The 56163-nt window shown below is 39.4% G+C and overlaps 1 protein-coding gene across 1 annotated transcript; it reads left to right on the top strand.

Moving 5' to 3' along the window:
* The first annotated feature begins 11717 nt into the window (after positions 1-11717).
* LPIN3 (lipin 3) lies at positions 11718-43538 on the top strand. Its single transcript, XM_063297163.1, has 19 exons — positions 11718-11947; positions 13720-13815; positions 14603-14844; positions 17935-18042; positions 20180-20297; positions 21280-21736; positions 23980-24079; positions 25231-25418; positions 27110-27206; positions 27989-28058; positions 31443-31535; positions 31892-31956; positions 35326-35458; positions 37181-37329; positions 38462-38548; positions 40332-40484; positions 40979-41093; positions 41197-41300; positions 42421-43538. Exons 1-19 carry the CDS (start codon positions 11756-11758, stop codon positions 42563-42565), a joined length of 2712 nt encoding a protein of 903 aa, XP_063153233.1. The 5' UTR covers positions 11718-11755; the 3' UTR covers positions 42566-43538.
* The last annotated feature ends 12625 nt before the right edge of the window (positions 43539-56163 follow it).

The raw sequence follows: 56163 nt of genomic DNA, 5'->3' as shown, positions 1-56163 counted from the left end.
TTACTAATAAATGGTCACTTGAAGAACCAGGAACTTCTTCTTATCAATTTCAGGTCTGATCACTACCCTTATGCATGAAAAGAGCAGAATAACTTAACTAAAGTGACCACAAGCTGAACTGTAGGCACTCAGGTTTATAATGAAAGAAAGCCTGGATAGATTTCTGACACTCCCAGAGGCTCTCATTGCAGCCAGCTAGTGATGCTTACTGTGTAGACTCCTCCCACCTGCTCAGGTATGAGGAAAACAGGAAGCATCAGGCTGAAGTGGGTGGAGCCATGTCTGTACTTAGATGCCTGTTGAATTCGTGCTTCTTTCAAAGTCCACACATTGCTGAGGCTGGGTTAAGTGCTCCAGGTAAGATGAGCAGAATGGCAAGGACAGAGAGATGGGGTGTAACCATTTTAGTACTGGTGTCATTTGGTAGCAATTGGGGAGTGATGGTGGCAGATGGTATTTTTTTTGCTAGTGATCACTTTGGAAACCAAGGAACCTTTTAGTGAGGTGCATAGGCTGAGCTGCAAGACTTTTGCAGAGAAAACATTTCCCTGTGTTGTCTAGGTTGTGTTGTGCAGCCTGTGCATTCCTTTATTTGCTCGTTCAATATATGTGAGCAGGAGCTATCTTGTTAGCCTTCTCTTGCACAGTTTGGGGTTTGATACAATTCAGTGAGACTAAAGAACTTATTTTACAATGTATTATGAACGATAGAATGCTATACTGTATAGGAAATAGATGCAACTAATTGTAACCTCCCCGATAATTCAATTACTGCTTATTTGTATATCAAGTGGGTAAAACCTGAGCCTCTCCAGGTGCCCCACTGAATTTCAGTTTTAATGTAATAAAAGGGGAAATTACTAAATCCATGCAGAGGAATCCTATTAATTGTATTTAATGTCATGTTATTTACATCTATATAAAATCAGTTTTAATTTGTACCTTCACCCAATCAAAATTTTCCCACATAGCCCCTTTTCTTTTTCTTGCCTGTCCCCCTTCCTCACGCTACTTAAAAGTCAGGTGTAACTCCTGGCCTGAAAAAGCTTGCACACCCCTGCTAATCATGCATTAGAAGAAGCAACAGCTGACTCGCCTATTCCCATCTTTCATGGTAAGGTCTGCAAACCAGTGACTGACCCAATGCATTTGGGGCCTTGGCTCCCTATGTTTCAACCTTACTCAGTGGTTGTGAGGATGAAGTGGGATGGTGAGACTGTAGCTTTGTTGAGTTTCTCCTGAGAGGACAGGTTTTAATGAAATAATAGATATTCTTTCCTTTCACAGTCTCCTACTAATCTTCTCCCTGTTTTTCTAAATTTATTTTTCTGCCTAAATGTATTTGTATATGTATTTCTTTATTACAGAAATCTATATACTACCCCGTGAAATGGATTTGTTGCTCTTACCCCTTTCTTATGTAAATGGTCTGTTACACAGTTCTGGGGGAAGAGCTCAGTTCTGGTTTGATATCTAAACCTTGTTGAATTGTCTTTTGATTCTTTCCTGCCAAGCCTCTCTTTTGTCTTCTTGAGTTTCCTCATTCAGTATTAATGCCAGTATCTTTCTCTTTTCAGCTGCTCCCACTTTTCAATCAGGACTAAACTTATTGGATAAGATGGGAGGGTAGATTACTGGTAGAGGGGAAATTTAGTTATAAAAAGATGTTTTACTCTGATGAATGTATCCATCCTCCCTGTATCCTGATTACATATGGTTTCCAACATATCCATTATGATATACAGTACATCTGATCCATGATCCAAAAGGGTTTCCACAGTTGTATCCTTCCCTGGTGAAGAAAAGCAAGCTATGTCCTTGTGATCTTGGCTGAAAAAAGCCTGAGAAGGCAAGTGGTGGAAATGTACATGTAACTGGTAACCCATGTACTTCATGAAATATGTTCCATTTTCCAAGTGTCTCATTGCATGGGAAAAAGATGCTTTGTATCTTGCAGATATTTATTATTATTAGATTGCTGTACTCTAGAAAGCCATATCTGCTAAATTTCCTGGGTAGGAGATCAGTTGCTGTTCTCTGTTGATGAAGATGGTAACAATTCTCGTAAGGAAATATTCTTGAAGAACTTTCAGTAGTGGTTTCTTATATGTGAGGATTTTCATGTTATGAATATTCTGCAGGTGTGCACTTTGTTGAAGAGGGAGCCACTTCTAACATGTTATAATCTTTAAAAAGGGGCAGGGGAGAGAGAACTTACCTTCTAGAAAACATTTCTCCATTCAGATATAGATACACCTGGCTATTCCTGCCAGTTCAAAGTTTGGACTCCTTTTGATACTTTCACAGGTGAATGTTGACACCTAGGAAATGTTCTAAAGTCCAGCTAAGCTCCATAACTCTGAAACTGGTAATGTATTAATGTGATATGATCTCATAGCTTGGGTAAACTGGAAATGTTTGCCAGTAGGTGCATACCTTGATCTAAAGCTTGATACGAAAGGATTGTACCACCATGACATAGAAACTGAAAAATAGATTAAGATGGCTTTCTCTACCCATTCCAGTGGAACCTGTTACTGTCACTTCCTTTTACTGCCTATTCAGTATAGCAATAGAGGTTAAACTTTTCATGCGCTTGTATGTTCTCTTTGTGCTTTATTAAGTTTTAAATTAATCTTTTTGGGTAGTGATCTACTCTTTTTAACTTTTGATGAGGTATCTTAAAATCTGATCATCTTTCTAACTTGTTTCAGGTCTGGGGAATCTATCAGCCATCTGCAGGTAAAGCTGCCAACAACTATAACTTTTAAAGCAATTTAATTTGCCAGTAGATTTATACCTTCAAGCTGTGAGAAGCAGGTTTTCTGTGCTGCATTTTGCTGCAGACACATAGCTAGATTCTCTCCTGTGGGTGTGCATTCTGGGCTTCATAACAGATCTTTGTTCAACATGGAGTAAGGATGATGGAAAAAGAATGTTAGGACCGAGAACTGTTGCTTCCATATACACTATGTCCAGATCTCTTTTAAAGCTACTAAACACCTTGGCTGCATATTGGTGCAGAAGGGTGAATTCTAACCTCTGATAACTTCTGTGCTGTGAGTTTGGCTGCAGAACTGCCAATTAAATAGCAGAGAAGAATGCTCAGCTCAGCAGGTTACTATGGGGAAAGGGCTATCTCATGATCTCATGGCTCTGTGCATGAAGCAGATGAAGGCACTGTTGTTTATAGACCCTTCCAGCAGCATTGTTTTTAATTGACATTCACAGGATATAAAACCAAAGATCTGGAGCTTCTTCCTCCATTGGGCTTAGGAGGGGGAATCATGGTCCTCCTGGCATATTAAGACTCACTGCAGATTTTCCTGCAGGCCCCAGACACTGGGGTGCTGGTGAGTAAAATTAATCATCTTCCGTTATTCAGTGAAGGTGGGTTTCTCTCTACAGAAAAAGGCAAGGTGACCCTGCCCTGATCCTACTGTGTGTGATGAATGTTCTGCATTTATGAGCCACAACAGCCAAAATTTTGTGTGTTCATGTACAATGCATCCCTAGTTGTCATTGTGGGGTCTTCAAGTATTTCCTCACCCTTCCAGTGTGTGTATGTATAGCATTTTGAAGAATTAGATATTTTCAATTTTGTGAATGTCTGGTTCCATTACACATGAGATGTCTTTAAAAAGTTAAATATCTTGATGCTCTAATGCAACTCTCTTTATATAGTTGTCCACGTTAGTGCTACATGTTGCTGCAGCTAAAAGTCTCCTTCACATTGAGTCCTGGTGGCTACATGGATGTGTCCTTGTAGTTTTCTTGGCAGCAACCATGCAAAAGGTTGGCCATTCCTGTCTTCTGGGATGTTTTTGTAACTTCTGTAAGCCTTTGAATTTCCTGTGGGTCTCCTGTTCAGGTAGTAACCAGTCTAAAGTTGTTTAGCTTTTCTAAATCAGTTACAATATTTAATGAAATTTGGGAAACTTTAATCATGGAATTCCTTCTAAATGGAGGCCAGTTAGTTTGTGTGTATGTTTGTGTTAAGTGCTCTTTGGCAGTAGCTTCTGAACAAGATGAAGGGCTGATCAGTTTAATGCAATTTGATTTTGGGACCTGCAACATTCCTGGTTTGGGCCACACTCTTTTATACATGACATACTAGTGATATTTTAAAATATTATTGGATGGTTTTGGAATGTCCTTAGATCACATCCTTTATTACATAATCAATGTGTAACTGATGATTGCAAATTAGGTAATGCACAGGATGTTGCAAAATATATCGAGTTATTCTCCCCCTGTTGGGCGAGATCAGCGGTGATATAAATTTAAATAAATAAATAATAAATAATAAAATGGTAGATGACTGAGTCCTGTATCAGTCAGGTTTTGAGGTATTGTTTCCTCATTAATGCTGTTGTGTTAGGCAGAAGGCCAACGGGAAAAGATTTTATTTTAGAAAATTTATGTGGCTGCCCATCTTACGTACAAACTCTGGGCAGCTAAAAACAATAAACAAAAATAAAAACTCTATAAATAAAGCAAAAACCAGAATTCAAATAATATAACCAAGGCACCACATGACAAACTCAACCACACCAATGAACCCCACTGGGCTCTTCTAATATTCTGGCCCAGTCTTCACAGCCTCCTGGAAAGCCAGGTGAGTTGGGGCTCTCCAGACCTCAGAGGGGAGGCTATTCCATAGGGCAGGTGCCACAACACAAAAGGCACAACTCCTTGGACCCACAAGATTACATTGTTTAATAGAGGGGACCTGGAACACACCTGCCCTGTTGGATCTGGTGGGATGGGCAGATGCCTTCAGAGACAGATGGTCCTGCAAATAATCCGGCCTTGTGCCATGCAGGACTTTAAAGGTTATAATAGCACGCTGAATTGCAACTAGAAGCATATTGGAAGCCAGTGTACCTTGCACAACACTGGTGTCCCCAGGCAAAACTTGGTGTGCCCCAAATTGTGTGTGCTGCTGTATTCTGGACCAGTTGAAGCTTCTGAGCGTTTCTCAAAGGCAGTCCCATGAACGGAGCATTGCAGTAATCTAATTGAGAAGTGACTAAGCTATGAATGATAGTAGGAACTCCCAGTCCAGGAACAGGCATAACTGGTGCACAAGATGAATTTGTGCAAAAGCTTTCCTAGTTGGGGCTGCCATCTCCTCTTTAAGCAGAGCTGTGAATCCAGGAAGTCTCCAAAATTGCACACAACTCTGGTGAGTGCTACCCCATCAAGAGTTAAAGATGAAAAATCTCCAGATCCAGTTCCAAAGCCACTTTGTCTTGCTAGAGTTGAGCTACATCCTGTTCTTCTGAATCTCAACCCTCACAGTCTCCAGGCTCTGGGAAAGCAGCTTGATGGCATCACTTACCCACCCAGGGGTGGAGATGTATAACCAAACATTAGCATAATGATATTTCACCCTGCACCAATAGACAACCTCACCCAGCAGCTTCAAATAGATATTAAATAGGAGTGGAGAGAGAGCTGAGCCCTGAGGCATCCCATGTAGAAGGGGCTTAGGGCTGCACCTTTCCCCACCTACCAGCAGTGACTTGAATCAGCCCTGGAGGAGGAGGAGAACCATTGGGTGATCCAGGAGGGTAAGATGGATGCACTGCCCAATCCCAGGTCATCCACAAGTGCAACCAATGATATCTCAATACTGTAACCTGGTCTGAATCCCAACTGAAAAGGGTTCACATAATTTGCTTACTCCAGGGCCCTTTAAAGCTGAATGCCTATCACCTTTTCAACAACCTTTCCTAAGAAGAACCACTGCCGCCTTCAAATCAGATGGAACTACCCCTTCTTGCAAACAGACATTTACCACCACTTGGACCCAACCATAGGCTACTTCCCAGGAGACTTTGACTGACCAAGGGGGACATGGTTCCAGAACACAGGGGGCAGAACTCATAGTGCCAAGGACCCTGTGCACATTCCCACGCTGAAACTTTCCCCAGATAACGGGGCAAGATTGTGCCTCAGTCTATAGGACCCGTTCAAGTCAAAGACAATCTGAGTGACTTTATCCAACAGATGCCTAGAATGACCCTTGCAGTGGCCCAGCACAGGCTCCCCAGGCTTGTCCTTACCCAGAAGAGAACTGGTTGCCTGAAACGTGGCCACTGGCTGACTATCTATGGATGCAGAAAGAGTGGAGAAGATCAGCTCGAGAGAAGGAAAGCTAATCCAGACTCCTTCAAAGTGGGCTTGTTAAATGGTGAATGGGTTGATACAAATTAGAGGTACTTTAGATGATTTCACTGAGCGTTAATTCTTGACAAATACCATTGATTTGGACTGTCTTTATTTTGTATTTAACTAGGTTGGCTGTTTTACTTTTGGTAAGGCAAATTTGACAGCTTGTTTGCTTTGCTGGGAGACTAAGATCCAGATTTGAATTAAGAGGGATATTGTGTCATCAGGATGATGATGATAATAATAATACCTTTAAACTGACTCTTCCACTTCCTCTGAAGCAGCCTCTCCCAATCTGATGTGATCTAGATATACTGGACAGTACTTCTCCTTTTCCTCCCAACCCATCAGAGTCACATAATCCCATGCCACTACATGCCACCCCTTGGTAAAACAAAAATATCAAGCAGATTAATAGAATGAGTATAAAGCCATGTTTTATTCTGATAGTTTTCATATTTGTGAATTGTGATTGGATCTATTAATCAGATTTCTCAACCACCCTGATTCCCTATTTCTGAAGCCAATTTAGTGGCCTGCTAGAACCACTGAAATGGAGCAGAGCTTATAACATGGCTGAGAAGCTGACAGAGAAAAAGAAAATTATCTTAGATAGCTTTAATGAGCATGTCAGAGAAACACAGGTTATTGATCTTACACACTCAGCCCTCCCACGCATAAAGAATCTCACGCTTAGTCAGATTAGGTTAAGTAAAAGGAATTTCTTACTGACTTTAATGTTGCTTCTGTTACATCCATCTTGGTGGAAAAGATGAAGTTCCTTTGTTCTTTCCTTTCTAAATACATAGTTTGCCCTAAACTCTCAGCCCTACAGCTGCCAAGAGCTGCATGGAAGAAAGGGGCTGAATTCTTCATCAAGGCCCGAGCACATGACTCTGATGGAGAGAGCAGCATCCATGCTGCCTGCTTGATTGGTGGAAGAAAGAAAGTGGGAGTGGCAACAAACAGCTTCCTCAGAGTTGCATTGTGGGACAACTCAATTTACATGGTAATTCACATGCTAATGAGGCATGCTGGATTTGCCAGGACTTCCAACAATTTCACTATTAAGTTGCTATTATGGACTATTAATTGGAAATTGTTGTTTACCATGTTCTTTCCCTATTAATTGGCAGTGATTTTGTTTTGCGACATTCTTCCTCTAACAGTTACATTAACAGTTTATGTTGACCAAGCAATTACAGGAATAGAAGTCATCTCCTCAGATTAAAGGAACATTACATCTAGCAGCTCACAAAAGAAAATATTTATATAGTGGATTTGCATTCGATTTTCCTCTAGAAGCTCGGATGTCTCATACTGTATAGCATTCCCTCTTCCAATTTTATCTCCGCAACAGCCCTGTGAGGTAGATTAGGCCGATAGATAGTGACTGGCCCAAAATTTCTCTTTGAACTTCCATGGCTGAGGATCTACGGATTTCCAGTCCAACAGCTTAACTCTTATACCATAGTAGTTCCACACATGGCCATGTGCTTTTTGGAAGTAGGAAACTGCATGCCTGGACTTGAAGTGAAGGTGGAATAGGAGCAGAATTGAGCTGGATGGTTCACATGCTTATGCTGAGAGATATTTTCTTCCAATCTTCCTCAATATAGTTTCAGCATATATGTTGAATAAATAAGAACATACAGAAGTGTTTTTCATACCTGGCAACTTTAAGTCGTGTAGACTGGGGAACTGGCTGGGGAATTCTGGGAGTTGAAGTCCACACATCTTAAAGTTGCCAAGTTTGAAAAATGCTGGTATATAGCTGTGTCTCACTTAGCATGGATTCAAAGCTTTTCTCATTTAGGTTTCCTTAGCTACTGCAGATAACAGTGTAGGAAGAAACCTCTTTCACTTTTATTATCTATTTGATGGAATATAAGCTTAGGACAGCTTTGCATTTCAGTGTAAGAACAATGAGTGTTCATTTGAATATTTGCCTAATATGCTGGTAGTGAAGAAACATCAATGCATTCTTGTTAAGTCTTTAGATGTCCTGTCATTTCTGATATCTTTGTTTCAAGATTCAAAGCTTTTCCCATGGCTAACTGAAATGGAAGCTAAGATGATTTGTGTGGATTTAATATACATTCCTACCCATCTGTTTTCTAAAGCATAGATGTACGATTGTTCTGCCAGCCGCACAAGTTTGTCTATCTCTCCTTTGTTTCTCTTGTATTTATTTATGTCAAGTTTTATTTATCACCCATAATGAAAAGTTCTCTATAATAATTAGGAATGTACAGCATAAAACACAAGTCTAGAAGAATATCAGCAAAAAAACTGGCCAGATGTTTAGGATCTTGTTCTGGCAAAGCTCTCTCTGAGTCTTTAGTGCTCAAATACAGCTAAAAAGAGCAGGGCTTGTCACTCAATTGGCTTTAATTAGGTTAATTTTAGAGAAACACACAGAAAAGGTGACCTTGATGAGACAGCAGTTTTTGAAAAGATTTTTTAAGAATACATCTACTTACACAGACTGAAGGTGACAAAACCAACATCTTAAGATGCAACCCATGGACAATTATAGCCAGAAAATGAGCTGAACAAAATGTTTGTGATTTGTTCTGACCAAATTGTAGGCGTGAGACTGTTACCAGCATAGTGAGGAGCATGTCATGCCACTCAGCAACTTAGTAGGCCATAATACATTTTTGTGGCTTAGCATGTTGTGAATCCAGCTAATTATAATTAATTCAGTAACTATGATTAAACAAACCATGGGTTAGGTTGTTAGATGAACACAGCTGTAAGGATGAGTCTGTGAGGCAGAGGGAAAAGAGATCATAGTGCTACTAAATAAATCAAGACTTCCATAGAACCATAGAATCACAGGGTTGGAAGAGACCTTGGAAGTCTCCTAGTCCAACCCCCTGCCTAAGCCCAAGGCAGGAATCCTCCTTCCATCTCAGACAAATGGCTGTCTAATCTTTTCATGAAAACCTCCAGTGATGGAGCACCTACAGCTACGGGAGGCAAGCTGTTCCACTGCTTGATAGTTCTCACTGTCAGGAAATTCTTCCTTATAATACAGACAGACTTTTAAAGGCCATCTGTCTGTACTGAAAAAACTGTCAGTTTTGCTTTCTTTTATGTTTGAAAATCCCTATTTATTTACATTCCAATTTTTAAGACAGAAAAAACTAAAAATCTAACGGATCCCTGCTTCCTTCTCTGTTTGAATTCTGTTTGAATTTTAGTGTGCAAATATATGAATAAGTAATAATGAATATCATGTTGTTGCTGCTGTCTTCTGGCCCTTTGGATCTACTTCCTGGGATAGATCTGACTCCGTCCAGACCTTTTCTTGGAATCAAACAGGAAGTGGTTACAGAATACTGAACAATCAGAGCATTTTAATGAATTGTTTTTAGAAAAATTCTGCCCCGGGCTTCAGCTGTGGTAGCTTTCCCCATCCCTACACCCACCGTAATACAGACAAGAAGCATATGCTTTCCTATTGTAATATCTCTTTCCCAAAGGAAAGGGGTATTGCAATAAGAATAGCATGAAATAATGGAGTAGTAATTACTTAATTTTTAACAGCACAGTGCAAATTTCAAGTGATTACAATGCCTGGTGAAATGCAAATGTTGTAACCATTTGCCTAAAGAGGAGTTTTGTGACTTTTATCCCTCCGCAATCCATGCTTCATTTGTGCATAACACATTGGGGGCTGAATAAGAATAAGCAGGCTAAAGAAGTAAGTGGGACCAGGTTAAAAACGAATTTGATTTCAATTTGTTATATACTATTCATACAATTTTATACCATGTCTTTAATCGTTTGTATTTCTGTATGACTGGGCAGTTTTTGGAGGCAAGGCCATTTGGGATCTGTGTGCAGCCCTGGAGCTTCAGGTTCAGCATCCTTGGCCTATAAGCATAAAGAGGGGGAGGCAAGTGAGCTTCTTAAGGGTGAGCATTCAACGGTTTAGATAATATGACTGAGAAGTCTCTCAATGTCCATCAGCCGTGCCTCAGAAGGTAGATGGTACGGTACAATCTATTGCAAATGTGAGGAGCCTGCTGCCGTTAGAAATAAGCTGACTGCAACTTTCTGAAGCTCCAGAAAGCCTGACCAGTGATGAGGATGCTGGAACAGGTGAATACCTGCCAGCTTTTCAGAGTCAGAAATAGAGATATGATTACTTTACTCTGCCTTGTATAGCACAGTGTGCAAAATTATTTTGCTTCTGTATCCTGGTACATGTTCTGTCTATTAAGCCCTAAAGTGACAGTGTTCCTAGAGGGCCAGCCAAGCAAGGTATCTGAGTAATTATTTTTGTTGTCTGAAATATCTTTACATGGGCAGAGAGTTTTTTTCCATCTCAATTCTGAGAAAGGCTTCAAGGACAAGATTCCAATTTTGACAGGGCTGTAAATGAAGTGGGAACAGCCAGAAGGAAAACTAAAAAGTCACTTCCACAATGTAAGGAAATAAATTGCATATACCCCTCGGCTTATTCGAGATAATAGGATAATAGACTACAAGTCATCTTAAAGAGAATGAAAGAACAGAAGCAGAGCCAGTCAATACTGATTACAATGACAAACTTTTTTGCCCTTTCTCCAGAAACTATTACATTTTCTTTAGCTCCACCTTCCCACCTCTTCACCATTCACTTATAATATCGAAGTAGGAAGATAATCAGGAAAAGGATATTTATAATTTTCTGTCATAGATTGCATGTGTCAAAGCTTTACTAAAGGTAACTGGCTTTTCTGCTCTGCTCCTTGCATTTGCACAAGCAAATACGCTCCTTTGGCCCTGGATGCAACAAACAGCCAAGCCTAAACTGCAGATCGGGGGCAACTAGCTAAGGCTGCTTATTTACCATTTTAAACATCGTTACCTCTAACAGGCTGGAGGAGGAGACCTCTGTTGAGGTTTTCCTACTAACAGATTAAGACTGCTATATGTGCCTAGTCATTTTGGCCGGGTGAAAAGGTTGCAAGTGATTGTCTCCTCTCACGTGCTTCATGCAAATCACCTGCGGGGGGGGGGGGGGAGGAAACCTGCCCGGACTTGTTGTCACTTCCTCTTTTTCTCTCTGCCGGCAATGTAGGCAAGCAAGGCTTGCTCCAAAGGGAGCTATGTCCTTTAAATATGTTTTGTTTTTTTGTTTTGCTTTCTGTAAATTATTTTTATAGAAATGCTTGGTGTGTGACTTTTTTGACCTCTCCTGGGCTAAAGGCTTTCCCAGCATCTGCCAACAACCTCTACTGGTAAAAGAAGCAGGCCCATAAGAAACTTGTGGGTGGGTGCGTGGGGACAGGGGGAAAAAATCAGTCTGGGAGAAGCCGCCTGACTGTTGTTTAAAGTTTATTGATTTTGGCAAAATGGCATCTGGGGTAGGTTTTTGCTATGGAATAATGCTGTAAACTTGGGAGTCCAGGGAAATCTGTGAGAGATGGTAAGCATTTGGTGTTTCATTGGTATCTGAAAGGATACAGTTTCTGAACTTCACAAACTGTTGTTTGGAGACACAGCCTAATTCAGTGATTACAGTCAATGTTTTATTTAAATAGGATTTGCTTTGTATTCTTTCTCCTTGTAGATTCAGACAATGAACTATGTGGGCCAGATTGCTGAAACTGTGTTTGGCACCGTGAAGGAGCTGTATAGGGGTCTGAATCCAGCCACACTCACAGGCTGTATTGATGTCATTGTGGTAAGGCAACCAGATGGTTCCTTACGTTGTTCACCTTTCCATGTGCGCTTTGGGAAGTTGCGAGTTCTGCATTCCAGTGAAAAAGTGGTAAGTGGTTCCAGATGTGTGGCAACTAATGTCTTAACTTCTTGCAACATAAACAGAACTGGGTCAGACTCTCAGAATAGAATTTATATACATACATAGGTAAAGGTAAAGGTTTCCCTTGACGTAAAGTCCAGTCGAGTTCGACTCTAGGGGGCGGTGCTCATCTCCGTTTCTAAGCCTTGGAGCCGGCGTTGTCATAGACACTTCCGGGTCATGTGGCCAGCATGATGACTCGGAACGCCGTTACCTTCCCGCCGAAGCGGTACCTATTGATCTACTCACATTTGCATGCTTTCGAACTGCTAGGTGGGCAGGAGCTGGGATTAACAACGGGAGCTCACCCCGCTGCGCGGTTTCGAACCGCCGACCTTCCGATCAACAGCTCAGCGGTTTAACCCGCAGCGCCACCGCGTCCCTATATACATACATACATACATACATACATACATACATATATATAAAAATATATAAAATATATAAATATAAATATAAATAAATAAAATAAAATTGTGTGCTCAGGATCACAGCCTTAATTGGGCAGGATGCACATTACAGGTAAAATAACTATATTTTCAGGTAGTTAAACTGGGTCAAAGCAGGCTTCAACAGGCAAAGTTGGCACAGTGACCTTTTATGACGTGCTCTTTTAAAAAACTTGTTCCAGCTGTGGCTGCCCAGTGAAACCAGATGTATGGTAAGTCTCCTTGGGGTATGCATCCGATGCCCACCCATTCACTCTCTTTGGAGTGGAAAGAGAAAGCTTATGGCCATTGAGCATATTCATGAATCTTTGTACTGTCCATGATCTTTGTACTTTTACAAAGTACAATAAATAGAAAAAAGGAAGAAAAAAAAACTAGTTAAATGAGAAGAGAGGGGTAAGTAATCCATGCAATCTGCATATATTGCCTTCTGATATTTTTGGAATAGATGTGAAGTCCTCTGTGTATCTGCTGAGTGACGTACATTGCAGAGAGGTGTCTGTCTGTGGGGCCATTTACAGCAGCGCACCAAATAGTTTTAAAATGGTCTGTGTACTTTACTCTTTTCACCTGTTTCCTGCTATGTTGAAATCTGCTATTCCTACTGATAAAAGGGGGAATGAAGAAAGGGAGATTATCCATAGTAGAAAATGGAACTGGGAAGTGGCATTAATTAAATTGGGGGTGGGGGCTGGTGTTGAAGGACATTGCCAAATCCATGATGAGGCAAGCACCAGCGTATGCAAGGGGCATCAGGTTGCAGAATCTTGCCTCTAGACGTGGGCATTTATTCTTCTATTATTTTTTTCCTAAAAGGTGACAATTCAGATCAAAGCTGAATAGATACCAGTAGTAATTGACAAAAGAGTCCTTTTCCACTCCATAATACTTTCATGTGCATATCTCCATAGCTTGTTTCTGCAGTAATCTATTTGCTTTTTTAAATCCATAATAAAGTTTGACTGAAATCTATAGTTTTTTGTGAATTTCTTTAAAAAATGAACACACACCTGTTTATATAGACACTTCATAAAATGCTGGCTGTACAAATACACCTTAAACATATTTTCTCTTTAAAGACACAAAATTAATATTGGTAACTTAGTTCTGTCTTTCATGGCAACGTTCAAGAAATGTTGGTGAATAAACTTAAATTCTGATCTCATTTCTAAATGTGCAGACCAGATCAATTTTCCCAGACTCTCCTGGGTTCTCATATAGGAAATAGTTGGAATTCTTTCTGAAATGGTTCCCTAGGCTTAAAATAATTTGACCTTTCCTTCTTTCTAGGTTGACATAGAAATCAATGGAGAGCCAGTCAATCTGCATATGAAGCTGGGTGACAATGGAGAAGCCTTTTTTGTCCAAGAGTCGGAGGAACAAAAGGTGGGTTTTTTTACAGGGCATAAATATGCATCTGGCCATTTTTTTAGACATGCTTCTTAATAGGCTGGACCAGTGATTCTCAACCTTGGCAACTTCCAGAGATGTGGACTTCAACTCCCAGAATTCCCCAGCCAGCATGTTGAGAAACACTGGCCTAGACCAAAGGCATAGTATTCGGAAGCCCTGTTGTGTGATCCCCCGATACCAAAATTGGATTTCTCACTGGCTTCTCAGGCTTTGCTAGAGATTGCTCTTTGGTGGGAAAAAATCACGAGAACATCACTGCAACCTCTCCTCTCTGACTTATCCACCAAGTGACTCCTCAGAGAAATATGCTTACTATCAGACTGAGGATAAGACAGTTTATCTTTTATTTTATAAAAAAGAGGATGAAGTTTCAGATTGGTTGTTGACTATACCTAGTATGTCCTGCAGTTTTTTAACTTAATCTTGAGAAACAAATATTTTATAGTCCTTTTCAAATGTTTGTTAACAAAGATAAAAAATAAGGTCCAGGGAGAAGGTTCAGCTCCTGCACCTGCTTTTCCCCTGACTAATGGATAGTTGATTTTTCCCTGGGAGGCATGGGATGAAACCTCTCAATAGCCCTTCGTTTCCTGGAGTTGCAGAGTCAAAATATGTTTGCCTTCTATTCTGCAATCTTCAGTTTCTTATATTCTGCAATCCTTGGTGCCAAGTTTGGAGTTTGATTTGCCTAGCATTATGGTTTAAACTTGCCCCAATTCTGGCTCAGAGACTGATCAGATTTGTGCCATCTGCCTCCCAGGAGAGAATCCCAACCTTCTTGTGCACATCTCCCATCCCCTCCGAGAAAAGCATGGATGCTGTGGCCAAATCTGCCAATTTGTATGGGAACTCTGATGGCTTGGGCTCAGACACAGCTGTTCGTAAGAAAAGACGGCGCAAGAAGAAGCCAAAGAAAAGGGAGTCATCTGCAGATCCAACTTCAGAAGAAGTGGCTGAAAGTGAGAGATCTCTGGAGGAGAAGCGGAAATTGTTGACTTCCAAGTAAGAATGTACACCAAACTGGCAGAAGTACTGCCTTGTCTTAAAAGATTTGCTGCTGCTGAGATTTATTTTTTAATTGCAGTTGTCAGGTATTGAGCTTGGAATGTTTTTTATCTTAATTTATCCACCTTTTCATTTAGCTGCTGATCTGCTGGGCCCTGTATCCTCGCTTTATGTACATTCAGTGCTTCAGCTGATATGTTGAAAAAGCAAGTTAGGAGGGAAGTATGAAGCAGCTGCTAAGTTAGTACTGTGATAGTAACTGCATAAATAAATTGGCCTACTGATTTCCAAGGATTTGTTTCTAAACTGATTTCAATAAATGAATGAAAAATGTAAAGATAAGCCTACCAAAATAAATAGTTCCTCTAAAATTAGGGTGGCTTCAATGCCAGTAAGATTTTTAGTTGTGGCTGGTTGCCCTAAATGCAGATAGAAATGTCTCCCCTGATTTTAATTATGAAACTTCCATAGCTTTATTGGAAGGCTAAGATGAAGGAAAGGAAATCCATGGAAAACTGCTGCATAGTTGGTGAGCCTTCACACACAAAAAATCAGAATAAGATGCACATTCAATAATGGCACTCTAAAGCCTAGTTAATTTATATTCTATCAAACAGTGTAATCAATCCTCCATATATTATGATTCTTCACAGGTTTTATGAAAATCTTTCTCTTGCTACCTATTCAAGATGAGGAAACAGGAAGTTGGGCAAATATCTGACAAGTTGAAATAACTATCAGTTTGTATTTAGTTTGATGGATCAAACTTTCTCAAAACTTCTGTTATTGCATCTTAAGGAAACTTTGGATGTTTAGGTGTCAGATTTCTCAGTCTTATCTAATGATCATTTGGGTCATGGTTGATTTTTTTTCTTGGATTGTCTTTCCTGTGTTTCAGAAGAGTGAGACAGACAGGGAGAAAGGATGCTGAATTGTGTATAGCTCTTAAAAACCTTAATTTCTCCAACAATGCTTATGCATTGCGATTTAATATATTCTGCCTTAATGTAATGAAATGACTTTTGTGTCATTTCTATAGCTTCTGCTTGTCAAGTAGGACTACCAATATAGAAGGCACACCCTCCCTATTTGTGCCGTTTTCCCAATCCAAATTAATTCATGCTGATGAATTTCTCAAAGTTACTCCTGAACAATTTTTCAGGTGAGATCTCTGAATTTGCTGAGTAATCTTCTGAGACAAAAGGCAAGAAGTGAGAGCTGGCTCTGTGGCATTCAGAAACAAGTCTGTTCAAATATTGCATAAACATTTAATAGAAATGTGGTTCCAGGGACACATGTTACTGTTTGTGACTGACATGGAAAAAATACGCTATAGACGGATATAGATATAGATATATGCTTAGGATTTGCCTTGTACAATGGAAGTGCTAAGTTAATGAAATATCAGCCTTGCAAATAAGGTTCCAACAGGGATTTTTTTTTTTTTTTTTTTGCATTCAAATGCAAAAGGAGGTGATTGGGAACATGGCCTTTGACTGTAGAATTCTTTCCCAGGAAAGCTTGCTTAGCATCTACTGTGGTGCTATTGTAATGCCAAGAGAAACCTTTTTTATTTTTCCAGGATTTTTTCTTTAATGTATTATAGCAGTGAGCTTTTTGTTTGTTTTAAGGACTGCGTTTATACTGCTATGTGTTTATAATTTTAAATTGAAGCCCTCATGGGAACTTGTCAAAAGGTGGGGTATGAACCTTTAAGGTGAACAAATGAACAAGGCAGCAGTTGTGAACCAGAATTTGATCAGCTGGCAAGCTGGTCTGCCACATCAGTCGAGAGACATCCAAACCTGGAGCGTACGGTGAGACTTCTGTATTCTGGCAGTCAACTGATTGAAGAAATCATAATAGCATAGCTGGTTAATTAAAGCTGAATATATTTGCACATAAGCAGCTTGTTCCATTCCCAAAACACACTGAGACATTTTGAGCGCTTGCGACAGAACTCTTTATTTAGTACAGTATAAGTGCCACCTGAAAAGTCTAGGTCAAAATCAGTACGGATACAAATGAACACAAAAATGAACGCATTATTTCGGCTGGCCTTTCAGACACCACTCTTCTCGTCCCTCCCCCTCCATGGTTATAGAACATCCGAAACAGGCTATGCGTGAATAACAGAGTTGCTTCTTGTATTTGAGTTATACAAGTATATAGAAGCAATAGCAACAGGATTAATTCAGTCTCTTACAGATTACATCTATAGCCTTATCGTTGTGCTTAGAGAAGCAAAACCAGTTGTATATATGTAGAGATTTGAGATCCTGTTTCTCATTTTTCTGACTTGTTTCTCACTTCTCTGAAAATTATTTTCATCCTGTTTTTGCATTAGTTTAGATTTCTCAGAAGATTCATATGCATTTTCATGTACTTTCAGGATATGCATTCTTGGACATATTTTTCTAATAAGCATATTTTTGCAAGCAATTTTCTACAACCTAATGCATTTTTAAGTACTGTTTTATCTGTAGATTTGAGAAGTGTGAAGTAGATAAGTTTGCATTACAATGTGAATTGAAGGAATTTCTGCTCATTCTATTCTGCTTAGTAAGTCTGCAAAGAATTGCAACCTACTGTTTTATTTCTGTCTCCTGTGTAGTCTGCAAATGGCCATTCTGCAACCATCATTTGGTTATTTAAAAGCCTGACATAAGACATAAACCACTTAGGTTGCTAGCACTGAAGCTAACTGTGATGCCACAAATCACTTCAAATCTTTCTATGGGGTGATCACATCATTGTTTAACTCAGTACAAGGCTCTGTTCTGTCAAGAACATAAGTGCCCTGCTGAATCAGACCCCTGGCCCATCTAGCCCAGCAGCCTGTTCTTCCAGTGGCCCACCAATTGCATAAGGAAACCCACTTGTCTCTCAGCAGATGGCCTTCAGAGGCAGTTATACTGACATCAAGGCTGATGGCCATTGATTCCCGTGACTTCTGTGAATTGGTCCAACCCGTTTTTGAAGCCAGCCATGCTGGTAGCCAGCATCATGTGGTATAACACACTTGAAGGTTATCTATCACTATAGAGGTGACATTGTACCTAATTTCATTCTGTCTTTCCTGATCAGCAACACACTGTACTACTCTTTCGGGGATGTTCAGAATGAAGAAGGTGGGACTCTACAACCTCAAGGAGCACATCCATACTCTGACGGAGAGCTGGCTCCCCTGCAGAGGTAAATGTAGCAGAGATGCAAAACAGCCAAACAATTCTACCTGTTTAAATATAAGGTGGAAATGTAATGGTTGAACTTATGGATCAACTGTATGTATCCAAGCCTATACGCTGAGTCTGAATGTAGGCAAATTATGTACGCATAGACTGTCTATCCAATGGGTAGTCTTGACTTTTCAGTGTATCAGACTGCATAATTGTCTGCAGCTTTACACTTTGTGCCTTCTGTATAGGGTCTGTGCATAGAATCTGATTACCTACTACCTGTAGTAAGTAATTGGGACCAGCAACTGTCGCTAAGCAACACTGTTGTTAAGTGAAACATCACCTGACTGTGACAGACTTAAAACCTCACTTCTGCCATTGTCATTAAGCAAACCACAATGGTCATTAAGTGGGACACCACGTGACCGCAACTTCTGATTTCACTGCCGGCTTCTCCATTGACTCTGCTTGTTGGAAGCCAGCTGTGAAGTGTGCAAATGGCAATCATGTGACCACAGGGCACTGCGATGGTCATAAGCTCCCCTGATTGCAAAGTGCCTGAATCAGTCACATGACTGCAGGGATGCTGTGGAGGTTATGAGTGTGAGGACTGGTTATAAAGTTACTTTTTCAGTGCTGTCATAACTTTGAATGTTTGCTAAACAGGGCAGTTGTTAAGCAAGGACAACCTGTAATTGATTTTAAGGGCCAAGCTCTTGTAAAGCAATGCCCACAAAAGAGTATTAGAGCAAAATATGTAACCGTTGAGTGAACACAGTTAAACAATAATCAAGAAACAATTCTTTTTAGTTAAAAATTGACTATTTTTTCCTCCAAAATAATTTCTTAAAATGGGAGGGTCTTCTTAAGTTCTTTAAGAATATGGTAATTGTAATGGTATGTGGGAATAACCTTGAGAGACAGGGCAGAGGGATGCTGCCTAGGGAACAGTCAGATAAGAGAGAGCATAGCCCACAGCTGCATAGTGGGTGGAGTCAGAAGGGGCCCTCCCTAAGTTCTAAGGCTGTAAAGGTGATGGTGGGAGAATTGTACTTTCTTACTTGCAAGATTCTTTTAATGTAGCTGTACAATAAAGTAGAATTAGCTTATCTGGTCATGTTTCCTGTCTGGTCTATCTGGTAAGGCTGCCAGTAATTGAGGCAGATTAAGATGGGATACCATCTTAAATTCAGGGTCAACTCCACTTCAAGTAAATACAGGTATGAAAGCTAGTGCTGCAAATCCAAAGAGGTTTATTAAACATTTTCAAGGGCCAACCCCTCTCCATGCCATTTCTGATATGGTTTATCTGCCCCCCCCCCACTTTTTTAAAGGAAAAATGTCAAATTCTATTGGGACACCCAAACTTTCTGGTCATATTTAAAGGAACTCTGGATCTTGGCTAGAGTGGGGACTTGGAATCACCATGATAGTATTAGGAGAGCTGAAATATGGCAGGTTTCTGTAACTTGGCACTCTCTGAAGAGGTGCATGACATCTAAGAGGTCTAACTGGACATTATGATTGACGTTTAACTGACAGCTAGCACATCTGAGGGTAAATAGGGGAAGGCTATTGTACTGAGCTTCCAGGGAACAAATGAAAGAAGAAAAATGAACTTGACTAACTCTCATCCATTTACATAAAGTTTTTTGACTTGTCTCCTATGTCTGTAGGACAGGATATATGGCCTCTTCAAGTGTCCCAGAAGCTAATAGAGGAGTGGTGGTGATGTTTGAAGATGAGCAGGATTGGTTCTCCTTTGGCTATAGTATTGATTGGGAGGGAGGAAATTCAAGTCAAATGAAATGGTGGAACTAGTCCTGAACAAAAAGAAAGAAAAGGATATGCACTCTTCCTTAGGAGCACAATGTGCCCACATGACAGGAACAAAATAGCCAGATCCTTTTTCTAGCCCTTCAGTTGATTTTGCTCTCTAAAGTTGCTGATATTCCTAAACTTCTCTTGCCTGCCCCATTACATCAACCCTTATGATTTCTTGTTTCTGCAGATTTCTATCACGAATTTACCTGCAACACTGGTTTGAGATGGACGGCTATCGAAACTGAATGAATGAATAAATAAATAGGTTAGGTGACCAGTATTCCCTGCTACTCATACTAAAAGTGTTCTGCTTTATCTCCCTTCCCCAGCCTTTCTCCAAATTGCTCATCTGCTCCAAAAAGCGACTCTGAATTAGAGATCAGAAATCCTGAACTGCCACTTGGTCCTGAATCCCAGTTACAGTGGTCCTGGGGAAGATTGCCAGAGGTGGGTATAAATAAAAGAAGGATCTCTGGGATGCATAGCCTCATGTGTTATACAAATAGATGCAGAAATGTACTCCATGCCTAAAATATATTTAATATTTTTGTGGGGGGCAAGAGCTGAAGTATGCAAATAAATGATACAAGGTAGGCAGGGATGATAGCAAAACAGAACCACCCATTATACCCCAAAGGCTCACTAAAAAGAAACAGGTTTTAACATCTTTGTGAAAGACTAGAAAAGTCAGAGCCTGCCTGGTGTCAAGGGAATGCTGTTCCAGAGAATGGGAATAGAGATGAAGAAGACCTAATTCTATCCCTAACAAATGATGCTCCCTAAGGGATGGAATCTGTAGGAAGTCCAGTCTTCTAGTTCTTAATGGTTGGGCAGAAACCACTAGAAGTAAGTGGTCCTTCAGGCACTGAAAAACGGGGTGGGGTGGGGTGACTTTGTTTTTTAATCAATGGTATGACTATTTAGAGTTTATACTACAATTTTTGAATTGTTCTTGCTTCAGAACAGCAACAATTTTCAGCAATTGTCATTCAACTGGGCTCAGCGAGATAAGTTTAGAGACTACCTGTGACCTCAGATTGTGTATTTCCGATTTACATCAATATTTCATAAATTAACAAAATAATTGCAAGTGAAAGTAATTTAAACCAAAAAGTATCACTTTAGGAAAACTGTATCTGTTTTTTATATAACGTGGTGTTATATAAACTTCAGGAAAACCTTACTTCTGGTTAATATTAAAAATAAGTGTGTTATTTCATTTCTTTGTGTTTTAACATTCTGCGATCTTGGTTTGAATTCCAGTAAAAATTACTGATTTGGTATTGGCAGCAGTATCTTGTATACATGTACATGCATGGTGTAATAATAAACACCGGTAGTTAGAAGAGAAAAAATAATTGTTTCCCCAAAAATCATTTTGTTTTCTCTCTTTTGTGAGCTGTTTCACAAGACATTTTCCCTTCTCAAGGTGAGCAAATCAGACCGTGTAGAAGCAACCAAGTCTGTCCCAAATCTCTCTGCAACAGCAGCCAATGACCCGACCACCATTACCCCTGTGGACAAGACAACTCTCTTTGTGGCTATTACAGCTGGTTCAGAAAGTGACCTTGGAACAGCTGATTCTGATGATGTAGCATCTCCCATAATTAGGCCAACCCCTGTGTTTACTTCTGGAAATGGATTTCCGGAAGGTGAAGGCCCCTGTTCTTCCTTCTGCATGGCTAGAAATCAACTAGACACTGATCATGGACTTCCAGGAGATACACAAGTAATAGCAGCAATTGCAGAGGATGATGGACCAAATTCCATCAGGGAGATAGCTGTGCAGACTCCATATCTAGATTTGGAAGGGCCTTCTTTGAAGAAAACTTTGCCAAACATAGAGCCCTGCAGTGGTCCAGAGGTGAACCAGGAGAAGACAAGAAGTAAGTAGAGATGGAAAGCTATTAGAATATAATAGAGATGTGGAGTCTGTCAACAAAGTGTTGTGGAGTGTTTCTTTTTGCAACTTTAATCGACCTGGAATGGAGTCTTCCAGCTGTATTTGGATCTAACTGAGGATATCTTTTCCCATTCTCCCAAAGAATCTTGAACATTAATTATTTATAGCTTGAGAGGGGAAGATACTATTTTTTAATAGAATACATTCTTTCTATACTCACTTACCTATAAAAACCATGGAGAATCCTGAACCAAGTACTGACAAAAGGCCTGTTTACACCTTGCATCCATAAAAAAGAGCCCCACCAAATGGGAATTGTGCTGTAGAATATTCAGTCTGAATTCAGAAGTCCCCTTTGCAGACAGTGAGACAAGTTACTTTATAATTTCCATGTCTCCAGTTATTAAAGGGGGAAAAGGATATTAATTTAGAATAATATTTATGCCGCTTACTTGTCAGACTCAAAGCAACTTATAGTATTGAAAGCAATGAAACATATAACAAAATACAAAATAAAACAAAATCAATTGCTGACTTCCAATTAAAATTATTCATTTCCAATGAATAGAAGAGGTTTTGCCTATTTCATGAAGGATAGAAGAGCGGGGGATAACCTGACCTTGGGCAAACTGTTCCACATTGAGGGGGCTGCCACTGAGGAAGGCAGCCTTCAGGTCTCAACCTCTTAATCTCTTAAGTGGGTACTCACAGCATCCTTTCCCAGCTAGACTGAGCTTAAAAGCCTGCTGGCAACCAGTGCAGCTTCTGGAAAATAGGTGTTTCAGGTAGCATTGGTCAGCAAGTGGGCAGTTGTGTTCTTTGCTGACTGCAGCTACCAAGCTGTCTTCAAGGGCAGTCCCAGATACAGTGAATTATAGTAGTCTAGTTCAAACAAAAGTTAATGGTCCAGGAAATGGTGCAACTGGTGGATCAGCCAAAGCTCTCCAAAGACTTTCCTATCCATAGCCTCTACCTGCTGCTGTAGCAGGAACAGTGAGTCCAGAGGAAGCCCCAGATTACATGCCTGTTTCTTCAGAGGAAATGGGACCTCATCTAGAGCAATATATGGAATATTTGTGGAACTAGAAGGTTTCTATACCAACTGTAACTATGTTGCTGGAATTCAGTTTGAGTCGATTCTGTCCCATTCAGAGCTTCAGAGCTTCCAGGTACTGGGTAAGACCTTTCACTCCACCTGCTTAGCTTGGAGTAGAGATGTAAAGCTGGTATCATCATCATTTTGATGATGCCTAGCCCCAAATTGATGATTTCTACTAGTAGCATCATATATAGTAGATGTTAAATAGTATGGGGGAGAGAGCTAAGTTCTAGGCATCTCATATAAAAGTGCCAAAGGGCTTTACCTCCTCCCAAAAATACCAGTTGGAACTGGTTGCTCAGGAGGGAGCAGAGCCACTGCAAAACAGTGCCCCAATCTCCAACCCTTGAAGACAGTCCAAAAGGATACCATGGTTGGTGGAACTGAATGTTGCTGAGAGATCTAGTAGGACAAGGAGGGTTGTATTTTCCTTATCCAGATCTCAAGCAGGTCATCCACAAGAGTAACCAATGCAGTTTCTTTCCTAGCCCAAGCCTGAAGCCTGGCTGGAAGGGACCAGATATTCTATCTCATCATCCCTGTAGTTGAATCTCAACCACTTTCTCAACAATCTTGCCTAAGACACACTGAATTAGAGACCAGTTATGTGGATGGTTTTTGAGAAGCGTATTACTGTTTCCTTCAAGGCTGGCAGCATAACTCCCACCCCTCCAAAATGTGTTTACCACTTTCATGTATTCACATAATTGTGCCTTTCCAGGCCAAAGGTTATGAACTGTGAGGGTCATGGATCTAATTTACAGGTGGCTGAAATCCCACAGAGGATCCTGTCCACATCTTCAAATGTCACAGGACCTAAAGATTCCCAGATATTACAAGATATTATCTCTTTCATCACGTAAAATTCTGCCCATCTTGTGTTAATCCAGTCATCATTAATTGAAATCACCAAGATAGCACCTTACTAATTAAATTCTTGATATTCTATGAAATTGTTCTATAGATTTTTTAAAAAATTATTTACCAACTTCTACAGTATATAGACATTCATTGCTTCTTTGGGGTGGCTCCATTATTAGAGTGAATGATTACAGAAATGTCTATGGAAGTACAGTTTCTTTATTAAATTACCAGGGCTATTGTAATCCTTTCTGAATCTCTTTGAGGTTCCATGAAGAAAAACCCTCATCTGGGACCTACTGATATTTATTTAGATGATCTCTCAAATTTGGATGCGGAGCAATTAGCACTTTACTTCCCCAAGAGGTATGGCTAATGTTTCTGATTTCTTTGGAGAAACCATAGATGAAATTACTGAACTCGAGTTAGAGTTGGAAGGGGTCTTGAATGCCTTGACCAATGCAAAATGCAGGAACTTAATCATGACCAATGGCAATATAACTCTGTTTAGAATTATCCATCAAAAGGGAACCCATGATGTCCCAGAATAGCATGTTTCATTGTTGAAGAGTTTGTGACAAAATTTCTTCTTATTTACTTTCTTGCAATTTAGTTGTTGTCCTGTCCTCTGGAGCACCAGAGAGACCTATCCTTTTGCAGCTTCTGTATATTAGCCCTGCAGCTCTTTGGGACTTTGAGAATTCAGACAATTCTCAAAGATTTTAGATCTCTTTAGATTTTTTTTTTTCTTCTGGACTAATAATATCAAGCTCTACTGCCATTCTTCATAGGACTTGATTTCTAGAACCTTCACCATCCTGGTCTCTCTCCCACAAGCATACTCCAGTTTGTCAATGTCCTTAAAAAGTGGTAAGCTGAACAGGATAGTTGTCCTGATTCAAAAATAATTAAAAGCTGCCAATAGTTAAAGCTTATCATCTACACATTCAGAAAACTTACAACTAACATATGGCTTCTTAGTATCTTACTACTACACTGGAGAAGAGGAAATGTGGATTGCATAAGCCCAGGGCCCATGTATACAGCATGAAACTATGATTTATATGCCAACTGTTTCAGTTACTGTAAGACAACATGTCTATGTTCAGGTAGATTAATTTTAACCCAATACAAATAAGGTGACATTTTACATGTTTGCGTATAAATAAACAACGCAGAAATAAGAAACCTGTGATTTTCCAAAAGTTGTTGGACTCCAATTTCCACCAGCCCCAGGAGCATGAATAATGACTAGGGAGGATGGAAGTTGGATTCCAACGGCCATAGATTCCCTACCAGAATATAATAGATAGTCATAATTTGACAGCTCTGAAGAACTTTCTGTATTATGCAACCTCCCCATCTTACTATAAAGTTGATCCAGTGCTCAGAGATGAGAATAGCAGTGAACTTTCCTCAAATAAGTAAAATATGCCACCATTTTTCTTGCCTTAAAGGAATAATAGAGATTCACATGGTATAGATATTTATATTGTCATTTTTGGTTTTATTATTAGTGATGCTGAACTGAATTGCCCAAGAGCACTGTCTTATCCTGGCATCTTCTCTCATCCCCACATGCTGAGTGGTGCAACTGGTGACAGCAGTACAGATACTCTGTTGGAACCTATAGAAGATAGCCTGATGCCCCCCATCCTCTTGTCCCTCTGTGGAGGTCTTGGGGATGATGGAGAATTATCTCATGGTATGTTTAGAGGCAAAGGAAGGAATACAGTTTGGTACTGTAAGGGTTTTTGTAGAGATCTGATGTGTGAGTTGGCATTCTACAGTACTACCTGATAAAGTTGTTCTAAAGGAGATGTTTATTGGGTGGGAGAAATAGTATCCAGTCACAGAATGAATTAGGCAATTATCTAAAAGTGAGAAATTAATGCTTGGATTGCCCGTGGCTTCTAAAAATACACACTGGTAAATGCAGCATGAGGGTCTCGAAATCAGATTAGCACCATGGTACAGGACAGTGTATGCATATGAGTTGACCTTTCTGCTTTCTTGCTTTTTGTTTCAAATTGCTGTATTCAGTGATTAACTGAATGACCTAAAAATTGGAAATTGCTGGGAAATAGAGTTGCTCTTTACTAATTTAAAGCTCACCCAGCTTGAAGGATCCTGAACACTAATCATTGACCAGAAGTTGGTAATTTCAGCTCAGGTGATATGGGTGATACAGTCTGTCTGTACTTGATAGCTACAGTACTTTGATTTTCTGCAGGCTGGATTTCTTCTGCGTTTTATTCCAATTTGCTTGTCCTAAAATGAAAATATTCCTAAGTAAAGAAAAAGCCTAGTAAAGTGGTTTTTTGGAAATATTGCTGATCCAACCCTAAATTGGTTTAATAGTCTATCTCTTCATGGTCATACAAATCTATGAAGGAATCATGAGTATGATGGGCAGACAGATTAATCTGCCACTTGCAGTTGATTGGTGAGGATTTCTGATGCCCAAACAGCCCCACCACCCATTTGACTGCTGAGAAGAATATTTAGGGTAAATATTAGGAGGAATTTCCTGGTGAAATGCAGTGAACCAGTCTGGCTAGAATAGTAGTGGGCTCCCATCTCCACTTTGCTGGAAATCAAAGAGTATCTGCACTAAGCCCAAGGTTAGACTAAATGATTCTGTAACTGATACATTCTAAGATTGACTGAATACTTGAAAGATGGGAGAGAATTGGGAGTAGATGTTAATGTAAAATACTTACGAGCTTGTTTCTGGTACTGATTACACATTTCTGCTTGGAAATAATTTTTTTCACCTTTCTTAGGGTATGGCTATTCACTTCATTTGTACCTGCCCTTAGCTGTGGCTTTTGTAGTTCTAGGGAAGACCAAACTAGCTAAATATATCTGCAAAGTTGAAGCCTGTCTACCTCCAATATGAAAATTCTAGTGATGTCCTTGGCTGCCTGGCCTCCAAGAATCTTTGGGGAAAACATATAAGCTATTGTTATAGCAATTTTTTAAAATCCATTCAATCATGTCCCATTCTCGGAAACTGCCTGGACAAGTCCCCGCACGTTTCTTGGCAAGGTTTTTTGGAAGTGGTTTGCCATTGCCTCCTTCCTAGGGCTGAGGGAAAGTGACTGGCCCAAGGTCACCCAGTTGTCTTCATGCCCAAGGTGGGACTAGAACTTATGGTTTCCTGGTTTCTAGCCCAGTGCCTTAACCACTACACCAAACTGGCTCTTGCTATAGCAATAGATCAAAGTATATAATGTAGGCTTGCTACAAAACATTATTATGATGGGACTAGGTAGAATGGCTCTGGTAATGGAAGTAGTAATTAATTTGTTAAAGACTTTAGATTAGTTACAACCAGTTACAAATAACTGCCTTGCAATTAGGTATACATTTTTTTTTTGCCTTCCATTTTAGCAGAGAAGTTTATGAAGCATATAGTGTCCTACCAAGAGTTTGCAGAGAACCCAGCAATTCTTGAAGACCCAGATTTGGTAATACAGATCCAGAAGAAGTGAGTAGGAATGTCACTTTCACTTGTGGTATTTGTATTCCCCAAAGATGATTTATGTAGCCATGTATGTGGATGCGTGAGTGAATTCCAATTGCATTCTATGAGAATAGTGATATACTTGGCTGTTTCTTAAGATCTGCCTTGCTGAGTCAGTGAATTTTGTGTGAAGGTGGAACTTGCATTCCCCTCTTATGTGTTCCGGCTTCCAATTATTCCCCAAAAAGAAAAAAAAAAGACTAATATGTTAAAGTCGAAGCTCGTACACTTTCATATTCTGAGTTCAGCAACCATGATAGCAATAAATACAGTGTAGCTGGGATCGGCTTGTCCTTTGCTGGACTGCAGATGTTATTATAGGCTAAGCCTTCCTTCTAGAGGTTTGTTAAGATACCAGATTTAGATTTTTATGAAAACATGTAATGAAACCTATTTCAGTTACACTTATACATTTATGAAACAGACACACATACACCTGCATATATATGGTACATTTCGGCTGTCTGTCATAAATACTGTACATCCTAATTTCTTGGAAACCCCATGAAACAATGATATTTAGTTGAATATAGCTGGGTTCAAACATTGGGCTTTGCCATTGGTTTGTGGTGTAATGCGTTTAAGCAAATAATGACTTGGTACCATGTTTCAGACATCTACATGTATTCATTCATACTGCAACATCTTTCAGTTCTGTAGTCTTGATGATCTTTTTCCATCTATTACTTTGCTATCAGGTTCATACCACTATATACAGACTTTTTTCTCCCCCTCTCTAATTGTAGATATTATAATTGGGCAGTTGCAGCTCCTATGGTTCTCTCACTACAGGCATTCCAAAAGGATCTTCCCAAAGTAAGTTAATGCAATTTTGTATTCAGTAATGAAATGTAATTTCTTCACCTAAGTTTTTATGTTTCAACATTCAAAGAATGCTGTAACACAGATTCTTAACCTCCACTAAGGTAAACAACTTTTACCCTAATGAACTAATTGGTATTATCTCGCCAGAAGACCAGACTAATATAGCATGCCAGCAGAGAAACAGAGCTTTTATCCAAAGCTTCAGATCGTCTTAATGCTTTTGAATGCTATTGCAGCAATAGTTTATCAAGACTATCTCATTCCTGTATGGCTCTCAGGAATCCTAGGTTTCTGATTTCCAGAGAATGATAAGCACACATTTAAGATGAATTTTTAAACATGGCAATTTTCTTGTCCAGAGGGACATGGCGACCACTCTCTGTTTAAACATTAGATGCTAAGATTGGAAGTGATATTCTACCGTATGATTACCCACCCAAGCTTATTCTCCCACATGTAATTAAAACATTTAATATGGCACTATAGCAGATCTTAATATGAGATTATCATAGTCATATATTTTAAAAATATAATTAGCTAAGTTGTGAAATGCAGTCTGCTATTTGGGTTTTGTCACTTTTTAAAATTTATATGGCTAAACTACTTAACAGAAGAAAAACATACATAAAACTGTATTATTAATATACTTTCATGATTACTAATCATGAAAATAATAGAAGAAAGAGAGGAAAAGGTTGGGGGGGGGGAGGCCTAAGAAAATTATGTTATAAGTAGAACAGCTTCCCAGAATTTGGTGATAATGCTCAAAAGACTTCTTTCTTGCCCTTTGTTGATGTCTGAATTAGTTTTTTCCTCAAATTAAACATGTTAATCAAAATACATTTTTTAAAAAGTAGGATGGGATTGCATAAAACAGGATGAGTAAACAATTGGTTATCTGTGAAAGCAGATACTGTAATAAAGATGACTAAAGAAGTAAAATGATCTATTTCAAATATTATGCATTTGTATAACAAGGTACAAAAATAAGTTATACTTGATGCCATTATTTCCACCTACATTAGTATTCAAAGTTCTGCCTTCATCATTCTGCCATTTCTGATACATTAGCAATAGCAAACACCTTAACTTAGGCCCTTAATAGTTAAGGTGTAGTTTATAGTTTAAAGTTTAATATTGCAAATTTCATTAAATTCCTATGGTTTTGGTTAGATTGAATAATTTCTTTTCGTTTAATGCCTTATTAACCACATTTAACAGTAAATTTTAAGCAAGACAGTCTTGCCATTAACCATCCCTACTTTGTAACCCTTTTCATCAAAATCTTCATCTGATGTTGGAATACATTGCTTCAGAAATGTCTGTTAAGCCTTTCCTAAAATCCTTTCTCTTGTATTTGACCTTGCCAGGGATGATATCATTAGCTTCGTATAGCAAAATCTTTGTTATTGCCCATGTTCCAGATCATGGACCAGGTACTAGCCACACACAGAGGTTGCTGCCTTGAGAAAAATTATTCAGTTTGTCTGGACTATTTTAAGTCCTATTCTCTCAGTTTGTGGTTTCTGATACTATGCCAATGTACAAACATGCTTCTGATATAAGTAAATGCATCCAGGCTTTAGGAGATGGATGGATAGATAGATAGATAGATAGATAGATAGATAGATTGATAGATTTATCTCATTCTTTGCAAACCAGATTGAATTGGTTGAAGCAAAACTGAACTGGTTGAAGCAAAATGTATCTAGTTAAAACAAATGGAAGGGCAATATCTGGATTAATAAAATTCCTAGCTATGCAGGAAAAGCAAATTGTATTTATATTTATTTATTTAATTAATTAATTTCTATCCCACCTTTATTATTTTTATAAATAACTCAGGGCAGCGAACATACCTAATACATCTTCCTCCTGCTATTTTCCCCACAACAACATATATAATGGGGAATTTCCCTTGAAGTTCTTGAAAAGATAAAAAATCAAAATGAAGAAAAAGAAAAACAAACCTGATACATTTTTGACCAAATAACTGTCTCTTTCAGTAGTTATTGTAATTAGAAAATGCAATTCTAAGAATTATTAACAGGAAGACAATAAGCTGTTGAGCAGCAAAGAGGAATTACTGAAAGTCAATACAGAAAGTTAGAGAATGTGCTAAGATGTCCTCCCAAACATAGAAAAAAAAGTTGTAAATCCCAATTAGAGGGTTTGTCCGAGATTTGGAAGAAAAAAACAATTCAGAAGTGAATGTAATCAAAAAGAGATACTTAAATCCAGCATAGAAAACTCTAATTGGCAAAACATCATCGGAGACTACACTGGCATATGAAGATTTATAATCCTCTGGGTTTACCCTCAGGAAATTTTGAGGAAAATGCCTGAGGAAAATTGCTCTACAGCCAGATTCTTGGCAATTAATACTTAAGAATATATCCTCCTACATTTAGGAAAGACACAGGTGGGATAGGCTCTACACTGTAGAATCTACTGCCTCCTTGCAAGCTGCCATCCTGAAAACCTTTGGCTTTTAAATTACTACCCAACACGTCACATTTGATAAAATCCTTGCTGTGACCAATGCACCTTCAATGAGAGAAAATACCCAGCTTGTTAGCTCTCCACATACAACTTAAGCAGGCCTTACTACTTTACTTCAGAGTATATGCCTCCTCTTTAGGTAAATGACTTATTTCCACCCCAGAAGCTACAGTAGCATTTTAGAATAGGGTCTTAGAATAGGGTCTAAGTTCCCAGAGTAGACTTCCAATAGAAGAGAGTATCTGTAGCTCAGGGCTGAACTGTGGAGTCCTTGGTGCTTTCTGAGCCTGGTTGTTTGCAGATGTTTCATTACCCAAGTAGGTAAATCATCAGTGCTAGTGAGTGTGGGGATTGCTGCCTGTTTATATGCTGCTGTAGCAAGCTACTGTATATAAACAGTGCAGACAAACTACTGTATATAAGCAGAGAACAACCCCACGATCACTAGCACTGACGATGTTACCTAGTCGGGTAATGAAATATCTACAAACAAATAACCAAGCTCAGAGAGCACCAAGGACTCCACAGAATAGACTTCATAGTTCAGTGCCATTGTTCACTGGTCTGCTGTTCCTCCTTGAAGCTTGAAAGCCTCTTCTGACTTCCCATTCTTGCTGTCCTGAGTTTCTTCATGCAGCTGGATCAGTCGCAGTAAGACTCTTATCTTTCTATGATACTTATTCTTTGGGAACATTGAAAGCTGTGGGCTGGTTGGCTCCTTCCTGGATTAGACAGCTGGCATCAATATGTTTGGAGGTTAGGGTTTATCCGACAATTGTGGGTCTATTATTATTCTTAATTAAGATTGTAAGAGTTGCTTTTGGATTAAAACCAATTTAACACAGTATTTCTTCCTCTTTGCTGTGATTTCAGAATACTGTTGACAGATTAATGAAAGAAAAGATGCCCAAGAAAGGTGGAAGGTGGTGGTTTTCTTGGAGGCGAAAAGAATTTTCAAATGAGGAGGTACATATATTATAATATGTAAAGGAAACATCCCTCTGTGATTTTCAGAACAAAATGTTGCAGTTGAATTGGGCTTTTCTCAGATGTATTCAACCCTAGTCAAATTAGGTACTAGTATATCTCTCCTTTTATAGACACATGGCCAAATCTGGTATCTCTGTATCCAATCCTTTGTAGCAGAGATGAGTTCCTTAGTTTAGTGAAGCCTTCTGTAACCTGGAATGTTCATTCTGACTTGGAAATCTGGGATTTGTGACTCCAATTTATCTAGGAGACACCAGGCGGGAGAAATATGATTTAGTGCTTGAACAGGTATTTAAGGAACTTTAACTAAAGGTATTTTTATGTATCCATAGCATGAAATCAGTGCCCAGAAGTCCAACAGAGTACTCAAGAATCAGGAGGACACTTCTCTTCAGAGGTAAGTTGTTGTGATAAATTGATATTATGTGGAATTCAGGGTATCTAAGGGCATGAGTGTATTTTTCATAAATAATTATAGTGGAGACTTAGTTTTGATGAAACTGTCTTAATTCAACAAGAGCAATAATATATATTAATACAAATCCACATTTAAAACTTACCTTAACAATTTGGAAAAATAATTAGCTCTCTTTCCCCTCTTGTCCCGTTCCTTGACCAGAATTTTATTTTATTTATGAGGATTAATTTGTTGATGATAAGGAATAGGAAGATAGAAGATCTTACAGGAGAGATTTAATTATGGATGGAGAATCTATTATTGCTGACTATATTGTGTAAAAATACAAGAATACAAATAAAGCAAGTTCAACTCTTTCCTCTTCAGTTTACCAGATGCTTATTAATTGTTGTTATTGTTCACAATACTGAAAAATGCTATACATCTACTTCACTTAAAATCAAAGGAATATTTTCAGTAATGTATGACACTTATATATCAGTCTCTAGGGCCTTGTTAATTGTGGGACCATCTCTCTCTGGTTGTTTCTACCCATCCTGTTAGATTTGGCAGGAGAGGGATGCTCTATGCCAGTGTTTCTCAACAGTGGCAATTTCAGGATGTGTGGATTTCCCAGAATTCCCCAGCCAGCATGCTTGAAGTTGCCAAGGTTGAGAAACACTGCTCCAGGCCTATCCATTAGGGAGTGTCATCTGGTGGGACCCAGGAAGAGAACCTTTTCTGTTGTGGTGCCTGCCTTCTGGAACATCATCCCCACAGACATTAGACTTGCCCCACCCCTGTTGGCCTTTTGTAAGGCCTTGAAGACCTGATTTTGTTACTGAGCTGGGCCCCAGGGATGTGGTTGAACCCATATCATGGTTATGTTGATCGTTGTACTGGTTGGGTTTTTATCTCAGCTACCATTTATACTCTTTATTGATATTTTTATTCTGTTTTTAATCATTGTTAGCCATGAAGAGCTACAAATCTGAGATGGGCAGTCTACAAATTAAAATAAGTAAATTCAGAAGGAGTCTGTAGCACTGTTTCAGGCTAATACATTTTATTAAAAGGCATAATCTTTTGTGAGGTGCAGCTCAGTTCATCAGATCCAACGGCAAGTTTCTCTTAAAAGTTTGAAAAACCTCAGAGGATGTTTTGGGATTTGAATTCAGTTAATCTGCTTGCAGGTATTTGTAACATAGACTCTCTTTAAAATCTATTTCAACATGTCAATCATCAAGAATTAACAGACTTCTGGGGAAGAAATGGCAAACTGAAGATGGCTCCGTGAAAAGCAGAGCCAATGACTGTGGTGGAATGAAGAGCCAGCGAGTAGACCAGCTCTTTGTAATTCCTCTCCAGACAAGGAGAGGACTTGAGATCACCCACAATCCTTCCCATTGGAAAATGCTTTTGTTCTGAATTCTTTTTAAAAAATAAGACTTTAAAAATTGGACACTAGAGGGAACTAGAAGGAACTAAAAATTACAATTAAAGAAGAACACTCAAACAAGACTTATCATACAGAATGAAGCAAAATATTTTAACATTGGACATATTGAAGGATATTTTTGAACAATAAACCCAGAAGTTAATTTTAAAAGTGTCTGCCTCTATAGATAGACTGTGTTTAAAAGTTGCTATGGAAGAGGAACAAGTTTTCCTGACATGACTGAGACTGATTTGAAAGTGGATTTTAAAATGACAGGCTACAATAATGACATGGAAAAAGATGTTACACTGGACATACAAAATAAACCAGCTGATATCTTAATAATTAAAAGGGATATACAAATAACAAACAAAGAGAGTGACCTGGATAATTTTCCTATATTGGAATTACAAAAGAGGCTTGTTAAAGCTTTGAAGAATTTTGTGAGAAGGGACAAAATAAAAATGAAAAGAAATCAAGTTCTAGCACATTATTTGAAGGGACTAATGATCAAGATTGTTAGAAGTAAAAGGAAGAAATGTAAAGTTAGTTTATTTGATCAAGGTTAAAATAGATATGTTATCTTTGATAACCCTTAATGGACTTCTGCTGAAATCAGGACTGAAATTATGAGGTTTTATGGATTTGTTTATAGATAAAGAGATGGGATATGGGAAGAAGAAATCATTTGCTGTAGTTTAAGAGAAGGTGATAAGTTGCTGAACTTGTGATGAAGGGGAAAATCACTTCTTTATATATTTCTTTTCTTTACTATATTTATATTTTTTCTTTTCTTTTTTTATTTTCTGCACCTTCTATTTTTTTTAGTTTGTATTAGTTTCTATTATTGTAAATTGTAATCTTTAATAAAATTACTATAAAAAGAACCAGGAAAATTGTCTATATGTGACATACTACGCTTACAATTGTGCTGGAGGGGTTCTAAGCAAAGTGGTACTCGTTATCATTCTTTTTTCATTTTAGTCAAGCATTATTGAAGAAACTGTGAAAAATCACACAACTGTCTTTACTATTTAATCCTGTAATTGGTTTACTACCCATTTTACCTAAAACTTTAAAACCAATATAGAACATAAAATTCAGTTCCTGTTGCTAGCTGCCATGTTCATTATTATAGATCACTGGAAATAGAAGTTATATCTTTCTGAGGCTTTTGTTTAAAAATGTGAGAAGTTGTACTGGACGTCAAATTAAACCAGTCTTATTCATATAGAAGCGTCTATATGTGCAAAGCCCCTACTTCTACAATTGTTCATCAGACATTACGGAAGAGCTATGTATGCCTAATTAGGTACAGCACCTAGCCATTTTTAGCTGATCTTGAAAAAATAAGCAGGGCCTGACCTGATGAATTATCAATGGAAGATCAATTGGAAACCACAGGGCTATAGACTACATTGGAAACATTTTTTAAAAAATTGAGGAAAAAATAAACTACCTCCTTACTGTTAAGAAAACAACATGGATATACCTATGAAGTCACTAGAGCTGAGCTTTATTTGAAGGAGTGTTTACCTTATATTTAGTGTGCAGGGTTGGAAGTTGATCTACTGGACTCTGTTCCTCCTGTTACACCTGGGATAATGTCAGATGCCAATCTTTGGTCTTCGGAATATTAGAGTTGTCATGGAACTATGTTGTATTATTTTGCATTGAATGGCCTTAAGTTATTTGGATGAAGTAGTTTATAAATGGTGTAATAAATAAATACATTTAGCAAGGTGTCAGTTGTGGTAACAACTTAGGTGATAAGTTGATTGATCTCTACCTGATTCCTTTAAAGTCATAATAGGTATCATACAGAATTTATTTCCTCAGCGGATGTTATTCTACACAATGGGATTTAACCCATATTTCTTGGCCTAATCCTCTTTTATGCTGACAATTTATTTTGCTTCTGTGAACCATAGGAGGGAAAATGATTCATCCAGTGAAGATGATGCTGTAGCCTCACATCAAGGAGACAGATCCATACCAGATGCTATTACACAGAAGTTTCTTCCAACTTACAAGAAATCCTTAAGACTCTCTTCTGATCAAATTGTATGTAGCTTTGAACATTCTTTTCTATATATTCCTGTTTGATTCAGGAGAGAACTTTCTGTTCAGAGAGAGGCCCCCAGAACACACTGCCTCACTGGCATTCCTCTTAGATGGACTTTGCAGTTGCAATTCAGTCCTCTCAGTTATGAGTTGCATGTTGAAAATAAGACCAGACTTTAATCCTTAGAAGTTAAGAAATGGTTGGGGCAGACTGGGCATTTGAATGTGTAGTTGAAAATATGAGTAGGTGATGAAGTTTCTGGGCCAAGCCTTTCTCTGTTAATTCATCATCAATATTTATTTTCCAGAGTGGTGTAGTGGTTTATTTATATTTTGTTTATTCATAACATGTTCATTTCTTTTTTGTTCCAAGAGCTCAAAGTAATCTTTATAACTCTTTCTTCCAATTTTTCTCCAATCCTATGAGGTAGGTTGGCTTGAGGGAAAGTGACTGGCCCAAAGTCAAATCACCAGTGAGCTTCTATGGCTGAGGGCGGGCTTGAACCCGAATCTCACCAGTTCTGCTCTAACTACTACATCACACTGGCTCTCCAATGCATAGGATGTTGGACTGAGACCACAGAAATCCAGGTAAAAGTCCTCAGTCAATTGTGGAGCTCACGGGGGAACTCTGAGCCAGTCACTTTCTCTTAGCCTAACCTACCACACCAAGTTGCATCATGCAGATAAAATGAATGATGACTCCATGTAAGTCACTTTGAAATCTTATAGGATGGGGAGGGTATCAGTGAAGTAAGGAATACAATAATTTAGGTGTGCACAATTTGGGGCCATATCTGAATGGCAAGTTTGGCCACAGCCAAAACAAAGAAGCAAGGCCAAATCTGAATTTGATTTAAATGCAGTTAAAATAATAATTAAATATTAAAATTTAATATTAGCTTTTGTAATATTCTGAAGGCTCTGTTCAGTGCTTTGGCAATAGGACACATGTAATGCAGGTCTGTAGTAACTGAACCCTGCTACAATGATTAGATTTGCAAAGTATAAGTGGATGTACATCTCTACTTTTTAAAAATTAGACTAAAAGAAATGTCTATATTTCTATTTTAAAGCTCACAGTTTATTAAGAAATTAGAGATAATATAGAAAATTTATAAAAAAGATGAACCAATTTGTTTAATCTGTTTTCAGTGAAAAGTACATAATCACTAGGGACATGAAACCATTTGTCCAAATATGAGCATCAGTTTCAATTAGGATTAAGATATTAGTATGCTCTTAATACATTAAAATAATGTATTAAACCGCCCAGAGTCCCTCCGTTCGGAGGAGATGGGCAGTGACAAATTTGATAAATAAATAAAAAATCAAGATAATTTAAAAGCCTTAATTTTGACTGGATTGGGACCTTGCAAAATACCGATAAATTTTTGAGCAGCAAAGAATTATTCCTGGTATAATAGCCTCCCTTTTCCAAATAGTTTGAAGGCTTTGCAAAAATCTGAGAGAATCAGAATTGGGACTGAGAAATGACTTGCTATATTATGTCTGGTTGTTTGGAGTGCAGAGAAAGAAGGAAGGGTGGATTTATCCTTGTGTTCACCTTCATCTGAAAGCAAACAGTACTGAATTTAGTGGCACTTACTTCTGAATAAAAACTGAATTGATGCATAAGTAACAAATCAGTTCTGGCAAATGTCACATTCTAAATAAGTGTTTTGTAATTGTCTGCCTCTTTTTACTCTTCTTTTGCTGCAGAAAAAGCTGAACCTGAGAGATGGCCCTAATGAGGTAGTATTCAGTGTGACCACTCAGTACCAGGGCACATGTCGTTGTGAAGCTAACATTTACCTATGGAATTGGAATGACAAGGTGGTGATCTCTGATATTGATGGCACCATCACCAGGTAGATGCCCACTGACAATGCTTTGTATAATACTGGACTCTGGACATTTTCATGCCACCATTATTTCCTCTTACCATCTATCCAAAGGAGTTTACAGTTGATCTGCAGTTGTCTTCACTTTTGCCAACCTTGAAATGTAGAGAATGTGCAGAAATCACCATGAGCCAATCAGTCATTTAATACATGACCTAACCTGAACTGTAGCTGATGTGGAGTAAGAAAAATGCCCTCACTCCCCCAACTCCACAAAAGTAATATGATCTCTCTCTCTTTCTCAAATTGGTAGCGTGCACATATGCCATCCTCATGTGGTTTACAAAAAATATGTGAATGGTTGCTATGAGGGGAAGCTTTCCAGCTACAAAGCCTGTTTTTGTCCAGCATTTAACATGTTTTTTTAATAAGCTATGATGGTGAAAGGATAGCATGCTAGCAATTTTGCAACTGAGTACTTTTTCCAGTAACTATAAATGTAGTTACAGGTGGTTGCAATTGTTAGAGTGGGAGAAAGGAGTAGATACATCTTACCAATGCCTGTAGAAACAGGAAGAGGATGCTGAAAATCTAGGCCAGTGTTGCTCATTCTTGGCAATTTTAAGATGTATGGATATGCTGACTGGCGAATTCTGGAAGTTGAAGTCCATACATCTTAAAGTTGCCAAGGTTGAGAAATGCTGCTCTAGGCAGTGGAAGGAAAGAGATAGCAATGGATGTCTTGAGTCTAGCTGGGGCATGGCAAGTATTGCAGAGAAAATGAGACTGGCATGAAGATTTGTGAAAGTTAAAAAAAAAAAAAAAGAATCAAAGGGACCAACCCACCTCTACTCAAAATACATAGCTTTTATGGACTAAGCATGTTTAGTGGTTTCCGTGGCCATTTTGGGAAAGAACAAAAACAAAACGAAAGAATTGGGGAAGTGAACTGGCTTGCTTAAGCTCCTAGAGGGCTGAAACCCATAACAAAAACACTCCTGTTTGAATAGGATATCTTGAAACATGTTGTTGCATGTCCAGTTAATGAACATTCTGCTATTACTGTTGCTTCATTTATAGGACAACTTGCAGCTTGAGCTACACTGTGCAGAGTTCATCACAGGGCTCAGTTACATGCATATTTTTTTCTTCTCGTCAGGTCTGATGCTCTAGGGCATATCTTGCCACATCTTGGGAAAGACTGGACCCACCAAGGCATCGCTAAGCTCTTCCATAAAATCCATCTGTAGGTATTGGATATGTTCAGAGATTTAGAGATAATGCTATAGTCCATAAGCAGCAGTAAGTCTATTGACTTGCTGATTCCTTCAAATTATTAGGTCCTAATACCCCATTCCAGGGCAGGGCACGACTAGCACAACAACCTCTTTGATACTATTATGCCAGCAAGCAAAACATTTTTAGGTAGGCTATTGGTATATAAGCTGACTACTGATGATTTGTGCTGGGTTCATGGATGTGTTTTTCATGACGATTGAATTTTTTTCTTCTATTGGGTTTTATTTTACTGTTTAATGTCTTGAGTACTAGCCATTGAAAATCCTTGGCCTGCTTACCTTAAATAATTATGTACTCCAACTCACTGGAGGGCAATGTGTTCCTTTCTTAAGGACTGATACACAGTACTAAAATTGTTAACATGTTAATTTTGGGTATTGTCAAACAGCGAGAGATGGTTGTTTCTTCTTTGGGATTCCCTGCTAATACAACTGCCTAGGAACATGTCAAATGTAAAATTATATTTAATTTAGACAATTCTTCTAGCTCATAGGAAATAATTTCTTTCTCATTCTGGCTTCTTAAGAAATGCTTTGATTTTCTTGATGTTCTTCTCCTCTGTCCTAATCCCCTTCTTCAGCTTCATAATGAGCATCTCCATGTTAATTTTTGTATTAGTGTTTTCATATGCTGCTAATGGCTAGTCAACCTTGGATTTGGAATTTTACATGAGCTAGAAGCTACCTTCCTATAGCAAGCCATTGGTGGGTCCAGATTCTCAGTACTGATGATATCTTGGGTGGATGGCACCATGCAGTTGGTCATGGGAAGTATGTTTTTATCTGTATGCAGAATAAGAATATGTGCAAAGCAAATTAACAGGGGAAAATGTCATGAAGTGACATTTATCTACAGCATTCAATGTATACACTGCTATATAGAAAGAAGGAACAGAACCTCATTACAAGAAGCTCATAGTATGAAGCTTTGCAGTAAAGAAGGAAAGAGGATGGGATGTCAATATTTGGGCCAAGCTATTACAAATGCATTCATCACCAACATTTGTTGCCGTTCCGTTCTTCAGAAAGCACTGTCCTGAACAGAGTACTGCTTTTCATATTGACTACATGGTTAATTTAGCCAGATGGCAGCATTTTGCTGATTTGAGTGAATCCCTCCAAAAGTAAAGCAGGGTTGGGCCTGGTTAGTACTTGGATGTGAGACCACCAGGAAATCCCAGGGCTAGGTTAGACTGGGAAGTTGAAAAAACATCTCAGAAGATGACTATGGCAAACATTCATTATTGTTGCCCAAAACTACATGGACATGTCCAATAAGTCACCAGGGGTTGAGTTTAACTTGAAGGAACCTTTGCCTATATAACCAATACGGCATGGAATATGGTCTTCCTAGTAATTTATTCACCTTATTTGCCTACAGTGACACTGTGGTGTGAAGTCAAATTTGATTGGCAACATCATATCTATTATATGATCCCAGCTTTGTTGGAATCTTGAAGGGGGAGAAGACAGTGGCCTAAAGCTGAACAGAAAAGGACATTGAAGTAGGGAAGTAATCATTTGAAAGAGCAGATATTTTTGGTGTGGAGAGGTCTTTGAGAAATACTCTTAAAATATTATTTTGCTCTACAATTTTCAAATGTCTTTAACCCAGTTGTAAGAGCTGGTTGGGAACAAATCAGTTGCACCATTCCTACTGGAAGGGGAGATCAGATGAGTGGGATATTAAGCAAAATGGTTTCATTTCATTTGGTATCATCTCCATTTTAGCAATGGGTACAAGTTTCTCTATTGTTCAGCCAGAGCAATTGGCATGGCACACATCACCAAAGGATATTTAGAATGTGTCAATGACCAAGGTTGGATGCTCCCCAAAGGACCCATCCTGCTTGCACCAAGCAGCCTCTTCTCAGCATTTCATAGGTAAGCCTTTCCATGTAATGGAGTGCCTTAATTTGTGTGAGCGCCATTATACTGCTTTCTTCAGAGCTAATAGGGATGCGACATAGTACAAGGGCATGGTATTTGAGTACTTATGAACTGGAATTCATTGTTTATGATTTCATGTAAAGAGAAAAATGAAAGCTGTAAATTAAAATTTTGGTTTGCATCTGGAATTGCAATCTACCCTGACAATCAGGTGCTGGAAATCAACACTTCATATTTTGCCATAATAACTAATGATAGGGAGAAACTGAAGGAGTATTCCTATGAAATCCCAATGGGAGCTAAAGCTGTGCCATGCTTATGATGACCTGGTCATCGTGACCTCATCCTGAATTCTGTTTCTTAATCATGCTTCATTGTACTGATTGCCCAGAAACTAATTACTACTTCCCCTTTCTGTAAGTATTTGATCAGGAAGAGGGAGGGAGAAGCAGTTTGCCTTAGTGAACTATTTATCCACTGCTTTACAGGGAAGTGATTGAGAAGAAGCCAGAAGTGTTCAAAATTGCCTGTCTGGCAGACATCCAAAATTTATTTGATTCAAACAGCCAGCCCTTCTATGCTGCCTTTGGGAACAGACCAACTGTGAGTATCAGCAGTATGAAGAGTGTGTATAAATGGAGTTGTTTACCCTTGGTGAAACTCTGCATTATTTTGACTTGTATCCTGCTTGTGGTTTCTTGAACAGGATGTCTACGCCTACAAGGAAGTGGCATTACCAGAATCCCGCATATTCACTGTAAACCCCAAAGGGGAATTGACCCAGGAACTCATAAAAATTACCAAGTCCACGTAAGCTTGCAAATCAGCCCATTCCTTTGCAGTCTGTAAAGCTCCTTGCGGAACAATGTGCTCAAACAAAAAAATCTAAGTGGCTAATACAGGCAAAACTATGCAGCAAGCGGATTTCTTCCTTCACCATGTGATACTGCTGAAACATTCTTTCATATTTACCAGCATCATTCAGTCATGTACAGCACAGACATATAATTTCCCCCCATCTGTGCTGGATTTGGATGGATTGCCATAGGATACTTTCTAGAAAGTAGAAACAGCCCGGGGAAAAATAAAATTTATGTAATTTAAATATATATTAGATTTAATAAATTCAGGATTTATTAAACTTATGACAGAGTACTATTTCCCCATTCTGATGCATTTGCGTTTATAATTTTTACAACTATTGGAGGGGCTTTGGTTGCAACTTCAATAACCACATGTAGCCCTTGAAGAAGGAAATTATGGAAACATTAACTGCGATGTCACTGCATTACATATGGCAAGTGTTCTTAGAAGAGCAGGCAAGAAAGCTTATTACAGATTACTGCTATTACTGGAAATCTCTGTAGTGGATGTAATGTGAGATCCATAGTTTAATAGTATGTGCATGGGATGGACATAATAAGTGTATAAACAACTTATTAATATTAAAGTAATATTTAAATAGAGGGACACGGTGGCGCTGCGGGTTAAACCGCTGTGCTGCTGAGCTTGCCGATTGGAAGGTTGGCGGTTCGAATCCGCGCGACGGGGTGAGCTCCCGTTGCTAGTCCCAGCTCCTGCTCACCTAGCAGTTCGAAAACATGCAAATGTGAGTAGATCAATAGGTACCGCTTCGGCGGGAAGGTAACGGCGTTCCGTGTCATGCCGGCCACATGACCACGGACGGGTCTACGGACAACGCCAACTCTAACGGCTTAGAAACGGAGATGAGCACCGCCCCCTAGAGTCGGACACGACTGGACTTTACGTCAAGGGAAACCTTTACCTTTACCTAATATTTAAATACGTAAAATAAGTAAATAATATTTGTTTCCATAGTGAAATTGAGAGTGCATTCTCTGAGAGAAAGTGTAAATGTACAAGGAAAGATGCTTGCTGTTTTTAATTGGTCATGTCCTCTTTCTTCTAGGTATGAGCGTCTGGGTGAGGTGGTGGAATTTCTCTTTCCACCTATTGGTGAGGATGTAGTTGCTTCCCTGGCTTGTCCAGAGTTTAGCCAGTTCTCTTACTGGAAATCAACCCTGCCTACCATAGACATTGAAGACTTTGTCTGATTGTTCAGAACCAACATTATCTCCCAAACAATCGTCAACTATTGGGCCTCCAATCTGATGGATAGGCAGCAAAATACAGCTCGCTATTTCTCCCCTGTTATGCAAAATACTTGGCCTTTAAAAAGTATGTGTGTTTGTCTGTAGTGGGTAAGGAGCACCTTGTGTGGAAATGTGGTCTTTCAACCCAAGATTTGACATACCTGTATATGCTCCATGATTGAATGCATTTTCAAGAAAACTGGGTGCATTTGTGATGTCTTTAAGTGATTGTACTCTGGTCCTTATTCTTAGATTGCTAAGAGTCTTCATGAATGTTAATAAGGGCTGCAAGTCCCCGCTATTTCCATCCCCCAGCATTAGGGGTCAACAGAACTCAGGTGCTAGAAGTTAGGCTGCTTATACTGAACACCCTTCTTCCATTACCACTTACCAGCAAGTGCTTTAAAACCTACCAAATCATATTTCACCTAGATAATAGTATGCTAAAAGAAATGATACCCCTTTCATATTACTTTCAGTTCTGTGCTGCCTTTGTTAATTACAGTAACATCTAATATTAATAGAATATTCTTTGAACATTACGTCTAACTTCTGTGCCTTTTTAAAAAATATTCCCTACTGCTCTTCTGAACTAGACCCCTGGTTTTACAGAGCTTCTCCTGGATCCTGAACTCTGTCTCTAGCAGAGTTTAGCAACAGGCATCAATCCCATGACTTGCTGCAATGAGGTATTTTAAATTATGACGGCAAGGAAAAATGTAGTGTTTGATCTTAAGGCAATTAATGGCTGCCAGATACCTTTCTTTAAGGAGCTATGATATCTTCATAATCTCTTTGGCTGGAGATCTAGTGAAACACCAAATGCCCATTAGCAAGGGTAGTTCTGAAAATCAAAGGTTGCATGTTCTTTATCGTAGTGGCACTAATAATAAAGATGGAAAAAGTGCAATACAGTAAGCAAAAAACCCTCAAATGAATCCTTTAGTCATTCTGTAGGATTTGTGCAGATTGCTTTAGCCACTTTACTTGAATTAATACTGTAATTAATATACTAATATAAGGTAATTACCTTAATTCCTGAAGTATCCTAAGCAATAGTGACTTCCAGTTCATAGTCCCAATACTCTCTAAACATGGTTCTAATATTAAGAGATTTTGGAGTCTGTTGATAATGTAGAGAATGTTCTTTTTCTCATCATTCTAGAGATTGGGATCATCTGCTGAAGCTTACTGGTGGGAGGTTCAAAATAAAGGGAAAATCTGGACTACTGCACAGAATACATAGTTAAAACTGTGGAATTTCTATCTGTAAAATGTTATGGCCACCACCAAGTTAGATAAAGAGGGATTAGACAAATTTGTGGTAGGTAAGACAGTTTGTGGCTGTTAGTCATGTCAGTTGTATCTTCAGGATAGAAGCAGCACCTTTCTAAGCACTATTTGCTAGAAAAGAAATTTTGGAGCAGGTATTAGTTGTTATGTTTGCCTATAGTCTTCTCATAGACATTCAGTTGTCCAGTCCACGGAATAGAATTCTGTATTATGTAGGCTGAGGTCTGATCCTGTAATTTTGGTTATAAATACAGTTACTAAAAAAATGATAGAGATAATTGCAAAGTTTGACAAATATTACCTGGATTCCAATATTTCTGAGGTAATACAAATAATTTTATATTTTTATAAATTCAGAATTCTGAATTTGATGTTATTTGATCTTGTTGGAATGGCAGCCATATTGCTTGGCAATTAATGCAAACAAATCAGATTTGAAGTATTAGACAAACTTGATAACCATCATGAAAGTCAGCTGCGTTAAAGCCAGTTAGATATAGGATGAATTTATAGAGCCCTCTCACTATGAGACCCTGAATCTAAAAATCCTTGCTTATACAATTCCCAGCAATCAATGCTGTTTCAGTACTATGCCCAGGCCTGAATCTGGATTGAAAAGGCTCCAGATAATCCATATCCTTCAGAGCCCTCTGAAGCTGCAGCGCAACCACCACCTCCATCACCTTCTCTAAAAAAGAGCGGGAAAATGAGGGGAAATGTCCAGTATCACTGGGTCCAGCAATGGTTTCTTGAAGATGGGATATTTACAGTTTCACTCAGGGATGAATTAACCAATGGCTGGATCTAGCCCCTTATCACCTCCCAGGGGCCTTGTCACAGTTCCTGATACATACAGTAGGTTAGATTCTAATACACAGGTGGCCAAGTACACAGTTTCAAGGATTCTGTCCATCACCTCAGGATCAACAGGCTCCAATGTTTCCCAGGCAACACAGTCAGACCACACCTCCATCGGATGTACACAGAAGAATCCAGCTCTGGTTGGATCTGAGCACCTTTATCTGCCAGATGCCTAGAATACTTCTCACAGCAGCCCTGTAAATGTTCCTCTGGGCCCTCCCTCCCCAGGAGGATCCAGTTCACCTTAAACAAGACCATTAAGAGGCTATCTGGATGCAATAAGAGTGGAAAAATAATTTAGTTTTTGCTGCTCTTATCACAAGGTAGTCTTTAATAAAGGCTATTACCTGCATTTGGTAAAATTCACTCTTTGTCTTCCTGCAGTGATACTCTGGGTATCTCTTCTGCGGTTTCATCTTCTGGAGTTCCTCCAAACCCAGGGAGCTCCCTGGTATCCATAACAGGTAGAGGCTGCACAGGTGCAATCTGATCCAAGCTTAGCATTATGCTCTTGTTCCAAGTGATTACTAAGGCCTCAAGTGTCAGAGCCTCAGGAAAAGTTCCCTCTGAAACTCAAGAGAGTCGATCAGGTGCTTGATCTGATCAAACAAGTCCAGCCTTCCTCTAGTGGGGGGACAGCTACAAAAGACTCCAAGATGAGCAGAGTGATTGGCCCATGGCAGTAGACTGATGCTGACATCCCCCATATCCAGACTATATCACTCATGGACAGGGAATAAAAAAACATTAGCATGACCTCTTGGTGTGTCGAACCCTCAATGACTTGGTTCAGGTCTGTGGCTGCCATGGTAGCCATGAACCCCTAAGCCAACTCTCCATCCTTAGAGAAGTCAGGTTGAAGTCACCCAAGACCATAAGTCTGGGGTACTCCACTGCCCACCTGGCCTCAGCTTCAAGAAGCCCAGGCAGGAAAGCCACAACACAGCAAGGAGCCTACCAGAATAGGAGCTATCCCATATGATCCCCAGAGCCTACTTTCACAAAAGGGTCTCATATTTGGTTAGCTGCAGGGTGGCACCTAAAAGCCACCAACGTCTTCTGGATAACAGTACCCATTCTCCTGCTCCTAACTTGGGGACATGGCTGGTGCCACACCCCAAACCCAGCTGGGCATATTTCCAAGGGAGGAAGCTCCCCTTCACACCCAGCGAGGTCTAAGCAAGACATACCAGGTGACGGTGCATATTATGGTGATGACATATATTTCAAAGTAGTAGCTTAGATAAAGGAGTCTCTTAGAAGATATTTCTTAGGCAAATCTAAAAGCTATCTTTATTTCTGAGTTAACCATATCGATATTGTATATCTATTTTTTCCTGAATGTAGCTGACATATATAAATGAAACAGTGCAGCACTTGCTGCATTTATATCTGACTCAAGTGTCAAGCATGAAGAGGCACAAGCCAGCCAATCAGGTGGTAAGTGCTAGGTTACCCCATAGTTTTCACACTACTAGCTTTTCAGGTTTGCCTTCCTAATACTCCACTTTTAAGGCACCAGGTCCTATAAATCTAGTTTGACTTGCTATTACAAAATAGGAACTACAAATTTGGGGTCAGGGCAGCTGAGAACTACAGTTGATTTTGAATGTATACTGCATTGTGTCTCCTACAGGAAACATCAAGAGTTCAGATATGGAGGGGGCTGATGATGCAGGCTATCAATGGCCTCCCCCTTCCCTATAGTGAAGTTTTAATTAACTTTTGGTCTCATTTGAGGAGAAGAAGCTGGTTTCCATCTTTCTTTGCCTTAAAACCCAGATATTCATAAGAATTCGCAACTCATAAGAAACTAGTACTATTCACCCCCAATTGAAGATTCTTGAAAAAGCTTTTTTTCCCCCATAGAATCCTTGTGGAATCCCAATACTGTATAGGATTTCGTACACGGAGGAAAGCTGCTACCAGCTTGTTTTGCTTTCACCTTAAAGCATGTTGCAGAATGATTAGAACCTTAGAGGGGAAACTGTGTGTACAATGAAGCCTACAACTTGAAGCAGAGGCCTAACTTCTTGAGGAAAGGCTGCTTATTTGGTTCCTTGTTTCTGCTGAAAAAAATTCTCTACTTTTTTCTACTTTCCAAATGTTACATCTGTTGAGAAAAGACACACCTTCATTATAGAGGTCTGTACTATTTGGGAGTGTCATCCATTGCTACAGAAAAATACTATATGTTATTAACAGCTGCAGGCAGAGGTAGAAACAGAAAGGGGAGGATAAATGTATAGAAAATACTCTTCTCTTTGAAGATGATTTACTGTCTTTTATATATTCCTCTCCCTCGCTTTATTTTGCTGGTGATGGGAAAATTACTGAGATATGAGTGAGACTAAGAATGGCTTTCAGAGGCTGATGGCAGTCTAAATTGTCCTATCCTCCCCATACCTGCTTTTAGGCATGGAGGGAAAATATGCAGACACTTGGAGTTGGGTATTCTAAGGCTAGAAAGGTAAGGTTTCATCAGAATAGATAATTTATTCACACACAAACTCTGATGTGACTAGGAGGTACAGTACATACTTAACTTGAAGGAGCCCCAGCATCCTGTACACCATATATTGGATAACTTAGTCTTTAGTCCTTATGCTATATTAGTTTGCATAAAAATTCAGACTCTTACCAGCACGCAGTGGCTGGATTTGAACATTACTGATTTTATCAACCTGATTTGCTGAATAAGCTGCAATTGGCTGGGTTTTCTCAGCATACCAAACCATAATGTAATTTGTTTGTTTTTGGCCTTGCATAATATATAAAAAGGTTAACATATCATTGAGTTGAGCTAAACTCTTGGAGACTACAGGGACACAACCATTTAGGGTTTTTTTGCAAAAACAGTATGTTCAGATAATTGAGATTTTGGATTTTAAAGACTGAAGACCTAAATAAGAGTCCTAAATCAACAGAAATTGCCATGCTGGATGGAGGAACCAAGGTATCATTTTCAAAACTTGGTAGATATTTGTACATTGGCTCCAAAACAGAAAGATGATGTATTCTCTTTTAGAGAGAACAAAGTCCCCTTTTGAAAGCTTTGTCCAGTCCAACCTTTAGTTTAAAGGTAACAGAACTGAAGAATGGAGAATATCAGGGGCTTTGAAGTTCCCCAGCAAAAGAGCGAGGAAGCACCCCAAAATCCTGATCACAGGCTTGCCCATAATGAAGAGATGTAGTTCTATTTAAATTATAATGATTGATTCGAAATCTGCACATAGGAAAATTTTATACAAATCTAGGCTGCCTTTCAGTGCCATAGTTCCTCTTAGTTTGGTAATGTGTAAGTGGGGTTTGCAACTCAAAATGTTGTAACTGCTATAAAGTACAAATTTATCCCTGTATCTACACATGCTCTTCCTCTTCCAGTTTTTACTAATAATCCAGAAAATAACATTGCTGGTCAGTTGTTCCATTTTCTTAGTGTCTTAAACTTCTATATAGTTTTCAGGAAAGTTATCTTTAAAAGACAATACAGCAATACAATTCTGGAAAACTTGGTGAGAGTCTCCCCCCGCCCCATACAAACAATATTTCAGCTTCAGCTATCAACAAATATACATTTTCTTAAAAAAAAAAAAAACTGGACTAAACAGGGTTATCATTGTTACAATTATGGCCACAAGCTACCAGAAATAGCAAATACACTTGATATCCTTCTTCACAAGTGACAAAATGCCCTGTTTCTTGAAAACCTCAGCAAAGTGACTTTGGTCTTTAAACTGGCAGTCTGAAAACTGACTGCAAGCTTGTTCGAAACTTCAAGTCCATGCCTAAGAAATAAATGGAAATGTTGAAAGATGGGTTCATGCCTACTCTGTTTCTACCCCATTGCCGCCACTTGCTGTCATATTTTAAATAAAGAGCTTGGCTCAGGTATATTTTAAAGATTACTGAGAGCTAGTTTATCTTTATCCCCAAGTTAAATTTTTATCTGCCTTACATATAATATGAACTATTGGTAAATCAGTTGTGCAGTCATTCAAAGCACAACTGGCCTCATTTAAACGATGTTACCATGTACGCTTCCCTGTAGCAGCCTTTTTCCAGTCTGATACCCTTCAGATGCTACAGCAAAGGATCGTTACCTCGTTGTGGGGCTGGAGCTTGAGCACCTCAGTGATGCCATGAGCTAAACCGTGAAGGGCCACCCAAGACAGGAAGGTCATGACAGAGAGGTCAGACTAAATGCGATCCCTGGGGAAGGTAATGGCAACCCACCCCAGTATTCTTGCCATGAAAACTCAATGGATCAGTACAACCAGAGATATGTCGGTATACCATGGGAAGATGAGACCCCCAGGTCGGAAGATGGTCAAAATGCTACTGGGGAGGAACAGAGGATGAGTTCAACTAGCCCCAGACGTGATGACGCAGCTAGCTCAAAGCCGAAAGGACGGCTAGCGGCCGACGGTGCTGCTGGTGAACGGCGAATCCGATGTTCTAAGGATCAACACACCATTGGAACCTGGAACATAAGATCTATGAGCCAGGGCAAATTGGATGTGGTTATTGGTGAGATGTCAAGATTAAAGATAGACATTCTGGGCATCAGTGAACTGAAATGGACTGGAATGGGCCACTTCACATCAAATGACCACCAGATCTACTACTGTGGACAAGAGGACCACAGAAGAAATGGAGTAGCCTTCATAATTAATAGTAAAGTGGCTAAAGCAGTGCTTGGATACAATCCAAAAAACGATAGAATGATCTCAATTTGAATTCAGGGCAAGCCATCTAACATCACAGTGATCCAAATATGCGCCCCAACCACAGATGCTGAAGAAGCTGAAGTAGAGCAGTTCTATGAGGATCTGCAGCACCTACTGGACAACACGCCTAAAAGAGATGTTATTTTCATCACGGGAGACTGGAATGCTAAGGTGGGCAGTCAATTGACACCTGGAATTACAGGCAAGCATGGCCTGGGAGAACAAAATGAAGCAGGACATAGGCTGATAGAATTTTGCCAAGACAATTCACTCTGTATAACAAACACTCTCTTCCAACAACCTAAGAGACGGCTTTATATATGGACTTCACCAGATGGACAACACCGAAATCAGATTGACTACATCCTTTGCAGCCAAAGGTGGCAGACATCTATACAGTCTGTAAAAACAAGACCTGGAGCTGACTGTAGTTCCGATCATGAACTTCTTATTGCACAATTTAGGATCAGACTAAAGAGATTAGGGAAGACCCACAGATCAGCTAGATATGAGCACACTAATATCCCTAAGGAATATGCAGTGGAGGTGAAGAATAGATTTAAGGGACTGGACTTAGTAGATAGGGTCCCGGAAGAACTATGGACAGAGGTTCGCAACATTGTTCAGGAGGCAGCAACAAAATACATCCCAAAGAAAGAAAACCAAGAAGGCAAAATGGCTGTCTGCTGAGACACTAGAAGTAGCCCAAGAAAGAAGGAAAGCAAAAGGCAACAGTGATAGGGGGAGATATGCCCAATTAAATGCAAAATTCCAGAGGTTAGCCAGAAGAGATAAGGAATTATTTTTAAACAAGCAATGTGCGGAAGTGGAAGAAGACAATAGAATAGGAAGGACAAGAGACCTCTTCTAGAAAATTAGCAACATCGGAGGTAAATTCCAGGCAAAAATGGGTATGATCAAAAAGAATGATGGCAAGGACCTAACAGCAGAAGAAGAGATCAAGAAAAGGTGGCAAGAATATACAGAAGACCTGTATAGGAAGGATAACAATATCGGGGATAGCTTTGACGGTGTGGTCAGTGAGCTAGAGCCAGACATCCTGAAGAGTGAGGTTGAATGGGCCTTAAGAAGCATTGCTAATAACAAGGCAGCAGGAGACGATGGCATCCCAGATGAACTGTTCAAAATCTTGCAAGATGATGGTGTCAAGGTAATGCATGCTATATGCCAGCAAATTTGGAAAACACAAGAATGGCCATCAGATTGGAAAAAATCAACTTATATCCCCATACCAAAAAAGGGAAACACTAAAGAATGTTCAAACTATCGAACAGTGGCACTCATTTCACATGCCAGTAAGGTAATGCTCAAGATCCTGCAAGGTAGACTTCAGCAATTCATGGAGCAAGAATTGCCTGATGTACAAGCTGGGTTTAGAAAAGGCAGAGGAACTAGGGACCAAATTGCCAATATCCGCTGGGTAATGGAAAAAGCCAGGGAGTTTCAGAAAAAGATCTATTTCTGTTTTATTGACTATTCTAAAGCCTTTGACTGTGGACCATAACAAATTGTGGCAAGTTCTTAGTGGTATGGGGATACCAAGTCATCTTGTCTGCCTCCTGAAGAATCTGTATAACGACCAAGTAGCAACAGTAAGAACAAACCACGGAACAACGGACTAGTTTAAGATTGGGAAAGGAGTACGGCAGGGCTGTATCCTCTCACCCTATCTATTGAACTTGTACGTGACAAGCTGGGCTTGAGGAATCCAAGGCTGGAGTTAAAATCGCTGGAAGAAACATTAACAATCTCAGATATGCAGATGATACCACTTTGATGGCTGAAAGCAAAGAGGAACTGAGGAGCCTTATGATGAAGGTGAAAGAAGAAAGTGCAAAAGCTGGCTTGCAGCTAAACCTCAAAAACACCAAGATTATGGCAACCAGCTTGATTGATTACTAGCAAATAGAGGGAGAAAATGTAGAAGCAGTGAAAGACTTTGTATTTCTAGGTGCAAAGATTACTGCAGATGCTGACTGCAGTCAGGAAATCAGAAGACGCTTAATCTTGATAAAATAGTTAAGAGCAGAGACATCACACTGACAACAAAGGTCCGCATAGTTAAAGCAATGGTATTCCCCGTAGTAACATATGGCTGTGAGAGCTGGACCATAAGGAAGGCTGAGAGAAGGAAGATCAATGCTTTTGAACTGTGGTGTTGGAGGAAAATTCTGAGAGTGCCTTGGACTGCAAGAAGATCAAACCAGTCCATCCTCCAGGAAATAAAGCCAGACTGCTCACTTAAGGGAATGATATTAAAGGCAGAACTGAAATACTTTGGCCACATAATGAGAAGACAGGGCACCCTGGAGAAGATGCTGATGCTAGGGAGAGTGGAGGGCAAAAGGAAGAGGGGCCGACCAAGGGCAAGGTGGATGGATGATATTCTAGAGGTGATGGACTCGTCCCTGGGGGAGCTGGGGGTGTTGACGACCGACAGGAAGTTCTGGTGTGGGCTGGTCCATGAAGTCACGAAGAGTTGGAAGCGACTAAACAAACAAAGAACAACCCTTCAGATGATCTTGACTGCAATTCTCCTAATCCCCAGACAGTAAGGTCAATGGGATGATGGGGTTTATAATCAAATGCATTTGAAAGGGGCTAAATTGAGGAAGGATATAACCTCACCATTCACTGCAGGTTCCGGCCACATAATCTAGCTGCTGATCGATAAGGGCTGATGTACACAGAACTAAAATTAGAGGTGATAGGGTGTATGTGGGCTATTTGCACATGGCAAACCACTTTACCCATAGCATCATTTTTTGCATATCTTAATGCAGGAGATTCCCAGCTAAGGTTGTATGGGTTTGAAATAGACAAGTGGGAAATACATCATGTACTGTAATAATGGACTGTAATAATACTTCCATGAAATGGGAAGACGTTATGTAATAGTGAAATAGGTCTATTCATTGGCATTTAACCATGATAAACCAAATGGGGCCTCCACGTCAGAACTGTTGTACCTCCAACACCTGGAAGTAAACAGGATGCAACTGTGATTTCATATCCATCTCTATTTTCATAGAATGTGGATGCTTGAACTCAGAATGCTGAACCCACATTCTGTGTTCAACATCTTAGATAAACTTAAGTGTAAGTTTAATCGAAACTAGTTACAGCTACTTTTGGTAAATATAAGATCAATTGCCAGGCCCAAAAATGTTGATTATGAAACCACTAATAAAAGAAGTTTCAACCTCTCTGCACCGCCACCCCGTGAGAATTTGTTACAGAAGAGGCAGGGAAAAAGTGAAACCAATGCCTTTTCCACTCTGCCCTCAGAGTGAAGAACTGAGGCAGGCAGCCTCTCCTAGATTTGCATCAGGAGGACATTGGGTGAAGTCCTGAGATCAATACATTGGCCATCAAGATCTGCTGCCTGAAGCAGCCACTGAATCTTCCCTGATGGCAGGGGTATCCTGTTCTGCTTGCAGAATAACCTTGCAGTGCAACATTTAATTGCTCTGTTGGTGAGTCTTGGAATTTGGGGGCAAAGATCCTAAAGATTTCAGATGGGTTCCTGAGTGCGGTTTCTTTCACTACGCATGCTTATACTGGCTGACATATTGGGATATATTTTCTGAGTTTAATAAAAAAGCAACATTTACATAGCTGATTTCAAGTGTTCAAAGCATTCCATGCACATTAACTAAATTATCTTTACAATAGACCTGCAAGGTAAAGGAAAGAGAAAGATGGTTTAGAGCAAAGGTTAGGCTACAGAGAGTTTTTTTTCCTAGTAAGCCACAGTTCCTATAGAGAAATACAAGATGTACTAGGATAATTTATTAAGTTTCTTCTCTGTTCTTTAATTTTGCTCTGTTTCATTATTGGGAAGGGGCATTAAAACATTTTCTTTTTGTACACTGGTAAAGGTAAAGGTTTCCCCTGCGCAGTTGTGTCCAACTCTAGGGGGTGGTGCTCATCTCTGTTTCTTAGCTGAAGAGCCAGCGCTGTCCAAAGACACTTCTGCGGTCAAGTGGCCAGCATGACAGGCACAGAACGCTGTTACCATCCTACCAAAGTGGTACCTATTTATCTATTCACATTTGCTTGCTTGCTTTCAAATTGCTAGGTTGGCAAGAGCTGGGGCAAGTGCGGGAGCTCACTCCATCATGTAGGGCTAGAGCCTCAAACCACTGAACTTGCAACCTTCTGATCAACAAGCCTGTCTTAACCATTGAGCCACCCCTCTATTCTCAGGTAGCTGGCTCAGGTTGACTCAGCCTTCCATCCTTCCGAGGTTGGTAAAATGAGTACCCAGCTTGCTGGGGAAGGTGACGACTGGGGAAGGCCCACTCTATAGTCTGCCAAGAAAAATGTTGTGAAAGCGGCATCCCCCAAGGAGTCAGAAAATGACTTGGGGACCTTTCTTCTTGTACAATGGAGTAAATTGCTAATTTAGGTTAATTCCTTGGGTACCATTCATCAGTCATTCCTGATTGCCCATTGGGCTGCTAGACCGAAAAAGAAAAATGTGATGCAGCTATCATTTTGCCCAGGGAAGAACTAAAAAAAGGAACTGGTAACATAACCATGAAGAAAGATAGCTATACTAGGAAACCATCTCTTGATACTCTTCATTAAGAGTTGACTGGGGAAAAGGTTATGAATTAGCTAACAGAATGGTTGGGATTGAGGAGAGGAGAAGATTCAACCTGCTGCAGTCTCTATGTACAGTCTTGTTTACACTTCCATTTCTTCATACAAACATGAGCATAATATTCCATCCAGAGTTCTCATTGGAGACACAAATGACCAGGTTCAAATTATATTTTGGACACATTATGCAAAGACCTAGCTCACTTCAGAAATCTATAGTAGTGAGAGCAGTGGAAAGAAAGAGAAGAAGAGGACAACCAGCAGTAAGGTGGGTGGACTTGATTATAGCAGCAGTGGGTGCCCTGTTGGAAATCTTGAAGGGACAGGTTAGTGACAGCTCGTTCTGAAGAATGTTAATTTATGTGTCTGCTAACAGTTGACACCAACTTGATGGCACAAAATCAATCCACAATGCACATAATTGTATATTGTGTGAAGAAAACACATCTGGGAATTAACTCTTTAGGACCCACAAAGGGAAAGTCAGCAATTTGTGTCCAAAGGAGGAAAGGAGCTTCAGACCTGGGATGGGCACCCTTGCTATATGTGTCATTGACTCCTTAAAAAAGCCACAGTCACAGGCACTATGAGCACACCCATGCTGGATCCAGAGCACTTTTCCTACTCTGGATCCAAAGAGCTATAGCTGTCAAATGCAAGCCAATGTAACTTGCTCTTAGTTACTGCATGGCAAGCCCTTCATATGTTATCTGAAATGTTTTCTCTAGCCACTATGTGATACTATGTGAATTGCCCAGTAATTTAATGTAGTCTGCATGTGGAAACTGCTCTTTTTGGGAGCAAGAACGTAAAAGTGGGTCCAATCACAGGAGAAAATTGCAGAACAGAGTATTGTTACTGAGACTTATCTACAGCTCAGTTCTTCTGATACTTTCTTGAGCATCTAATGGTAGTTCAATTTAGCAATGGGTTAATCCATTAGGTTTGATTGCTCTTATTTTTCAGTTTTAAATTTAGTTCAACTCCATTCGGCTTCAGCTTGAGTTCAAAACAAATTCCCATAAAATTTTGAATGTATTTTCATGAATATTGCTTATAAGAAAAAATTTCTATGACATTATCTATTATTTACTTAACATAAAGCATTTTTGTGTGATACTTATATGTGCATTCTTATGCATGTTTTCCAATATGTGTGTTCATATAGATATATATACACACACACACACTACACACACAGACAGACACACATACCTGTGTATGTGTTTGTGCATACACACAAACACATACTGTATTGCTGAATGGGGAGTAATTTGAAGAATATGTGCATCTCTGTTTGTATATTAGTTTGAAATGGAAAAATAAAGTAAATGTGAACTAAACAAAATTTGGGGACTCAATTGGATTATTACATGCCATTGCTATTATACTACCTTAAGAGCATTTCCTTTGAAAAGAAGGCTATCATTCTCGAAAATAAATAAATGAGAATAAATAGAAGAGGAACTGGTTGTTCAAGAGTGCCCAAGAAGAAGTCAGATTAAAATGCATTGAGTGCAGTAAAAGTTATCTTGTGCATCTGGGTTCTTCCATTTTTGTACAAAAATAGGGAGCAAGAGTATAGTGATGCTATAACTCTATATTACGCGCACTTCCTTTTCTTCTGTTCCTAGGATTGCAACAGGCTATCTAAGAAGCTGTTGGATCTAGCCCAGTGACCCACTCCTCACCATCCTTCATGCAAAGAGCAGTTTGCACACAGTCCTTGAGAATATCAACCTGAGAAATTCAGCTTGATCATTGTAGGACAGTACAATAGGGAAGATAACTGTGTGCTGTACAAGGGCATTCTTTTACTGGATATACCCATATAATATCAGCTGACCTACATGAGTGCCTCACATGTTTGTATCAGTTGATGCTATCATGTAGCATTCAAGCCCATATTTTGGACATTTTTTCTGCATTTGTATTATCTGGGGTGGGGGTGGGGGAGTCTTCGCTAAAATTGGAGCCTCCACATGGCTGTTGGTATTGTATTATGGTCCCTGAACCAGATTTTCTCTTCCAGTAGATGGATACATT

This window comes from Candoia aspera, chromosome 3, assembly GCF_035149785.1.
Source record: "Candoia aspera isolate rCanAsp1 chromosome 3, rCanAsp1.hap2, whole genome shotgun sequence".
NCBI lineage: Eukaryota > Metazoa > Chordata > Lepidosauria > Squamata > Boidae > Candoia > Candoia aspera.
The sequence above is the reverse complement of the archived record's forward strand: the minus strand, read 5'-3'. Positions and strand labels throughout refer to the sequence as shown.

What these genes read in the sequence shown, in the direction of transcription:
- LPIN3 (XM_063297163.1), top strand. Translation starts at nt 11,756, where the DNA reads ATGAACTATGTGGGCCAGATTGCTGAAACTGTGTTTGGCACCGTGAAG. An exon ending in GAACCAGGAGAAGACAAGAA is followed by an intron (nt 21,737 to 23,979) that starts GTAAGTAGAGAT and finishes AATCTCTTTGAG; the next exon opens with GTTCCATGAAGAAAAACCCT. An exon ending in GCACTTTACTTCCCCAAGAG is followed by an intron (nt 24,080 to 25,230) that starts GTATGGCTAATG and finishes TTTTATTATTAG; the next exon opens with TGATGCTGAACTGAATTGCC.